This window comes from Myodes glareolus, chromosome 22 (genome assembly GCF_982192425.1).
Source record: "Myodes glareolus chromosome 22, mMyoGla1.1, whole genome shotgun sequence".
NCBI classification, from domain to species: domain Eukaryota; kingdom Metazoa; phylum Chordata; class Mammalia; order Rodentia; family Cricetidae; genus Myodes; species Myodes glareolus.
In genome coordinates, this window is record NC_142047.1 from 33,056,653 (window position 1) to 33,128,741 (window position 72,089).

The 72,089-nt window shown below is 48.1% G+C and overlaps 1 protein-coding gene across 1 annotated transcript; it reads left to right on the forward strand.

Moving 5' to 3' along the window:
- The first annotated feature begins 19,417 nt into the window (after window positions 1-19,417).
- Cdh5 (cadherin 5) lies at window positions 19,418-59,919 on the forward strand. Its single transcript, XM_048431466.3, has 12 exons — window positions 19,418-19,575; window positions 30,373-30,595; window positions 42,525-42,813; window positions 43,586-43,702; window positions 45,006-45,170; window positions 46,317-46,504; window positions 47,940-48,190; window positions 52,048-52,190; window positions 53,646-53,770; window positions 54,117-54,225; window positions 56,302-56,547; window positions 57,878-59,919. Exons 2-12 carry the CDS (start codon window positions 30,392-30,394, stop codon window positions 58,393-58,395), a joined length of 2,355 nt encoding a protein of 784 aa, XP_048287423.3. The 5' UTR covers window positions 19,418-19,575; window positions 30,373-30,391; the 3' UTR covers window positions 58,396-59,919.
- Window positions 59,920-72,089: the final 12,170 nt, after the last annotated feature.

Sequence of the window (72,089 nt, forward strand, 5' to 3'; positions counted from 1 at the left end):
CCATTTGCTCCCCTCTAGAGCCCAAAGCACATACTAAACGGACACCTAGCACATAGTCCCTGTGTAGCTCCACTCAGCGTCCAGGTGCTCTTCTGGGCTGGATCTAGAGACTGTGGAGTCTTGCACTCCATCCCTTCCCAGTTATGCCCAACCCTGCGCTTTTCTGTCCTGACAGGTTTCCTATTGCTTTTGTAATATGGACAGATGACCTGCTGTGAAGATGCTCTCATCATGAGACTCCTGCATAATCCTCACACTAGCGCTGAAGCTGAAAGCAGAACCACCCCTTGTGAGGACCCTGGGATCCCTCCTGTTTGAGCAACTGACTGGCATTCAGTGTGGGTGGATGTACCTGGTCCCACGGTCCTGCTTCCTCCTTGCTGTAGCCTCCTCTGTCCTATCTCTTCCAGGGTTCCAGGGTCCATGCCTGAAGCCAAGTAAGGCAGAAAAGGCACAGGAATTGGCTTCAGACACACCAGGGTTGGAACCCTGGCTCTGCCTCTGACTAGGCTACCTGATCTAGATAAATGGCCTTGTCTCCTCATCTGGTTGGAACTCAATAGTCATAACTGTGAATCAGGGGTATTGCTACTCTGGCCTGCTGAAGTTTCCATCTGAAATATCCCCCAAACGCCATGTGCTAAAGGTTTGGTCCCCAAGATGGTTCAGTTGAAAGGTAAGGGGCCTCCAAGAAGTGAGGTTTAGTGAGGGGTCTTTAGGCCACTGGGGATGAGTGGGCCTCTGGAGGAGACTGTGAATTCACCCCCAACCCACCCCCATTCTCTTTTTGTTTCCTGGCTGATGAGGGAAGTGAGCTGTCTTTGCCGAATGCTCCTATCATGATGGGTCAAAGCAATTGACCCCATCAATCATGGGCTGGACTTTCCATGAGTCTGAGGAAGTCTTTTGCTCTTTTTAAGTTGATTCTGCTATGGTTTTCTTTAAGGAGATGAACCACTGGCTAACACGATCTCAATGAATAACCAAAAGGGGATGGCTTCATGTTCTGCATCTCCTTGCACCAAGTCATGACGACAGAGAAGCCCAGGGACCTAGAGCTGCCATGCAGTTTTCCAAGGTCTCACAGCAGGCAGGCATCCAAGCTGGACTTCACACTCAGGTCTCCCAACTCCGTGTTCAGGGCTATTTACTCCTCCCTCCATCTTTTTCAAACCTGGTTGAGCAGCTGACAGCCCAACAGCAACAGAGGCCAACAGACAAGGGAACTTGAACTTGCTTGTAAAACATGCAAGCCCCACCTTTAATACCTCCCCACCCTGCTGCCAAGCTCAGGGGAAAGGACCGAGCTCAGCAAACACAGCTTTCTGGCATTCCCCCGAGGCTGCTGGCCCTCAGCCACAAGCAAAACACTGCCAAGGGACTGGGGAAATCTCTTGCAATTGAGCATTTCGGAAATGCCCATTGCTGCCCTCCAGTGTTCCCTATTAAGAAGGTCAGCCTCTCCCAGGCTTGGCATCCATGGTCCAATAAAAAAAAAAAAGAAAAAGAAAAAAAAAAGATGTGGGGAACAAAGAAAGACCAACCAACGTTTTAATTCTTTTTTACATTAAATTGTGTTGTACCAAGGTTTTCTGTGTGTCTGAGGCTTAAAGCCATCCAGTGCTGTCCTCCAGTGGTGGATTTTATATCACAGCCATTTGTCACATGGCAATTTGAATTTAAATGTTAAATAATAAAATGAAACGGAAGTTGGTCTCATATTCCAAGCACTCCATGGCCACAGTGGTTGCCATGTTGGTCATTGCAACTTGAGATTGCTTCTTTGAAACACTGGAGCATGGAGAGGCGTGTTCTCAAGATCAACACAGCTAAACATAAGATGTTACAACTCATATTTGTTGTTGACCTGCATGGTCAACAGACATTCCCCATCCATCTCAAGTTCTTTATCACCCTACATCATTGAGCGGGCCCCCAGACCCTATCCAAACATGGGGGCTAAGGTGTCTGTTGCCGATGACTACGCCACGGTCAAAGGCAGAAATAAAGATGGAGGTATGACCTGAGTTCTTTATCTTCCATCATTTCTCTGCCTAGCTCTCTTTTGTTAGCCGAGATCCTGGAGTGGACAGAGATGGAGCCCAACAGTTGTCTTTAGGATGCAGATGCAGTTTAGGAGAATCCTCAGTTTGGTTGTTGTTTTGGTTTGTTTCCTTGAGACTGGCTCTTGTTATATAGCCCAGGCTGGCCTTTGACTTGCCTACCCTAGTCTCCTGGATTCTGAGACTATAGACATGCACCATCAGGGCCAGCCAGGAAAAAAATGTTTTAGGACAACATATAAATTAAGTGCATGCTTATATTCTTGAATGCCCATACTAGAACACACACACACACACACACACACATACACACACACACACACACACACACACACACACACACACGAAGATAAAAGCATTGAAGGACACCCATGCTTGTTAATACTGACAGACAGTACCACACACAGACCTTCTCAGAAACACAGCTGAGAATGTGTCCCCCAAGATGTTCCCACATAGCTGCCTATCTTAAGATGGCTTTTCAGATTTGTCTCTGGTAACTCTCCCAGTTCCAGAAGCATCCATGAAGGCTGGCTGGAGACAGAGAAGCAGCCTCATAACTGGCGACAGCCGAGGGATGTGCAGGTGGAGAAAAAGTGAGGCAAGAACACCCAGGGCTAAAAGGTGGCCAACACATGTCAGTAAAACCGGAGAAGCAAGCACACCATATCCCCAGGGTTGTACCCAGGCTAAAGGTGCCAGAGTTACCTTGGGTCCTCCCAAGGCAGTGTGAGACCCCCCCCCCCAGCACTATCACAAGCCCAGGTCAAATACCCTATGCCACAGCAGTCAAACAGGTGCCCACAGAGAGAGAGGAGCAGGACAGATGGCCAGGACCGCAGCACAATAGGACACAGCAGGCACAGAACAGAAGCCCTGTGTGGAGAAAATGCTCTGTCTATAATTGTCCCAAACAGAGGGGAAAAAACAAGTACAAACAGAAAGATGGGTAAACAGAAGGTGACAGGTTGCATTGTATACAGTACATAATAGAGTGTTTCCCGGCAAGTTAAAAATCCATACAATAACTGAAAATGAATCTCGCAGGCATAATGTTGAGCAAAAGAACCTGTATGCAGAGGAAATGTGCCTGGGGACTGTGTTTATAAACAGCTCGAAAACTTGTTCGAGGAATCCGTATAACCAGTCTCTCAATGCTCACCTCTGGCAGCCTAAGTGTGGATATGGACTTGACAGGGACATCGGACAACTTCTGGGCGACTAGAAATGTATTTTTTCCATTGAACCATATATTTAGGTTGCGTGAATTTGCAGTGTACATGTCATTCTGCAATGATGTCTTTTTTTTAAAAAAAAAAAAAAGAGGGAGCAGGTTAACTATCTGAACCAAGTGTTAACTCTCTTGAGTGTCAGAGGCTGCGCTGCTGGAGTGCACCTACTGAGCTTGGCCTGAAGGGGGCACCTTTTCAATTGTGTGGTTCCCATCCTGTTCTCCACCCCCACCCCACCTCACCCGGCTGTAATCTTTCCCCAAGAAGCTGCAAAACTGCCCGAGTAGGCCTCACAAAGTGGAGCTTGTAGGAAATGTTCCAAGACAAGCAAAACCTCACCCTGCTAGCGAGAGCTCTTAGTCTCATGTACCACAACCCCATCCATGTCTCAAGGCCACCAGAGAGCCCCACTAAAGGGGTGCAGGGAGGCAATGCAGGAAAGGCAGAGTGCACCCCCTGGTCCTTCCAAACCACTCCTCTGTTCACACAAGAGTATGCAAGTAGAGCCTGCTGCAAAGCCCCCTGAAGGCTAACATCCCTCATCCCACCCCACCCCCCCAAATCCTAATACACCATCTCCAATCGCTGAGCTCCCATGGGGGTGGGGATCCTTTGGTTCTGGAGATCCTGGGAAAACATTCCACGGGTAGAAGGACATTAGATCTGCAAGATGCTCCCAGATTTGCCCAGGGGACAGATCACTACGGCAACCAGACTGAACTCTGGGGAGTTATAGGGTAGCTGAGCTTAGCCTCAGGAGTGGAATGAAAAAATGAAATGAAATTTATGCTCAGGCAATGCTGAAGCATATTCGCATGGACAGCCCGTATATGGTGGATCTGCCGAACTTGTCTGTATTGGGTGTCATGGTCTAAGTAGATGAGGATGACAGACCCGGGGGGCCTCAAGAGACTTATTACTGGCTCATCTTACAAACTCTTATTTTCTTCAGTGATCAAGCTTTGGGGACTGAGTGTTATGGCAGCTAATGCGACTTATCCTAGCTAACACATAGTTCTAGAGCTTAGTCAGGGCATTTTATCATAGCAAAAGGAAAAGAAACTAAGACACCCCCCCACACACACACACACACACATTTTGAAGAAGGAGACAGGGCAGTTAGAGTCAAGGAAGGAGATGCTAGGCAAGAGATGCGAAAGGGGGAGGCATGTAGCTGTCAGCTCTGAAGATGGAAGGAATCATAAGGCAAGGATCCAGATGGCTTATGTGACAGCTAATGGCCAACTTCACATGGTCTAGAATTACCTAGGAGACAAACATCTAGACGTGTCCGTTTGGGAGGGTCTTGGTTTGGGTTAATCGAAGTAGAAAGTTCCATCCTACATGTATGTGGTACCATTCCGTGGGCTGGGGTCCCAGTCTGAATGAAAAGAAGAGAGGGGTTTGTGCACCAGCATTTGTCCCTCTTTGCCTCCTGACGCCTGCAGCAGTGACCAGCTCCTGCCTCCCACTCAGGCGACTATGCCTTTCACATCGTGATGACCTGCACCCTCAAACTCTGAGACAAAACAAGCCCTCTCCTCCTTAAGGTACCTTTATCGGGTACTTGCCACAGCAATGAGAAAATTAGCTAGTGCAGCACCTACACTTGGGAATGGGCAAGGCGCTGTTTGAAAGTGAGAACTGCGTTTTGCACACGTGTTCCCCAGAGTACAGTCGTACTTCAGGGACTTTGAAACTTTTAAAAGGTGGGTGCTGGTTGTGAGAAGTACATCACTAGAAACAGACCCTTGAAGGTGACAGCCCAGGCAGGCCCAGTTCCAAGCCTGCTTTCGGCTTCCTGGTCTGCCACCTTGTGGGGGACTTCTGAGACTAGGAATCAGGAGAGGGTGCAAGTCAGGGGATCCAGAGATTCAGGGATAATAGCAATGAATCCTCAGCGATGGCTCCAACACAGTTGGTCCTAGGACACGGAATACTAAGGTAAGACAAAGCTCAGGTCTTGTGGGTAACCCCCAAACCGCTTGATGCAGCCCCAGAATAGCAGCAACCCTGATTCAGTGCCCTCTGTGTTCTGAAAGCCTTGAAGACAGTTTCTGCTTTAACTCTGACATGTGGTCGTTCTCAGAGCTGCCACGTGCCAGGTCAGTGACCATGGACCACACTGTCCCAGGATCTTGTACAACGAGTTCCTGAGGGAAGGGTGTTTTGTTTCCCTGTGCTCAAACAGAGGCATAGAGCTTCATTTACCTGCCCATAAACACCCAAGCCTGGACTCACACTAAAGTTGGTGGTGAGAAGCGTGGCCTGAAGATGACCAGGCCTCCCATATGCTGCCATGGTGGTGTCGGCAACAGAGAGTCCCAGGAAGACTTTGGAGCCTCCTCTGATTCCCGAAATCTGCCACAGACTAAGTAGCTGCAAGCTCTCCGCAGCTGTAGCCCCATCGGCAGCTAATGAGGGGCTCGGGGTGGGGGAGCAGAGGCTAGGGTGGGAAGATGGAAGTGACTGTCCCTCTTCAGCTGCCCCAGCAGCCGCCTGTCCAACCACTCCATGGCAATTCTCCCTGGTGTTTATCGCCTTTACGAGTATTTATTAGCCCATTTCCTCACCAAGTTTATGCCAAATCGATGTTGGAATAACAGCTAGGCTGCAAAGATTGATTTCTTGTGTTTAAGATGAAACTCGTTTACTTTGGAAGCCCGGAGCAAAAGTCTCACCCTGGCTGACAAGAGAATGCTTAGCTCAAGGATTCCTGGGAGGCCTTCCAAAGTCGGAGCCCTGGGAGGGAAATAGCCTTGACCTTCAAATCTGGGGCCTGGGAACTGGCGCCATCTGTGCCAAGAAGGACCAGGAAGCAGGACCACGGCCACTGAGTATTTCCCATATGCAGAAGGTAGCACTGGCCACTGCCTGAGCAAGTTTGTCTCCTGCCCACCCCCTCCTTACTAAGTGAGGAAACTGAGGCACAAAAAGGCTAACCTGATAGCTTGGGTTGGTCTTCCTCTATGTAGAGGAGACTTCTCTGCATCTAGTGGTTACGGTTTTCCAACCCCAAAGTAAATTCTCCCAGATCTGAAACCACATCCCAAAGTGAACCGTGGGTCAGGGCAGGTGACCCCATTTAGAACAGCATGGGGTGTTCAATCTTACTGTGAACAACTGAACATCCAGGTCGGGTAAAAGGCCCAATCCCTGCATCATAAACACAAACAAACAATAATGCCCAAGTCATGATGATCAGCTGCAGGGTGAACCCTAAACATTTGCGTGACATCTGTCCCAGGCCCCAGAACTAGGGAATAAATTCGTATCACAGGAGAAACCCAAAGTACTGTAGCTGATGTACTTTTTCCCTCCATCACACTTCCCGTTCTCCCACGTCACAAGGACTTTGATAACTGCCCAAGGGGCTGGGGAAACGGTTCAGGCAGTAAAGAGCTTGTCATGCAAGCCTGAGGTCCTGAGTGGGGGTCCTCAAACCACACATCAGAAACTGGGTACAGTGGAGTGTGCCTGCCATTCCAGTCCTGGGGCAGGAGAGACTGAATGATCCAACCCTAGAACTCACTGCCCAGCCAATCTAAGCTAATCTGCGAGCTCCAGGACGAATAAGAAACCCTGTCTCAAAAAATGCAGGGAATAATGAGGAAGACATCCAACATTAGCCTCCGGCTCCCATGCACATGTGTACCCAAATAACCGTGCATACACATAGCACACACAGCGGTAGGGGCAGCTCTGGCAGTACTACCGAACAGCAGAGGAAAAATGACCTTAGCTATTTTCCCAGGACCCATCTCTCTGACGCCAGCCAGCAGGGTCTTCCAGCCTCACCTTGAGCAGTCCCTGAGATGAGGGAGCCACCACCGCTCCTATTCCACCCTAAATGGAGCTTCCTGCAGCCATGCCCCACGCAGCCCCTGCTTGCTCAGAAACAATGGTACACAGTGCTCTAGGTCAGGTTCTGTCCGGGCCAGAGCTAGCAGACCCGAAAAAGGTCTCGTCTCCATTTATGCTCTGTCACCTGCTAGCTTTGATGATCTTAGGCAAGTTCTGAAACCTGTAGGAGAGTCTATGACCCCATTGTTGAACGGGGCGTGATGGTAACACTAAGGGCTGGAGATGGAGCTCAATCGTGGAGCACTTGCCTAGCAAGTGCAAGGCCCAGAACTCAGTCTCCATGGTGCAAGGAAATATTCAAGTAAATAGTGCTCTGCTCTTGACTTTGCAATTTAAGCCCAAGTGTGGGGTCTTCAGTTCACATTTGTGATGTACATAATTCTTTGAAATTTTTCCCCCCTTTGGATCCATCACTAACTCTATTCTCATCCCGCCTGGGTTCACATGGCCTATCAACTGGATTGATGGGCAGGAGGGATTTTCTCAGTCTACCTAAAAGGACTCTTGGCAGAACCACGTGGAACAGCATTGGGGGCCTTCTTCCTGGTCAAGTGTTTCCCAAACTGTGTTCTTTGGAATTTTTGCCTTCCTTGAAGTGGTGGGTGTGTTTGGGGGCTAAAGGACCAGGGATGAGCGGCTGAAATAACATTCATATTAGCAAACAAAGGCATAATTCTAATAGGGACTTCCAGGCCTTCCCTTCAGCAACATGGACTCTCAGATCTGGTCTATCCACGCAGAGCTGTTTTAATGAAAGAATCACCTCTACCCTTGCCCCTCCCCCAAGCTCACAACACACCCTTTCTCCTGAACCGGCCTTCTTCCACGGCCTGCTAGTGAGACCCTGGAGCAGCCCAGCCCTGAAGTTCTTTGTGGGCTCTTATCTGGCCCGAGCAGAGACTATCGGTATGAAAAGCAGCCATTAACTCTGATTCATCACTGAGAGTCCCTGTTAAGATCCTGGGCCTTAGGAGGTGGTTCCTTCCATGGCCACACCCCTGTTCCTGCTGCGGCTGGCCCACGCAGAAGCCCTTTCTGATCAGAACAGGTTGCTGATCCTTGGGGCACTAACCACCTGGAATAAACCACGCACCTCCCCAAACGTGTGAAAGGCAGCTCCTTCCTCAAGCTGTTTGTCAAGGGAATGTCTGTTAGCCCCGAGGGTGCACAGAGCTGTCCTGCCTGGAACCCAGCCTCTCCTGTTTGCTTCTCTTCTGGGGGGTGGTCATTGAGCCTCCATTTCCAGTTCAGTTTAGTTTTTCTGAGACAGGGTCTCAAATATAATGACCACACTAACCTGTACAACTCGCTATGTGACCAAGAATGGCCTTGCAGTTCAAATCCCCCTGCCCCTACCTCACCAGTGATGGAATTTCAGACGAGCACCACCAAAGTCAGGTTTACACAATGCGCAGTGGGGATCAACCTAGGGCTTCCTGCATCCTAAGCAAGTATTCCACCGACTAAGAACACGTTCCCATCACCAGTCTTTAAACCGCGTTCACTCTTTCTCAAAGGACGTCTTTTGTACACTAAACGCCTCTCGGAAACGTTTATCTCAACACTGGCCGCTAGGTGGCGACGTCAAATATTTTTCCTCTCCACTTTGAACTCCTGCGGGATCTCACAGGGTTTTGCGGTAAATAAAGGGAGAGTAAGAAAGGGAAGGCCAGCGTTTAGGACTCTCACTCCTTCCTCTATCGTGCCGTACTTCACTTAGAGATGTTCTCCACCAGGGCAATAACCCTGGAGCCTTCTCCTCCGACACACTCATCCACCCGAGGGTGGACACTCAGACTCCCAGAAGCCTTAAAACTAATGAAGTCCAGCTCTCCCAGGCCAATTAGGTCAGACCTTCTAGATAAGCTTCCCCCTTCCTAGTGCTGAGAGCAGGCGTCCCCTGACAATTTCACTGCAGCCCAAGGTGAGTCACTCAGTTCCTGGAACCCTAGTGCCCAAACCTGGAGGGCCTGCACAATTTACTCATGTTACCGGCCAAATCGGCCTTCAAGAACCGCCTTAGTGAGAGGAAAGTTCTTAAAGACAAGAGCACAGCATTCCAGGTGCTGGGCTGCCCCAAGGCGGGAGGGGGGTGGGGGTGGCTGTGTGGTCTTATTTCTACTTTTTCTATTGCAATGTCTACATGTCCAACAGTTCAAGCGAATTCTGATGGTAACCAGGCATTTGGGGCAAGTTACAGGTCTAAACCTGGAGAAACAAAATCATGGCAGCTCAGGTGATTCCCACTGAGAACAGACCTCCTACAGCCTTCCCTCGTTTCCTTGGACTGATAGCTTCTTCGGTCGGCTACAATAACCTAAAATATGGAATCTTGGCGTTTGAGAGATGACAAGGTCTCTCCAACCTTCTCCCTGGGTACGTCATGTGTCATGCGACCCGCAGCCTGGTGGTAAAAGGCTATACTCCCAACACTTGGGAGGTAGAGGAGGAAGGATCAAGAATTAAAACCAGCCTGGGCTACATAGGGAAATCCTGCCTCAAACAAGAAGAAATATCCTCCTTATATGCAGAGTAAAAGAGACCATAGTTTCAGGAGCTGTGGAGACACAGGAAGGAATCTGAAGGCACAGGCCCTGCAGGCCCTCTCAGTTCATCAACCTCGGCTTACAACTCCTTCATCCATCCCAATTCCCCCAAGCTACCCACATCCTGGCAAATATCAACATAAAATACTCTGGTTCCCCTGTGTCTTTGATTCTTCTTGTTTGTAATAATGTAAAAATCACAGTAAATAAACTTACGTGTTCATCTCTTTGTTGTTGCTGTTACAGGAACTCAGCCACAAACCTCAAATGGAAATATTTTTAAAAATTTAAATAATTTGAAATAAAAAATATTTTCCTCTTAATATCAAAATACAGCAAAAATAGATAAATTGGACTTTATTAAAAGTCAAAGCCTTTGTATTCAGAGACACACCATCAATAGAAACAAAAAGCTTGGAGTTTGGTTGGAAGTATTTGTAATCATATCTTAGATGATAGACTTTCACCCAGGACACTTAAAAACAAAAGCAAAACTTTTTCTCCAGTGCTAGTAATTGAACTGAGGCTTCACGTGCTAGCTAGGCAAGCTCTCCACCACAGAGCTACCTCCCCAGCCTCTAAGAACTCTTAACATCCAGCACCAAGAACACAAACAACCCAATTGAAATCCTAAATGACTAATGACCTGAGCAGACTTTTTCCCAGAGAAGTTATACTTGTGGCCCACACATAAGGACAGGCACTGTGGAGATGCAAATCGAAAACACAATGAAGCAAGACTCCACACCCACCAGGAGAAGTCCAAGCCAAAAGACAGATAGCGACGTACATTAGTGAAGAGACGGAGAAGCCGGGGAGCACTCCCTCTCCTTTGGGGAAAAGGTTTGACAAATCCTACAGAGATTCAAGATGGGGCCATCAGTCCTGTGATTCGGTAGCTCCATTCTTAGATCTATTCTCCTGGGAGAATTAAAAACGTCCACATAAAACACTGTACAGCAATGTTCACGGCAGCCTGATTTATAATGGCAAAAGGGCATCCATGACCCAGATGTCCATCAGTTAATGAATGGATCGACCAAACATGGTAGACCCATACAGTGAACATGTGTCAGCCATGGACATGTAGGGAATCTGATGCATGTCACATCATGCATGGTTCTTGAAAACGCTGTACGGAGTGAAGGAAGTCAGTCGCAAAATGTCACCTCATAAACATGACTCCATTTGTGTAAAAACCCATTGTGACAGAAAGGTTCTCACCAGGGGCTGGGGTAAGGGGGCGAAAAAAGGAGCCACTGCAAAGGGATTTTCTTCAGGAAATGATGCCAATACTCTTGAGTTAAGTACTGGGGATCAGTATATGGTTTGAGAGTGCACGCGTGTGCATACACACACACACACACACACACACAGGAGGGAGGAAAGACGGGAGTGAGGGAGGGAGTGAGGGAGGGAGGGAGGGGACGAGGGAGGGAGGGGAGGAGGGAGGGAGGGAGGGAGTTGGAGAGGCTCGGAGTGGGCAGTGGAAGTGGCCTGTGCAAATGTCCTGTGACCTAAGAGCACTGTGCTTTTGGGGAAAGCACTACTGTGAGAGATGGTATCTCTGACCCAGGCAGGGGAATCCCAGAGGAAGCCAGATCTCAGATAGGGAGTGGAGGAGGGGAGCAGAAATACCACCCCGAGGAGCTTCTGCCCAGACCAAAGACCCCTGCTTCCTCTTCAGTTGGCCTGACTAACCCCCAAGGAAGCCGGGTCCCCACAGCATTTCTGTCCATTCACCTTGCCTTCTCCATTCACGTTGTGTCAAGGGCCCCCCTCCCCCTACACACACTTGGTTGTCTGCAGTCCCCTCTGCTTGGTGACAGTTACAGGAAAGACAGGCCAGGGAGGAGAGAGCCTTCCTCACAGTTTATGGAGTTCTTAGAAAACGGTTACTCACTGAGGTGCCTGTGAGGTCTGGAGTCAGTCCTTTCACAAAGCAGACTGAGGTAAAGATGCTATGCAGCACCAGGGGCAGATTCTGAAATGCAGACGACCCCTGGTCTGCTGCATTCTTTCGCTGAGCCCCGTTGCCCTGGAGAAGTCCGCTCATTAACTTAGTACAAGTTCATGGAAACCAAGCCCGCAATATAGGAGGAGAGGAACTACTTCTGTTTCCCTGATAGCATCAGTGAGTATCAGTGCGAGTCCTCAAGAACCATGCCAGCCTGGGGATTTGGTTCCATCCAATCTGGGCTCTTGGTAGCAGCTGCCCTTGCAGAACCAGCTCACACTGCCTCTCCCCTGGCTCACTGTGCACAAAGGACTGGCCTGAGGCCCCGGGAGGTTCTGAACACTGCATTGAAGGTATGCAGAATGATGGAAACAAAGCTGGAGGGCTTGTTTGGATGAGAAACTGGTGAAGGACCCAAATCTGTTTGCCCCATCAAGCTGGCAAGGCTGGGCCCACCTTCCTGCCCTGCAGATGGGGAAGGCTGCTATCCATTGTTCTCCAGGATGCTTTGACAGAGAGGGAAGGGAATGTGGGGCCTAGAAACAGGAAGGTTGAGCTTCCGGGCACCAAGGTCTGCCAGACTCAGACCTGCCCTCCAGACAGGAAGGCTGGTCCTTGGTCCCAAGCAGTTCTGCCCAGCTGCTGGGCCACCCCAAGCAATGCCTCACCCTTTCTGGGCCTTCGAAGGAGATGGGGTGCAGGAGGCTTTGTAAGTGGGTTGACATAGGCAGAGAATTACAGAATGTGGAGAAAGAAGATGCCCAAGGTTTAGATCTCCCTGGGCCCAGCTATACCATTCAGTGCACCAGTGCCCGACAAAGACTGCACACAGGAATCCATGCACAGGAATGCCTGGCACACTCCATGCTTGGTCTCACACATTCGTGTCATCACACAAACACCATGCACACAATCATATCTCCATGCATACTCATGGTTGCTTCAGTTAACTTCTCTGCCGTTCCGTGGCCAATGCTTACTAAAGAACGACTGTATACTTGCATAAAACTCATTAACTCCTCCCAACATCCTTTGAGGATAGTGCACAATCACCCCATTGTACAGGAAGAAAACTAAGGCAGCAAAAGCGATGTGGCTGGTCTGGGATCAACTAGGTGAAGCTAGGTGGAAGATAAGGACAATTCCAACAAGTCCTTCTCGGGCTTCGTGTTGAGCCCTTTCAGCCTGGCTGCTCCAGCTTCAAGGTCCCTGGTCCCCTAGCAGTATTTCCCCAACAACATAGATAGGATGCCTGAGAGAAAGCGAGCAGGCCAGCTGGGAAAGTTGCTCAAGGAGCTGTCCCCTCCGCTCCCAGGGGCTTTCTAACCGGTATTGTTTTCACAGACAGGAATGCAGCTCACTCTGGTCCTTCCTGGCCTAGGACAGGCTGCCCAGCACCCCTCTTCCTCCTAGGGCTCCTGTGGCTGCAGTCTTAACTGCCACAGCATCTGGCCTCCCCGTCACCATGATTTAGATCACCCCCAAGCCTCACCTCAGCCACACTATATATACACACACGCATACACAGACACACACCACCACCACACACATGCATGCACACACACACACAGGCACATACATACATACACATACACACAAACACACACACAGAGACATATACATACATACATACATACATACATTCATACATACACACAAGCACACACACAACACAGACACACACCATACACACACAGGCACATATGTATATATACATACATACATACATACATACATACATACATACATACATACACAGACACACACCACCACCACACACACGCACACACACAGAGGCACATACATACATACACACAAACATACACTCAGAGGCACATACATACATACATACATACACATACACACACAGAGGCACATACATACATACATACATAAACATACACAAACACACACATACACAACTTACCTAGAATTTACCCAATGGTTTCAAAACAGCTTGGGGGACATTAGGCCACCTCTCTGACAATGCCGAGCACAAAGGTACATTGCCTGTCACCAGCCTGGGTTCCTTCCATAGGCCCATGCTCATCTGGTCATCTCCCACTAGATGGTGAGCTTCCCCACGCCTGGCACAGAGCTAAGAAAAGCTTGGGTGTCACTGGGTTGTTTTGTTTTTAATGAGATGAAAACACTGACAGACAGTGACAGGGTACTGGGAGTCTCACAGTGCTTCACAGGAAGAGCTGAGCCCCGGACACAACCACGAAAGTTAGGATCCTGGCTCCACTGCTCAAGCAGTGACCTTGGGCAAGTCAATCCTCCTCTCTGAAGTCCTCCTCCCCATCAGGGGATGTGGGTGGCATTTACACAGCGGGAATGCTGTGAGGACTCCCGGGATAGAGCCTGTGTTAGTGACTGTTCTCACCGCTGTGCTAAAACTCATGGCAAAAGCAGCTTCAGGAAAGAAGGGTCTTCCTGGCTCAAGGTTTGAGGGGCCACAGTCCATCATGGTGAAGAAGGCATGCCAGCAGAAGCATGGACAGCTGATCACACTGTGTCCAGTCAGGGAGCAGAGAGAGATAGATGCTGGTACTTAGCTTGTTTCTTCTTTTTCCCCTTTCTATTCAGTCCTTAGTCTGGTCCTGCCCAGATCCAAGGTGGGCCTTCCTCAGTGAGACTTTCTGGAAACCCTCTTACGGTCACATCCAGAGGTGTGCTTCTTAGGTAATTCAAATCTAGTCAAGTCATGGATTAACCAGCATAGCGTGCTGATAGCAGGCTTGGCAACTGAAGAGAAGGAGCAACTAGTGGGGGGGGGGCCGGGATCTGGTAGGCCGGATGAAAGGTGGGGCATTTGAGCTGGGCATTGACGGGTTGGGAGGGCTTGGGGTAGCACAAGGGGAAAGGAAGAGCATTCTAGAAGAGAAGGACAGCCTGGGTGAAGGCTCAGAGGCAGGAAGCAGAAGTGGCTGGGCTGGACTGAGCTACAGTGTTCAGTAAGGCCGAGCAGACACACAGAGAGGAGTTGAGTTGGAACTAGGCATAGATGCATGGGGGCAGCCACTCGGTGTTGTAGAAAGATTAGCCCCACCCCCTGCTGTCACAGCCAACATGTCAGAGATAAAATATAAAGCCTAGGACTGGGAAGGCACACAGCAGGACTCGCAGTGGGAGCCTCAGAGCGACCTCTGGTGTCAATACCATCTATATGAAGAAAAGGGAAAAAACGGGAAATTTTTTTCAGCAACCAAATCTGGCTGCAGACAGACCATGGGGTAGTTTGGCATCACATGACTTCTCCAAAATGGGTCTGCTCCCGGTTCCTTAGCGACACTCAGCTCCAATAGAAGAATCAAGTAGTCTAAGACAAGACAAAACCCAGAGGAATCAAGAGCCAGGCTTGACTAGTGCAAACCTGTGAGCTCAGTATTTGAGGGAGGGGCTGAGCCAGGAAGATCAAGAGTTTGTGCCCAGCCTGGGTTACAGGACAAGACCCTGCCTGAAAAAAAAAAAAAGGAAAGAAAGAAAGAAACAAAGAAAGAAGGGAGGGAGGGAGGGAGGGAGGGAGGGAAGAAAGGAAGGAAGGAAGAAAGAAAGAGAAAGAAAGAAAGAAAGAAAGAAAGAAAGAAAGAAAGAAAGAAAGAAAGAAAGAAAGAAAGAAAGAAAAGAGAAAAGAAGAAAAAGAAGAAAGAAAAACTCACTCACAGTAATGTTGGACATAGCAAAACACAGCTGATCACTTGACTCCCAGGCAAGGGAGCACTGGGCTGGGCAGGGATGGGAGGGGGATGTGAGCCCTTGTGAGTGCACAGAGGCTGTGTGGGGGGCTCCTGGGGAAGCTGTAACTCTGCCCTCCATGCCCCAGCATGGTTCTGATGCATGCACAGTTCCAAGTCCTCATTTAGGGAGAACCCCTTCTGTGTTCCACACACACACATGAGGGTAGAAGAAGGACAAAGCCAGTGAGTGAGGTCATAAATCCTAAAGCCCTCACAGAGGAGGTGAGATCAGCAAGATCAAGGGATTGTGCCCAATAGAAAGGAAAGGGGTGCAGGAGATGTGTGATCACGGGCAGGTCCTAGAAGGTGGAGGTCACATGGCTTTACAACAACCACCTGTGATGAGGCCAAAGGCCCCATCCTCCTGCCCTGATGTTGCTGCTCAGGGCTGTGAAATTTTTTATTGACAGAAAAACCCCCGGGAGAGTTCTGTTGACACACTGTCGCAAGGCAGGAAAGCCTGCTGGGTAAAGAGCTTCCCTGTGGAGATGAAGGTCTGTTTCAGAACTGGCACTGTACCAAAACAAGCTCTCAGACCTCAGAGGGCACTTAACTCTAAGACTCAGTTTCCCCATCTGTGTAGCCAGGCCAACAACAACTAACCCTCAGGCTTGTCCTGGACGGAACTCTAGGCATCAGCAGCACCCAGAGATGCTGTGGTCCTTGAATCTGAGTGCTCCGCCACAGGTCTAGGGTGCTGCCAGCTGGTAGACACTGCGGTTCATCTCCAGGCATTGGCTCCACCCACCTCAGGTGAGGTCAAGGAATCTGCATTTCCAACCCCTCTACCCACCCTCGTGATTCTGAGGCAGGAGGCTGGAAGACCACACTCGATTTTAAAGAGACGTTTATTTTATTTTATGTGTGTGTCTGGGGATTTTGCCCCGACAGATGTCTCTGCACCATGGGCACGCAGTGGATGAGGAAACCAGAAGATGGCCTCGGATCCTGTGGAACTAGAGTTAGAGAAAGCCATTAGTGGCCATAGGGGTGCTAGGACCAGAACCCAGGTCCTCTGCAAGAGCAACAAGTACTCTTGACCACTGAGCCATCATCCCTGCCCCCAGTGACCACACTCACACGAAGCATGTGTTCAGTACGTCTTCTAGGGTTTATGATTTCCAATGTGCATTTGACCCTCCTTGCAGTCCTGCAAAGTATGACCTGAAGGCCACTCCCAAGGTGAGGAAAGCAGCTCAGAAAAGCCAATGAACAGCTGGAGGTCACAAAGACAGGATCTGGCCCCAGGTCTGCCAGCCTCACAGCCCACAGCTCCTCACACAGGATTCTCTCTTCCTGATCAGGCTAGGTGGGCATCCCCTGGGCCCTCCCAGCCTACCCTCACCACCTTCCTCTTCTAGATTGCTCCTAATCTTCTCCAGTAGACCACTGCATTTCCTGCCTTCCCAGCACCCTCCAGGGCCACTTTCTGCACTGTGCCCCCCCCTTTACTCTCTTTGCCTCCTATAGTCTTGGAGCAGGGGTTGGGAAGTTGGTGAAATCAGGCGTGAGACTTCCAGGAGCATTAGCCTGGTCTTTTGGGGTCTGAGCTTCCTCTACTATGGAGATCTCCACGGCCATGTCACACTCAAGCCCTGGGCACATTCAAGGCTTGCCCATCCGTTGTTTACAGATGACAGTGATGACTCTTTTCAGGGCAGACATATCCACCAGGACAAGGGTGGTGGCAGGACAGGCCCTGTCCCTGGTGACTGCTAGCTCTGAGCATGAGACCCAGCAGGAAGTGCTGCCTTGAGCATGCAGCCCCTGGGACTGGCAACTCTCACAGGAGAGCAGGCTGTACTGTGCCAGCCCACCCTAAGAGAACGGATCCTGGCAGAGAGGAAATGTGGAGCTAATGTTTGCTTGTTACACATACACACACTCACACATATACACACACTCTCTCACACACATACACACACATGCACGCACTTGCACACACATATACACACATGCAACACAGATACACACATACACACATGCACACACATACATACACACATACACATATACACACATGCACACATATACACATACATACACACACTCACACATGCACATACATACACACATGCACACATGCATGCACACATATACACACATACACATGGGCACATACACTCACACATACAAATACACATACACACATGGATACACATACACACACGGACATGCACACACATATACACATACACACTCATGCATATACACACATACACACACTCACACATACACACACATACACACACATATACACACATATACACACACTCAGACGTGCACACACATACACACTCACACATACACGCACATGCACACACATATACACACACATACACATACTCACACGTGCACACACATGCACACTCACACACACATACACACACACACGCATGCACACGCACAATGGTTGAACACTATGATCCTGCTCAGCTCCTGGGACAGCTCCCCTGGCAGCAGGCTGCCCTCCTTAACTCTTAGGTCACTATCTGTCTTCACACAGCTTCAGAACACAGCTTCCGAATTCCATCAAGGTTTAGATGCCATCTCTGTGCCTCTGTTCCAGTTCAATTCTCGGGGAACCTGGAGAGAATGACTGGCTACCCTGACTTGGCCTCCTTGTTCCCCACCCCCACCCTGAATATCCCAACATCCAATGGGTTTTGTTCAACCTGCTGTGGTCAAATCTCTGACCTCATTTTTCAAATCCAGTGGCCGGAGCTGTCCTAGTCCCACCCTTACCAAGGGTGAGGTGACTCAGCCATCCACCTATTGACCTCACTAGCTTCCCATCCTGCAACGGACCCACAAACTTCAGAGGATGCGCACCCCCTCCCCACAAACTGGCCTTACTCCCGTGGACCAGCTTGGCTCCTCTTTGGATGTCATCCTCTTTGGATGAGTCAGCCGTAGTTTACGTCTCGACAGATGTGGGTAACTGATGAGAATGCTGTTGATGTGTCTGATCTCCGTTTACCAACCCTATGTCTGTACTTGGTGTCTAATGGGCATCTCCAAAACCACCTGCCCCAAACAGACAATCTCCTCCTCCCCCACCCTTTCTGTGCTTTCTCTATCCAATCGCTGATGCCCGGCAAAGGCCTGCTCTCCTGTGGTCCCCCTTGGCCTCACTGAATAACAAGACAAGTCGGTGACTTTCCAAACTTTTACCCATGAAGAAACCTGGGCGATTAGGGACCTGCCTTGTCAGACTGCAAGTCAGTTAGTCTGTGCCAGCACCTTGAAACTTTCACTGCCCTCCCCATAATGAGTGAACAGAACCTTGACGTCATCTCCCCGACTTCTTGATTTTTGGGAACTCTGGACCACCTTCTGCTCCACCAAATTCTAAGATCCTCTTCTGCTGATTCAAGTCTATGACTGTACCCATTTTACAGGCGAGTAAACTGAGGCACGGAACCCTGACTGGCCCACGGTCGCATCAAAAGTAAAGCGACAGCTCTTTGACTTCACCCAATATTCGTAGAGGGAGATGATACCCACTGGAGGACTCAGGCTGGTGCCTTGGAACTGAAACCCACACCACCCTGCTCAGACGAAGCCAACAGACACTCCAGTGATTAAAGTGATCGTCCCTTTTCTAAGCCACGCCAGCCCTGAGGCCTCCACAGCCCCCTTTCCATCCCCCCCATACCATGGAATCACTGTAGAAAGAACGCTCTGTGGAGAAGCTGAGGTAGCTGGATTTCTGTCTTGGTTACTCTGTCCGGCTGGGAGTACCTCAGACCCACTAAGCCCCAGCTGTCTGAACTGTAAAGGGTGGGATGTGACACCTGCCTTCAGGGTATGGCTGAAGGCTCCGGAAAAAGACCAGGGCCCCGCAGCCAGTGCTAGACTCAGAACCCCAGGGGTGAGACCTGGATTTGAGGGATGAGTTGAATACCCAGGGCAGGTCCAAAGCCTCCACAGGGCCAGGCTGGCCAGGCTGAGGCCGCCCACCATAGGGCTTGCAGGCAGCTCACAAAGGAACAATAACAGGAAACTATCCCAAGGGGAAGTGGGCCAGGGCCAGTTGGAAAACCTGCCTCCCTCCCAGGCTGGGTGTGGCTCCCCTCTCCCCTCCTGAGGCAATCAGCGGAGCTCTACACAAAGCTCAGCCCTGGACAGACTGTCTGAGGAGTGGAGGAGAGTCTTCGGCTCACAGACGCGGTAAGTGAGGCTCCCAAAGCTCCCTCTTCTCCTGTCCCGTTGAGCCCAAACGAGGAGGGTCCTGACTTGGACGTGTGGAGGATCAGCACGGTAGGACCTCCCAGGGGACAACAGCCTGAGTCTCCTCTGGGACCAGAGTAGGGCTAAGGGGTGTAAAACTCTTAGTGTGCAAGAACACACATGGATCTCAGAGCCAGGCGGGAGAACGACTCGGCAGTCTTACAAGTCAGTGAGACTCCACTGGTGACCTGAAGCTTCTATGGATAATAGGTTCAAAGAGGACAGGATTCCCAGTGTCACCCAGCACGCTAGGGCAGAGGGCTGGCCTGTGCCCTGGAATTGAGTGGGATCTGCTTTGTGCGGAGTGGACAAACAATAGCTCTGCCCTTCCCTGTCTACCAAGAGTAGTTCTGCCCTCTGCCCAAAGGACAGAGTTAAAGGGATAGATTTGCCAAGATCTGACTTGTCCCCTCTCGTCCCTACCCACAACCCTCAAGGGACGGGTAGGATTTGGAGGGCTGAAAGGGCCTCTCGTTCCCTCTGTCGGTGTCTCTCACTTTTAAGATGGGCATTCTGAGATTCAGCTCTGGGCACTTGGGGGTACCGTTTATGAAATCTCTTCCCTCATCTCCCGCAGACTCACGGGGCCGATTTATGTTTTGGTGGCGTCAGGCAAGAAGGCAGCCTGCCGTTTCTCCCCTAATACCAGATACTCAGGGCCTAGAGCCCAAGAGTCCCTGTGGCCGTGCAGCTCAGCAAAGTCGCTGAAAAGCCCTGAAGACAAGGACCTCTGAACCAAAAGCCAGGCTTAGAGACAGTGGCCCTCGGCACTGATCCAGCCTCCTCATTTCCGTGTAGCCTTGGGAAGGTTACCTAAGATCTCCAAACCTTCATCAGGAGAGGCCATTTTGGGGTGCAATCCCAGCCACAATCTGTGGGGAGCAGTGGAGATGATCCATTCAGAAAAATAATCCAGAGCCATGGCTACTAGGTTTGCTATCCTGTCCCAAGCAGGAAGATAGAGTCCCTCTGTACCCAGAGAGAGCAGCTGAGTTTGGAAACAAGTCGGGATGAAGATTTGAAGCTAGAGCTCGTCCCCCACAGCCCAGGCTCATTTCTGGCACCTGTGGTTACCCAGGGTCTCTGGCTTCTAGAACTTAAAGTAGAGGAAACATCTTCAAAGTCTGAGCGTGTAGTTTTCACCCTTGACTCTGGAAATGGCTCATAGCGACAGGCAGATTGCCTGGGAATCATGTGTGGATTTACCCACTGCCCCAGAGCAGAAGGTGCCTGTGAATCCTATAATGACTGAGAATCTCAAAGCACAGGCACAATCCCCCTTCTCACCTCCTATCAGGGGGTGGTACCCAGCGTATGAAAGGAATAGCTGAGGCCTTATACTGAGTTACCCACATCGCAAGCTTCTTCAGGCATCTGTGCTTGTTACTAACCCCTGGAGGGAAGAGGTAGGCAGGCAAGGCTCCAAGAGCAGGTGACAGGGACACGCAGAACAAGGCCACAAGGAGGATATGGCAGGCGGGTGAGCTCCAGGCTCTTCAGAGCAGGGCATGGGGGCTGAGTAGTAGGAAGGTTTGTGACAGCCTAGAACAATTAACTGTCCTCAGTTGGGCCAAGGGAGTCACAAAACTCTCTGCATCTTCCCTGAGCCCAGTCATCTATGGCCTGAAGAGTACCGGGTGACTCTAAGGGGCCTGGGAGCAGCTGAGCCTTAGGGGAGCCCTGCCAACCCTAACTTTCAGAGCTAGGAGCTGGGAGACATTCCCAATACCCTGAAGGGGTTAATCTGCCCACCCTGTAGTCTCAGCTCAACCATTGTGCAGCCAAACAAGGGCCGGACATGGGGCAGGAAGCCAGAAGGGCCACACTTATTTTCTCCCAAAGTTAGATGACTCAGAGTCGCACGGTTACCTCAGAGATTGCAGACGGGAGCCAGCATCCCCGCAAAAACTCAAGCCCGTGGCCCAGTTGGCTTTCCTCACCTCCTTTGTACCCCTCAGTTGACATGAATAATTCTCACGTGACTGATGGGACCTCTGAGGTCCAGAGAGGCTAAACAGACAGTCTGAAGTCACATAAAGTGGAAGGGGGATGGGAGAGAGAGCATTGCCTTCTGACCCCATAGCCATACCCCATCCTGTAGTTCAGAGACCCTCAGATGACTTAGACCACAGTAAAGTAGCCTGCAGAAGGACAAACCAGGAGCCAAGGGGACCCAGGCACTGCCCTCACAGACTGGTTCTACTGCTATTGGGAAAATACAAAAAGCCCATCATAACGCTGATCTAAGCAGGCATTGAGAGGAGAAACTACAGAGCGCTTCTTGAAGGAAGAGTAGGAGCTTGGAATTCTGGGAAAACTAGCCCAGCTCGCAGGAACTCAGCCTCCCCTCGCTCTGTGTCAGGGGATGGTTACTTATTGATTTATTTATTTGGTTTTTTTCAAGACAGGGTTTCTCTGTAGCTTTGAGCCCATCTTGGAACTAGCTCTTATAGATCAGGTTGGCCTCAAACTCACAGAGATCTGCCTATCTCTGCCTCTCAACTGCTGGAATTAAAGGTATGCGCCACCATGCCAGGCTGGTTCTTAAGACCGCACCTCCACCCCACATCCTGGCCTGCAGATACACAGGCTGGTAGGGAGAAATGGGGCTCAGGGGTGGACAATGGTGAACAACATTATCCCTGAGGAGAACAGGGGACCGGGAGATGAGCCTAAGGCAACACCAGGAAATGAGATCAGGTATGAGGCAGCCAACGGATGGCACAGCGCTAGACTAGAGAGGACAGGCAGAGGTCAAGCAAGACATCTGAACACTTGTGCTGGGCTTCGCCTCTTTGAGTCCTCCTGTCCAGGGATGCAGCTTTTGCTGTCTTTACTACAGATGCAGCTGCCGAAGCCCAGATGCAGCAAAACTCAGACCCAAGACCACAAACCCCATGAGCAGCAGGACAGGTTCAAACAGACAAAAACATACGACCCTGATGCCCAGCCATCAGGACTTTTGCTCCAAGGCCAAAGTCAGGAAACTCAGAGAAGGCTGAAAGCCTCCCCAGGGTAGAAGTCCTCTGCCTGATGCTTGAGCCTCTCTGTACGAGTCAGAGCTATGGCTTTATGAAACTAAAGGACAAAGGAGGATTTAGTAGTAAATTAAGAATAGAGAGCTTAGGAATGCCCTAGTTCTCAAAGACTCAGCATTAATCAGTTTCAAATTGCAAACAAGATCTGGCCCTACTGGAAATCTTTATCTTGAAAGTTGTGTTAAATATTCAGAGGAATGAAAACGGTGATTGACTAGTGATGTCTGGCACGGGTGTGGGAAGAGGTGAGCAGCAACAGCCTGTGAGCTCTAGTGTGGCAGCCATGCCCGAAGAGGCTCACCGCAAAAGGGTATGTGCGTTCTCTTTGGGAACCTGTATGAAAGATGATCTCATTGTCCTAAAGAATCAAATTGTATGGGTGCTAGCAATGTGACAGCTGTTAGAGGGGATTTGGGGGAAGAAGCAGGAACTTTTTTCAGTTAAACTACAGGTTGTGTTTGCTCTGACCACCCATGATGCTGGGTGCAAATATATACATGTTGGTTTTTAAATCAGAAGCAGAATGGGAGACTGAGCCCCAGGGAGATTCCACAGAGTTAGACCCAGAGTGTTTCTGGACAGAGGATGCTCAGGCTAAGAAGCAGAGATCGGGCTGGGAGCTGGTTGCAATCCAAAGACTGCGTGGAGGAGGTGGGCTGGGGCTGTATTCGCCCAGAGAACAAAGTTAAGTAAGACCCGGGATAGGACAAGCAGTACGCATTCTAAAAGAAGCCTTCAGGATGCCTTGTGGCTGAAAGGGGTAGGAGGGTGGAAGATAGAAGAAGAGTTGGCGAGGCTGGCAGGGGACACGTTCTGCTAACTGGCTCAGGAGCTCAAAGAAGAACTTAGACAGGGGAGACTCGGAAGGGAGCCAAGCCACAAGCCAAGCCAGGGGACATTCCCAGGGAACCAGCAGGTCTGGGACCTCTAGGAACAGGTCTCAGGACCAAACTGTGCCACAAAGGAGGACTATGCCCCAAGAGGCCAGTGCATAGCTGATTGGTGCCGCCCTCCCATCCTCCCAAGGTCCACACTGACAAACCCCAGTTGTAAACATGAGTCCTCGAGAAAGCAATATAGAAATCGCTGGAGAAGGGTGTGTGCGCGCGCATGTGCTTTGAGATTCCACTCTGTGCTAGCTGAGGTTCAAGTGTGGGGTAGGCAGGCAAGAACTGCCCATGGCCACACACAGAGCTCAGGATCCAAAGCCACTGAACACAGGCACACCCCCTACATGTTCTGAGCCATCTCCGCCCACCGCCCTGCCCCTCATCCCTGACCCAGGCCTCCAGGCTGGAGGCCACAGTCTGTAGGGGGCTGGGGTGGGGCTGAGCATTCCAGCCTCAGAGGTTCTCCCTGGGGCTCCTCCGCTTAGCTGCCAGATCCAGCCCCTGTCCTCACGGAAGGCCATAGGCCAGATAGAGGAGAAGGCCTGTACAGGAATTCCCTTTGTAGAGTGGCTGTGGGAACAAGCCTGTGTGCAGGGCCATTGGGGACTTAGACAGGATCCTTGAAGGATATGAAGCTCCAAAGAGAGAAAGAGAGGAGTGGGGAGAAGAGAGGGGGGAGAGTCAGTCAGTCAGTCAGTCAGTTAATTAATTAGTTAATTTGCCTCACCCCCAGAACCCTCCAGGATAGTGAACAGCTTCCCAAAGCCAGAACCTTGCAGCTAGAATCTGCGAAGGCTGAAGCGAGGCTCCGACTGGATGCCTGTGGCCAGGGAAGAGCAAACCCAAGACACTGGCCTTATGCCCCGCTGAGGGGCTCTAGCTGGAGCCAAATTTCCTACATCTGTTCAGCTACAAAGCCAGAGTCTAGTCCCAGGGAGCCCAATGTCACTCCGGGTCCTCCACAGCCCCTCTTCAGCTGCACCCGAATGTCCTTCTGCCTGTCTCTGCAGAACTCGGGCTGAGTCCATCTCGCAGCCCCTTTGAGGCCACGTCCTAGGGACAGATGGACTATAAACAAAGGGAAAGAAGGGGCTCCCCCTGATCTCCCACAGCAGATGAACGAGAAAAAGGGGGGCTCCCTCCTGGGACTCTAGCTGCATGCCTGTTCTGGCCTCAACCCCCTTCTCAAACCCTTCCCTCCCAGCACACTTCTCATGTTTGTGTATGGTGTGGTTTGAGTCCACCTTCTCACGGGTCCACAGACACAGGGCCTATACAGGGTAGGGGCTAGCATGGGAGTGACTGTGTAACCTCTACTCTCTGGGCTTCCTGAGGAAAGTGGTGTAGTGTGACCTGGATGGGAAGGAGCATCAAGCCGGTGGGAATAGGAGGTCCTAGAGTTAAGGTCTCATAGCTAGGACTGTGCTTGGAGTCTCAAAGGAACCCAGAGCACAGCAGACAGAGCCATTTGGATGCCCAGACATCTAGGCCTTCAGAGCTTCCTCTAGATCCCCAGACTCTGGTTTGGTTATCTTGTCTCTGACATCTTGAACCATGGTCACTCTAGATGTAGACTCCAAGAGCCTCCATAGTTGAGTTCAGCCATCCTCGGGTTCTCAGAGACTCGATTGTTGCCTGTCCTGGGCTCTGGGTGTGCTCTACGCTGGCGCATTCTCTGTCTTCTAATTTGGGATCTTCTTAGTCTGACGGAAGGTACAGCAGGCACTGTCTTCCTTTTGGAATTTATCTGACCCCAGAGTGAGGCATCATCGCAGCTCCTGGACGGCAAGGAGTATGGGCAACTCCTGCATGTCCCACACCCCCAGCTGAGCCACTGGGCACTTCCTGACCCCTGGCCATTGTGTTCACACACATTTCCAGCTGCTCATCTGGGATGCTCAGCCCAGTCCTCAATCTCCAGATCTCATTGGTACCCTGATCCCAACCAAAGACAGCTTAAGCCTTTCTGAAGCTGGTAAGAAGGGCTGAGAGATGAGACTCTCCCGGGCGAAAGCAAGGGGCATAAAGAGAGTCTCACCTGGGCTAAACCTTCAGGAGATTTTGTTCCCGATGAGACCACATTCATCCTAGCTCCCATGCCTGGACAGAAGGCGGGGGGACATGGCTGTCCTACAAAACCCTTCCCCTCTGCTAAATTTCTAACGCTAAAGACGATAGACTCAAATAAGTGTGGCTCCTGGACTCCGGACCCCTGGGTCCCTCTGAGACCATATGAAAGTCAAAACTTAGAAGAAGGCCGATTGTGCACTGGGAAGTCTCTAGACTTTGATTTCCTCATGTGCAAAATGAGAATGAGCACGTCTGTGTCCTGGACGTGCTGGGGGGAGTGTAAAACTTAAAGGAAGAGGTAGGTCTCTCTGAAAGCCAAGCACTGAAAACTGCTATCGTGATAAGCGCTGCTGGAGATAGAGGTGATTTGAGAAGGGCTATTCCAGCCTGAGCTTCCATGGAGCCTTCCCTTCCTCGTTTGCAAAGGGGACTATTGATAATTGCCTTAAAGGATTGGGACAAGGTTTAAATCAGATAACATGCTCAAGGAGGCCAGATCATTCCATTCCCCAGGCTCCAGCTTTGGGAAGGAAACATCCGTACAATATCCCACCTCCCAAGTGCCCAGACTCCATGGCCCTGCCTCCTCACCAATGCCTGACTGACAAAGAGCGCTGAATGAGCAGACCTCTCTGTCCCCTAATGTAAGGGACGCCAACGAGCAGAGACCATTCCTTCTAGAGAACTTAAGGGTGAACTTGTGGGCCAGCGGCTTTTTATTCAAGAACTCATAGCAAGGCCTCTGCTGGATACAGAGTAGAAGGTCAGCTGAGAGCTCTAGGTGACCCACCAACAAGCTACTGTCCCGTGTGAGTCAGTGAACTCTGCTTCATGGAAGTCCAATATAATAACATCTTCATATAGCCGGTGGCTGTTGTCAACCCTCAGAACCCTTTACTCATCCCAACAGGTCCTAGGAAAGAAACTATGTTTTCTCAATGTGTCATACAAAGTCCCCACAGGGAACTCAGTGTCCAATATAGGCTCTATAAAGGCACTGCCAGCAAGTGGGGTGGGGGTGGGGGAGCACAGGGGCCACACTGTATGCAGAAGCACCCAGAGACCAGCAATGGAGGGAACCTGAAGGGGCAAAAGGGAAGAGCCATGCAGAGCCCAGAGACAAAAATCCCACAGATGCTGCCCAGTGGGAGCTGGGATGATGGAGAATGCGACCACATAGGGACGGGGAAGGAATGGACTAATTACTTCTCTCCTCCCGTAACCAGAGCACCCACTGGACACCTCTTGCCAAGAGGCCAAGGCCAAGGCTAGGAGTTCTTCCCAGGGGAAACTATGGCCCAGAACAGTGGTTGTTGAGGGCAGGGAGGGGATCTAAGAGACAGCATGAGCCACACAAACTCTCAGAAAATGATTAGGTCGGGCATTATTGCTACTGCTCTTTTGAGACCAGATCTTGCTATGCAGCTCAGACTGGTCTCAAGTTTCTGGCAGTCATTCCAGTTCTGCCTCCCGAGTCCTGGGATTATAGGCATGTGCCACTTAAGGAGTGTGTGTTCAGGAACAAGCTCGATAAGCAGGCTATGATCCTCCGATGACAGTGACAAGCTACCCCCAAATCTGAGGGCTTAAAGCCACATGTGTCTATTTATGTATCGCTTTGTGGTTCTGAAAGCCAGGGATCTGAAATGGAGATCAGAGGGCTGAAGTCAGAGTTGTGACCCCTCTCCATGCCTTGAAAGGGACTTCTGCTGATTCTATTTGTCTCCCATAGCTGGTAGTGTCTCAGCGCCTCAGGCGAGTCTTACTGTATCTGTCTGTGGACTCCAGGCCTCCACATATTCGAGACAAGTGCCCCATTTTTAAACCACATTCTGAGCCCTCTCTTTACATTTTGTTTCATTTCACTTTATTTTTGAGACAAGGTCTCATGTGTCCTAGGCCGGCCTCTGGCTTTCTATGCGACTGAGGGTGACCTTTGAACTTGTGATCCTCCACCTTCCAAACGCTGGGATTATGGGCATGTGCCACCCTACCTCATTTGCAGGGTGCTGGAGATAAAACCCAGACTCTGTGCCTACTGGGGCAACAGTCTACCAACTGACCTACATCCTTATTTGTGACACAGGATCTCCCTAGGCTGCCCAGGCTGACCTTGAACTCATCCTGCAGACAGACCTTGATCTTAAAACCCTCCTGCAACAGCCACCAAAGCAGCTGGGATTACAGGCTTGTTCCACCAGACCTAACTACATCTTACTTTTGAATCTGACTCTCCTGTCTCTATCTTCAAAAGACCCTGGAATTATCCTGGGTAGTCCAGGGTCAACTCCCCATCCCGAGCCTCAAGCAAGATCCTCCGTTTCAGCATGTCTGCCCAGAGTCCCTTTGGCCATGTAAGGTAACATTTCAGGTGCATAGGACATGGGTATTTGGAGGACTTCATCCACCTACCACACCGACAGAGCTGCTCTCCGGTGCCTTAGCCCTTGTTGCTCATCTCCTACCCAGGGCACATCACTGGTTCCTCAGGCATGGTAACTGCTCTTCTAAATCTGGGCTTCATTCCTGTTGATGCTGCGTCCTGAAATCCTCTTTCTCCCCTGGCCATCTTAGAACTGACACTCAGGCACGGCCTTAAATAATTTTCTCTAAGGTCTGGGAGTGTAGTTCAGTGGTACACCCCAGTGCCTCAAAACAGAAGAAGGGCATCTCTGAAAGAGCTCCCATAGCCTCTGAGAGCCACTTCCTCCTCAGAGCTGCATCTCCCAAAGGGATTCCCACTGCCTTATCTTCCTGTTGGCCCCAGTGTGGCCAAGAGCTCCAGAGCAGCAGTGATCCATGGCCTGGGAGAGTCCAGCATCCAGGAGGAGCTCAGCCGCAGCAGCGCAGAGTTAAGGCTCTCGCCCTCGGCTTACCCCAGGCCGGAGAACTCTTCCCCTCCTTCTCTGTTTCACTTCCTGCTATATGACTCTTCCATTTCCTAGTCACTTCTTACTTGAGGGGAACAGAAAACCCCAGGCCTGGCAGTTCTTCCCCGGCAAGAGAAGGAAATGACTCACATAGCCATGCCTGCAAGGCAGAGGCAGAGGGTCACACTGCCACCCTCCTGAGTCAGGACCAGAATCCTGGCAGGACTTCTTCCCCCGCTACCTTCCTCCACCCCTTTGTCTATTGCCCGCCTCTTACTCCAAGGGCCCCCAGAATGTTCTAGGCAGACCCCTTTGTTGATGGTTGAAGAAGTCGAGATCTAGGGAGGGAGAGCCTCCCCGAGGCACATAGCGCCTGCTTTCGGGGCCCCATTCTGGGACACTGGAGTCCACTTCCTTCTAGCAGAGACTTGGAGGAGTTGAGGGGCAGGAAGCATGGGTGTTAAGGTCGGCACAGACAGCCCAGGCCTCGCTGAGGCCAGCCCGGCGCCAATGGTCCAGAGAAGATGTTACTAGAGTTTACGAACCTCCTGTGATGTGCAGGGTCCACCCCTTCCCTTAACAGCAGGGGAAGGCCACGCCTCCCAGCTCCCTGAAGGCTCTCAGCTCTCTCCAGACACACACTTTCTTTCCTCATACTCTCCGACGAACTGCAGGTCAGTGACATTGGGACCCGGGATGGGTGGCAGGGGAGGTCAGGGTTGAGAAGCCATGGTGATGGCCACGGACATGGCCTCCACCACCAAGAAGTTGCCATTCTTGAAACTTAAAAGAGAGGCAGCAATTGATCTCTGGGTGACCCACCTTCCGAGTCTACAGGTGGCCTTTCGTAGTGCACAGCGCACAGGTGCTGGGGGCCCTCGCTTAAGGGGTCCCTGTGTGGTTTGAAATTCTTCTATCTCTATCACAGAATTCCATATATATATATATATATATATATATATATATATATATATATATATCCGCAACTCTGTTTTCTACTGAATCCACAAGCTATGAAGCCAGCCTGTGTACACAGTCTCCCAACTCCCACCCCAGCCAACCTCTAAAGTGAGCTCTAGAGCGAGGGGCTAAACCCCAGATGAAGATGTCTGGGATTGATTTCCCAGGAGCCTACTGAAGGCAGCATCTATGCTAGAGGGGCTTTCAGGCTGGAATGAGCTGGAGGGATGTTTGCAGGAGCCTTTCACGCTACCCCCCAGAGCAGCTGGTGGGGCACAGAAGGCGTCAGGAAAGAACTGGAATTTGGGGCCACACAGATTCAGTCCAAGTCTTGGCTCTGATCCTTACCATCTGGGTGATTTGGGGAGGCTACTAAGTGTCTCTGTGTCACAGTTCGGTTGTAAAATGAGGGTCACAATGACACCAACCTTGGAAATTGGAAGGAAGATTAAATGAGATAGTGTGTCTAAAGCTCTCGGAGCAGAGCCAGGCAAACAGTGCACTCTCAATGAAGGTGACTGATTGTGGTCGGTGTCTGGGCTCACACTCGGCTGCACCACTTAATCAAAGGCAAAGTTGACCTGTCTGTGCCTTGATTCCCTCATCTGTAAAATGGCAGTAATCCGAGTGTCCCCATGGTGCTTTGGGAGCATGAGCGCCAGTATTCCAGGTGTCCCTCCCCAGCCTCCTGGAGGGTCTCATTCCCCTGTGCCCACTTTCATGCCAGCCTATGTGGGTATGAGGGGAAATCATTTGGGGGCTTGCCTTTGCTATTTAGTCCAGAGTCTGGCTCAGCTGAGCGACAGATAAAGGAGAGGGAGGCAAAGAAACTTTGGTTCCTAGAGTGAGTCGCTCACACCCTGGGGCAGTGGCCACTGTACCCTGATGTTATCTATCCTCTTTCCCCAGATCAGTTCCTCCTGGAAGGATGCAGAGGCTAACAGAGCTGGCTGCTGCTTTGGGCACCTTCTTGGGCCTGCTGGCAGTGGCAGCAATGGCAGGCCCTAACCTTCCCCAGCTGGACACCCCCAACAGGCTGCCTGTCCTCCAGCGCCAGAAGAGAGACTGGATTTGGAATCAAATGCATATAGATGAAGAGAAAAATATCTCACTGCCCCACTATGTGGGAAAGGTAAGCCTTGGGCTCCAGGGTGCTGGAAGTTATCAGCAACTGGACCATAGTCATGGCCTTTGGAGCAAAGATGGTGATGAAGTCAGGAGTGGTTGTCACGGAAAGGTGACAACAGCAAAGACAGGTATGGAGGAGGTGGCAACCATAATGGTAATAATGGTGAAGCCATGAGGATACTTCTGATAGGAAAGAGGAAGGTGATAGTAATGGTGGTGATAGTGATGGTCATGGTGGTGGTGGTGAGAGTGATGATGGTGGTGGTGGTGATGGTGATGATGGTGGTGGTGATGGTGGTGGTGGTGATGGTGGTGGTGGTGATGGTGATGATGGTGATGATGGTGGTGATGATGGTGATGATGGTGGTGGTGGTGGTGACAGTGATGATGGTGGTGCTTGTAGTGGCAGTGGTGATGATGGTGGTGGTTGTGATGGTGACGATGGTGGTGGTTGTAATGGTGACGATGGTGGTGGTGGTGGTGTTGATAGTGATGGTGGTGGTGGTGGTCGTCGTGGTGGTGGTGTTGATGGTGATGGTGCTGATGATGGTGGTGGTGATGGTGGTAGTGGTGATGGTGGTGGAGGTGGTGGTGATAATGGTGGTCGTGGTGGTGGTGGTGACGGTGGTCGTGGTGGCAGTGGTGACGATGGTGTGGTGGTGGTGATGGTGGTGGCAGTGTGGTGGTAGTAGAGGTAATAGTAATAGTAAAGGCGAGGAAGTTATTGACTGTGTTGGTGATGGTGACGGCAATGGTGATGGTGACAATGGAGAAGATGTTTTTCATAGAAATAATAATTGTGGAGGTAATGTCAGCGATAAAAACAGAAGAGATAATAAAGATAATGATGGTGAGACGGTAATGGTAATCGTCATGGTAACAGTGAAGGGGAAAGTGAGGGAGTTAATGCTGCTGCTGGTGGTAATGGTGGTAGCAGGGATGACGGTGAGTAAAGGTGGTGGCGGCAGCGGTAAGGATAGACATCGTGGTTACAGTAAAAGGGAAGGTGAGGGAGGCTGTGGTGGCAGCCATGATGATATCATACGGCGACCATAGCCGTGATAGCAAAGCGGAAGGTGAGGAAGTTAATGGTGGTAGGAATAGTGGTAATGGTGGTGGCGGTGGTGGCGGTAATAATGAACATCGTGGTGATAGAGGAGGAGAAGGTAATGGAAGGAGTGGCTTTGATGACCATGATCTGAATGAGGAGCTGATAGAGTTTAAGATTCGGATCTTCAGAAGTCTCCCAAGGTCTGCTAAATTTGTTGTCAGCCTGAGGTGCTACGGGGTGTAGGGCCTAGTGGGAGGTCGGTAGCAGTGTGCCCTCAAAGGTGATATTGGGGCTCCAATCCCCCACTGCACGTGCTCTGCTTCCCAGATGCCATGAGGTGAACAAATTGGCTCTGCCGTGGGTTTTCCGCCATGTTGCTCTCCCTTTCCACAGGCTCAACACTAACACCGCACTGCCTTTTGAAACGAAAGGTGTGCTCTTAGTTGTGAGCCTTCAAAGTGGATTAAAAATAATAATCCAAATACTTTACAACAGGGTGATAGGAAAGGGGCCTTTAGGGCATCCCAGGAAACAGCAAGATGCCGCCCATCTCAGGTCCAAAGACTAGCTTGAGCTGAGAGATCCAGAGCACCCTCCACTCCCAGGACTGACTATGAAGTCATTTCCCTGGGATTGGGATGCTCCTCTTACCGCCCTCCCACCCCGTGTTTAACCCATTAGGCAGAGGCCACTGTGCTCATGATCTGAGATGGCCTGTCTATTTTTGGAGCCAGTGCTGTACCTTGGTATCACTCTCATTAGTTGGTGTGTGGGTATACAGATGAAACAGTTGTGGAGTCAGAGAGGCTTCTACAGAAATTTTGAAGGAAAGCCTGGAAAGTCAGATAGCATGGTAAGCTTGGAGTCTGTGAAGGTATCCCCCAAGAAGACAGTCTATGAATTCGGGAGAATGAAGGTGAATCTCTAATAGAGATCCCAGATCGTGAGATATGCCTGCAATGCAGAAGGAGAGCCAGGTCAAAGGAGAAGCTATGGAGGCTGCAAAGAGATAGACACAGGGGACAGACTGCCCAAGCCCTTCGGATCTCACATCATAACGCCTTGTGCCCTAGATGCTAGAAATGAAGCTAGAAGATTCGATTTTTTTTTTCCATGCTAGGTTTCTATCATTCTCGAGTCAAATTCTTCCCTTTTTTTTTTCTTAGTTTATTTTATATGTTCTGTGATAAAATATCCTGGCAAAAGCAACGTCAGGGAGGAAAGGTTTATTCTGGCTCGCAGTTCAAGGATGCAGTCCATCATGGAGGGGAAGTCCAGGCAGCGGGAGGCTAAAGCAGCTGGTTGTATCACATTCACAATCAAGAACTGAGCAATGGATGCTTATTCCGCTCACTTTCTCTTCTGTATACAGTCCTGGACCTCTGCCCAGGGACTGTACCAGTCACAATGGGCGAGCAGTCCCCTATCAGTTAAAAACAAGAAAATCCCTCAAAGGCAAGTCTAAAGGCTCTCCTGACATGGACAGTCCCTAGCAAGTGAGTTTGTCTCATGAGGGATTGTAGATCCAGATAGGTTGGTAATAAACACATCACACTTTCTCCCTTGTGAGACAGGAATGTTTGTCCTGTAGAATTGTGTCTTGGAGTATGTAGCATGGCTTTTCTTTTACAAAGGCTCAGAAGCTTCCTTGAGTCTCAGAAGACACTCTTGTGAACAGCGCAGGAACTGCAACTACTGCAGGGACACTTGCAGTTGGGTTGGATCTACAGTGTTTTGAGACAAACACGAACCCTGGGTAGTGGGAGCCAGGATGCTATCATTCAGTGCTGGTGAGATGATTCAACAGATGAGGGGGCTTCTGTACGAGTCTGACAACTTGAGCTCAAAGGTGGCAGGAGAGGACGCACATGTACACATCTATCCTACCGTACTTGCGCAAAAAAAAAATTGCTTGTTTTATTTGCTTGTTTATGGCCCAGAAAGATGACTCAACGAGCAAAGGCACTCACCGTCAAGTCTGACCACCTGAACTCAGTCCCCAGAACCCACGGGGTAGAATGAGAGACAGAAACAGCTCTCACAATTACATCTAAGGTTGATGCATGGGCACATATGTGCTTACACACACACACACACACATGCTAATTTATTAATTAAAACACAGTGTTATAGTTTAGCTCATGTGCCAAAGGTTGTGGCCCCAGTGAGGATGGTGAAATATTTCAAAGAGAAACCTAGGAGAAGAAAGTTAGGTTGCTAGGGATATTCCTTAGAAGGAGATAGGGGCACCCTGGCCTCTCTTCTCTCCCTTTTCTTCCTAAATGTCATTGGTGAACCAACTCTCCTGCCACATACTTCTCCAGAATAGGCGCAGCGTCTACACAACCCCTAGTGGTGGCAGTGGTCATGGGTGGGGTCACTGCGGCAGTGGCTATGACAATTGTTTTACTTTCACATTTCTTTCTCCTTTTCTTCTTTTCCTTTATTCCTCTCTCATACAATACATCTTGACGACACCCTCCTCTCCCCACCCTCTCTTCCCCAGATGCACTGTTCCTCCATTGCCCTCCCAGGGATATCAACCAAACATGGCATAACAAGACGCAATTCTCTGGGCATCCACCTTCATATCAAGGCCAGATGAGGCAACTCAGGAGGAGAATGTGGGTCCCTCAAGCAGACAAATAGTCAGACACGCCTCACTCCTACTGTTAGGAGCTCCACAAGAACAGCAAGCTACACAAGCGCAGCATGTATGCAGAGGGTCTGGTGCAGATCCATGCAGGTCCTGTGATTGCTGCTTCAGTCTCTGGGAGCCGCTGGGAGCCCCTGGGAGCCCTGCTTAGTTGTTTCTGTGAACCTTGTTCTCCTTTGGTGCCCTCCATCCTCTGTCTTCTATAGACCTCCCTCTCCATCTTCCATGGGGTTCCCTGAGCTCCGCCTAGTATTTGGCTGTGGGTCTCTGTATTATATGCTCCCATCAGCTGATGGATGATGCTTCTCTGCTGTCTATCAGGTTAAGCCCTGAACTATGAGTATAACAGAATATCATTAGGAATTATTTCATTGGTTTTTTTTATTTATTGTCTTTATTTATTTATTTTGTCAATCTTGTTTGACAAGATTGTTTACCCCAGGTCTCTGAGCTGTCCAGTTTCCAGGCAGTGTGTCAGGCATGGGCTCCCTCTTGAGGCTTGGGCCTCAATTTGACCAGTCATTCATTGCTTGGCCACTCCTACAAGCTCTGGGTCACCACTGCCTCAGTGCATCTTGCAGGCAGGACAGGTTTGGGGTCATAGGTTTTGTGGCTGTGTTAGTGTAAACGTCCCACCACTGGGAGACTAGCCTGGTTACAAAACATGGCCAGTTCAGGTTCGGTATCCTTCATAACTAGGAGTCCTTGCTAGGGTCACCCTCATAGCTTCCAGGAAATTTCCACTGCCCTGGGTTTCCACGCCCATCTCTCACAGTACGCTATTTCTCCATCCTTCCCTCGCCACACCAATCCCTCCTGTTCCTATACTCACAGGCGTGGGTCCCCACACACTTGCCCCCAGTCCACACACCAAATCATCCTATTTCCCCTTCCCAGAGAGATCCATGCGTCCCCCATCGACCTCCTCTTTATCTAACTTCGCAGGGCCAGTGGGTTGTAGTGTGAGTATCCTTTCCTTAACACACCCCACGAGGAGCATCTCAAAGGAGAAAGGATTTGCTTTGGCTCACAGAATAAGCAGGGATACAGTTCGTCACATCAGGGAAGTCGTGTGGCTCAAGTGTGAGGAAGACATCTACAATGTGTTCTCAAGTCAGGAAGCAGAAAAGGACAGGATGGAGGGACCCACTGTAAAACCTCAAGGGCCATCCTGGTGATCCACTTCCTCCAGCAAGGAAATTCCTAAAGATTTTACAGTCTTCTAAACCAGTGCTATCAGCTGAGAAGTAAGGGTCCAAATCCATGAGCCTATGGAAGTCACTTCATTTTCAAGCCGCACTATTAGTGAAGGGAATGAGGGGAGATGAGAGCTGTCCTGTTTAATGTGCTACTGCTGTGAAGAGACACCATGACCATGGCAACTCTAATAAAAGAAAACCTTTGATTGGGGCTTACCGTTCCCGCCACTATTGCCATGGCGGGAAGCATGGCAGCATACAGGCAAACATGGCGCTGGAAAGGTAGCTGAGAGTTCTACATCTAGATCTACAGACAGGGGAGAGAGAGAGAGAGAGAGAGAGAGAGACTGGGCCTAGCTTGACAATCTGAAACCCCAAAGACGACCCTAATGACATACTTCCTATAAGAGGCCACAGCTACTCCAAGAATGCCACACTTCCTAAAGTTGTTCTAAGTATTCAGATAGATGAGCCTCTGGGGGCCGTTCCTATTCAAACCACCGCAAGAGTGGAGGCCATTACAGAGATGGCAGTGGTCATGTTGATTCAGTGGTCGAGGTGGATGTGACGATTGGTAAGGGAGCAGGGGGTAGAGGTGGTGGTTGTGGTAATGGTGACGGTGATGGCAACAGTGAAGGAGGTGAGGAAGGTGGTAACAGTGGTGGTTATGGAAATGTGGTGATAGTGATGGCAGTGGGTAGCCCGGATGAAGGAGAGAAAATGAGAGCAATGACAGCTATGGTGAGGGATGTATCTGTAGTAGAAGCAGCAGTGAGCGCGGCTCACTTTCTCTCACATGTTTCCCTGCAGAGTAGAAATCAGTAAGAAGGACACCCTGTGCCAAGGCTGAGGAGATCAGCCTGTCCTGAGGGTTCGGAGCTAAGGGAACAATCAACTAAAAAGCTGCGTTCAATGTTCCCACTTGAGCAACCAGGAAAGGTCTTGAGCCACTGTCTACAAAGTCACACAGGTGACAATGCTGATCACCTAGGTCATGGTTTGCCAACCCTGGTCTTGGGTTCTGAGTCTCCTCAAAAAAAAAACAAAACCTTTCCATCAAGCATAGTTGTATAAACTTGCAATCCCAGCATTCAGGAGGCCAAAGCAGAAAGATCAAGGGTTGAAGACTAGCCTGAACTAATCCCCTGTGATGAGATGTTTGACCCAGGACTATCCTCTGGGGAGGCCAGTGTCAAGGCCTGTAACTTCACTGTCCCACACAAGCTCACCCTCCGAGAGACTGAAGACAATCTAAATGAGTGACAGCTGTCCTCATAATGTCAAATTGTCATAGATATCAGACTCACCCACTTGGATTCAAATGATTGACCCTCATTGTGGGATTTCACGAACATTGAGACGTCAATGCTTTAAGCATTTTAAGAGGTGTCTGTGAGAAGAAAGCTCTGCCATGAAATCTCACCACGTCATCCTCTTTGAATCCACACACCAGCTCTGAGACGGACCAAACAAATGCACTGGAGGGAGAATAAAGAGCTCCACGTCCTAGACTGAGTGCTAGGAAAACAGCCCTGGGCAAAACAGTGCTCACCACTCTCATGGATAGTAGGGCTGTACAAATATCTGCCTACAGACCGAATATGGCCCTCTGCCTGGTCTTATAAATAAAGTTTTATTGGAACACAGTCACATTAATTAATTTACTAATTGTCCATGGCTGCTTTCATGTTATAGGGCAACATGGAGTAGCTGTGACCAAGACTATACAATCCAAAGAGCCAAAACTGTTTTCTCTCTGGCTTTTTACAGAACTCACTTAACCACCCTCTATCTGGGTCTAGAGCAGGTCACTCTCTCCCCCCTCTATGCCTAAAGAACTTTTATGCAACAGGTTATAAAGATATATAAAATAGGAATACAAATCAAGCATTTACTGATAATAAATCATAAAGAAATTAATTTTTAGACAATTCTTTGCTATACATATAACTTTATGAGGTATTTAAAAATTGCATAATAATATTAATGCTGAATATTTAATCCTCTAGTCATAAAGCATATTAGATTTGGTGTTTTTCAGAACAGATGTGTGGTCTGTTGTCTCTCTATCTGTCTGTAACAGGGTCTCACTTTTAGCCCAGACTGGACTGGAACTCACTATGTAGATCAGGATGGCCTGAACCTCACAGACTTTTGCCTGCTTTTATCTCTGGAGGGCTGGTGTTAAAGGCGTGAGCTACCCTGGCTCAATATTTTGATTCTATAATAGTCAGTGTAAGAACACTGCTTTGCATAAAAACATAGCACAAAAAGGCAGAAGTATGTTTAGTACCATTTTGGAAATTCTGTTCGAATTCAAAGATAAAATTAATTTAACTACTTTTTAACAAAACTCAAGCCAACAGCTCAAAAAGAAATTTTAAAATCAATGATTCTGACACAACCTAATTAAGATACACACGAATATGACTCTCACAAGCTGAGGCGTGGCGGCAGGAAGTGTTCATCTATTTTACAAGGCCTGGTGACACACACTCTTATTCCCAGTGCTCAGGAGGCAGAAGGAAGTGAATCTCTGTGAGTTCGGTGCAACCTGGTCTACATAATGAGGTCCAGGACAGCCATGGCTACACTTTGAGACCATGTCTCAAAGATAAAATGAAAATAATTTATTTTGTAAGAATATATACCCATATATAGATGATAGGAAACTCCTATTTATACACACAAACACACACACACACACATATATAATCATATCATATAAGGATATAAAAGTCTCCTTTTATCGTTGTTTCTGTAAGAGCAAAAGACTTTGTGTCATAGTGTAACCTGTAACTACTGTGGCCTGTACAGTAGTCTCAAATCTAAGCCAAGCGCCCCAGGTGTCACACATGGTGTTGTGTGACAAATGACGTGTGCAGTGCACAATGCCCGGTGCACAAAGTGTGTGTTGAGAACCAAGGCAGCGGTGAATTTCATGACGCAGCACAGGCAAGCGCCGCTAGAAAAGCCATCACGCGCTGGATGGAGGATTACTCTTTGGTCATTGTGCCTCAAGAAGTCATTCAGCGTTGCCGGTTTTCCCCACCTCCCACGTTTAGGCATAAGACCTCACGGGGAGTTGAAGACCGCGGTTTAAAAAACTGAGATATAGAGAAACAGCATGTATCAGACAAAGAACCCCATAAACGATGGGGATAGGGGTGTTCTGGCAGGAGAGAGACAGACCAAAGAGGACCTTTTGACGTGAGGCACAAGTCTGGACAGGGCACCAGAATTGCCTCCCTGACTCCAGCTAAAGGAAATAGGTGGAGTCATATAGGAAGTCTCTGCTAACGGCTCCACCCACAGCAGCTGACTGGGCACCTGGCTGGTCAGGCTTCCAAGAATAGCTTCTTTTTCCCCGCCGGGTGATGTAAGTACTGCCACCTGACCAGAAGGAAAGACGCACGCACGTCGAGAATTACACAGCGAGCCCTGTGTCATTGAGGGAAATGCCATAACCCAATTATGACTTTCCCAATGGGATAACTGGCCATGAATCACCCTCCAAGGAGAATGGCCAGTGCTGAGTGGAGTCTGCAGGATGACACAGGAAAGGCTATCAGAAGGTGGAGGCCAATGCCAAACAGCACAAGGCTGGGGGACATGGGGTGCTGATGGTCTGTGTCTTGTGATGACGGAACTAACTTGGTACCCAATACAGGGATAGAGGAGCAGAGGAACCACATGTGATCTCCACCCTCATTAAGACAAGAGTCTAGAGGAGACACAAACACAGGACCCCAACAGTCCTCCTGTGACTCTGAAGACACAATCTGAAGGAAGTGTGTGTTTATGGAGGTCAGAGTCTGGAGCTTGGCTTTGTAAACCTTGATGAACAATGGAAGCCAGCTGGGAGCAGCCTGCCCGGGCTGGGCAGCCATTGGCATTGTTCCATCCAAACACAATGATATTAGAAAGGGGGGAGGAGCAAAATCCATAACCCCAGTTCAGCGGTGAGAAAAACAGAGAAATGCAAATGGAAGGGTGTCCATTGAGACACCTGACCGGCACACCTCCAAACTGTCGAGGTCATCAAAATCAATAAAATTCTCAGAGACAGTCACAACCAAAATAAGCTGTGAAAACGTGGTAACAAAATGCTGTGTGGTGTCCTGAAAGGCATCTTGGGGTGACTGGGGGGAGCGGGTGGAAGGAGAGTGGTGGACGGACATAGATATTAGGTAAAAACAAGGGGATTTGTATGAGCTATCTATGTTATCAATCAATAATGCTTCTCCTGTTTTGGCTCCCTTTGTAACAAGGGCGCACACTAATGTAAGATGTGGTGCTGAGGAGAAGGGGAGCAGGTGCCCATGAACTCCGGGTACTGGTGTCTCGTTTTCTTTAAGAAGAGTTGTAAAAACTGATGTCTATTTAAACAAAATGGGTCAAGCATGGGGGTGCAGGCTATAATTCCGGTGCTCTGGAGACCGAGGCAAGAAGATGGGAGAGGTCAGTGCCAGCCTGGGTTATATAGCCAGGAAGAGAGGAGGGAGGAAGGAAAGGAGGGAGGGAGGGAGGAAAGAAGGGAGGGAGGGAGGAAGGAAGGAAGGAAGGAAGGAAGGAAGGAAGGAAGGAAGGAAGGAAGGAAGGAAGGAAGGAAGGAAGGAAGGAAGGAAGGAAGGAAGATGGGGGAAGAGAGGGAAAGGAGTAAAATATAGTTTGGAGAGAAGGGCACCCATGAAATCTAAACTGTTCTAGTCCGTTTCCAAGTTGATTTGTTTCTACTCAGCTCCTTCGCGAAGATCCACAGGTTCCCATTAAGACCAGTGTCTCGGCTTAACCTGGACCCTGCCTGAGGTGTCAAGCTGTCCCTCTCCTTCTTCCCCTACTGTCCCCACATGCCACAGGTTACAGAGCTGGAACACGGCTCTTTGCCCCTGTCTAGCTGTTCATTATCTGTCCTGCTCATTGGGCCCACCTGGGCCCTGCACACCTCTGTCCCTGCTCCAGGATCTCTGCTAGTCCTCGCTCCAGTGCCTGCTCGAGGGAAGGGGTCATCCCTCTGTGCCACTACCCTTTCACCTTCCAGGATCGTCTCTGGGCTCCACCATCTGGCTTCACGGCCTTCCACCCAGCTGTCACCCCCACACTAAGTGCTCCAATTATTGAACAACTGCTGAGCCCTAGAGCTCATGGGATTGGTTCACACCCTTCTGGAATCTCCTTCTCCCCTGAGGCTAACGTTCTTGACCTCCTGGCCACTCTCCTTCTCCTCCCACCTTAACAGATCTTCACTGGACACCTGCACACAAAGGCTTTGCTCCATCTGCCTCCCAAGCACTGCCCTCCGGAGATGTCAGGCCCCCACTGTAAGCCCCAGTTCTGAGAGCCTGTGAGATCTATGGGTTCCATAGTACGCCAGATACTCGAGATACCTTGTGGGAGTCCAAGTTCTGTTTTTTTTTTTGCAAGTGGAATTCTAGTTTTTGTCATTCTAGCCTTCTAGAAAAGTACTATTTTGAGCTCATGAAATATTCTAATTTAATAGATTATAATATCTATATCCTCTCTCCTCATAGCCTCTCGTTGTGAAACTGGACTACCCAGCACTCGAACTCTCTAATATCTTTTGACTTGCGTGTCTATCATTCACAATCACTGTCATTCACCTCAGTACTGTCCAGAGCAAGGGGCTGGACACACACTGGCTTCTCTTAAGCTACCAATAGCATGTGCTATCCAGAAACTGTCTCCGTGGTCTCAGAGCACAGGACACCCTGAGGTAAACAAAGCTCACCGGGGTTCTGTTCTGCAGATTAGACACTGTAAATCGCCAAGAAAAGAATATTTCACGCATCATATTCCAGAAGCAAATTTCCTGGGACCAATACTTGTCGTGTTGATAAATGTCTGACAACTGGCTTTGCAGGAAAAGCGCGGATGTGTAGAACTCACCAATTTCTGTAGTGTAAATACGCAGCCTTCCAACTGATGATGTGCACCCCTGCAGGCAGAGTTTGTACAAGAGGCACAAGGCCATTCACCATTTAGTATTGCCTCGATGCTCACACAGAAGACACAGGAACCTCAAGGATGTGGTTGCATGCAGAAACACAATTAGAAACACGAATTCTGAGTATCTGCAATCTTTGCTTCTAATGTGTCTTCACTAGTTACATCTCTGTTGCTGTCACAAAAGCAACTTCTGGAATGGAGGACTTCCCTGGGCTCGTGGTTTGAAGGCACAGCCCCTCGTGGCAAGGGGTGGGGGCAGCAGCACCCACAATCCGGAAGCAGAGATGGATGCAGCTGCTTCACTTACTGTCACGTTTTTATACAGTTCAGTACCCTAGTCCATGGGGTGATGGCACCCACATTCATGTGGACCTTCCTATATCTGTTAATGCTCTCTAGAAAAGCCATGGCAGACACGTCTCCTAGGTTGACAAGCCATGCATAACAATGATTTATTTCGTTGTATGTTCAGATAATTCGATTGTTAATATGGTCACATTTAATAGCCAGATCACAAATATTCCCCAATCCTAGCCAAGTCTTCAAAGCCATATTGCTATCAGCCAGCTCCACTATTTCAATGGCATGTATCCCGTTTTTTGCATGTTTCCTGGCACTCACTTCCAAATGATTGGCTCTACTCATTAGTGCAAATCAACCTTAGAAATTCAATTAGCTCCATTTGACAGATGAGGTAGTCACAATCTTTGTCATCTAAGGAGTAAGGAAAACCTTTATTCTCCACTGGCAAGTGCCTTGCTGGGCTCCGGGCATCATCCTAGGCATTGTGCACAGCTAAGAAACGCTAAACACTGTTTGCTGTAACCTGGTGAAGAAGAGCTCACTGGTGACCAGTCAGAAGTTCTTGTCTAAAACCTCATCGTCACAGTTAGAATCCCTTCTCAGCACTACGCACATGTGTGCACATACATGCACACATGCATTACAGACATCCCCACGCGCATGCACACACACACAAACACCCACAATCGTGTGTGCACACACAAGTGCAGGCAGCCATACTTCCCATTCCCAACTCCTGTTGTCTGTTCTTTCCCAGATCAAGTCCAGCGTGAACCGTAAGAATGCCAAGTATGTGCTCCAAGGAGAGTATGCAGGCACCATCTTCCGGGTCGATGCCGACACAGGAGACGTGTTTGCCTTTGAGAGATTAGACCGGGAAAAGGTCTTTGAGTACTTCCTTACTGCCCTCATTGTGGACAAGGAGACTAACGTCAACCTGGAGCAACCTTCCAACTTCACTGTCAAGGTTCATGACGTCAACGACAACTGGCCTGTGTTTAAACACCAGGTATTCAACGCGTCTGTGCCCGAGATGTCGGCTGTGGGTATGTATGTACCTAGTCTGCCCTCTCTCTCCTCCTCTCCTCAAACCAGCCTGAAGACACCTCTCACATCAGCCACCTCACTGTTCAGGGTCAGGCTCCAGCAAGTTCAAGGAAGTGGTTGTGGTGCTGTGGTGCCTCTTTACATGATTTCAGAACTTGTCCCTAAAGGTTAACCTCTGTTCGAGTCCCACTCTAAACCTTGTCCCTTGTCACAGATGGGTTCTGATCCTCATAACGTGTTAAGCACCGACGCTCCTTATAGTCTGGGCTTTGACCCTGTCTCCGGAGGGTGTCATCACACTCTGGCTTATATACTAGCCTGTACTCATCTTGTCTCCGGAAGATACATGAAAACTGCTTGGGGCCCTGCCGCCAGACTCTTTTGACGGAACCCTAGAACTCCAAAGGATGAGAAATGTGATCCCCACCCACCTGGAGGCTTTCCAATACCATTTCCAGTCCCTCAATCTCTCACCTTCAGAAGAGGCAAAATCATCCAGAACCCTCCTAAGTTTCTCTCTCAAACCCAAGCATCGTCCACTCTTCCCTTCTCCCACAAGGCACAAACTACCTGTTCTCTTTGCAGCCTCCGTGGCTGACCTGGCTAGGCCTACCATTGCTGCCACTTCACCCTTATGATGGCCCCTCTGGCACAAAGCAACCTTTCTTCCCTTAGCCTGGGTGGTAGGAACAGCAGAATCCCATCCACTCCCACTAGGGAATGCGGTGAAGGCCACTCGTGAGCAGACACACCAGAACTCTCTCTCCACAGGGACCTCTATCATCCGTGTGACAGCGGTAGACGCAGACGACCCCACTGTGGCCGGCCACGCCACTGTCATGTACCAAATCGTAAAAGGAAATGAATATTTCGCCATTGATAATGCTGGTCTGTATGACTAACCATCTTGGGAGGGTGCCTTTTGGAGAGATTTGGGGATGTGAATATTGCAGGTGCCAATGCAGAGGGAAGTCTAACCTGACAGATGTCACCAGACACTGGTGCAGGGAAGGAATACATAATACACATAAAGACATATTGGGACAGGTTAGGGGAAGAAGCAGACAGCTACCCAAGGCATGCACTCAAGTCCAGAAAGAAAATCAGGGTCTTTTCACCCAAGAGAAGACCAGTACTCAACAAAAAATGCTGGTTGGAAGGTCTTTGTATATGTTCAGGAACATCAGATTTGAACCCTACATGGCTACTCAGCTCTACAGTCCTTGGCCAAGTCAATTCATATCTATGAGCCGCACTTCCTTTGTCCAGAAAATAGGAATGTGCTTAGTCCTTTGTGCCATAGCTGTGAAATTTGAATTCGATTATGCACAGACATAGCCACGCCACATAGGGATTTTTGTGCCTTGTTAAGAGAAAAACTTTAGACCAATTAAATTTTATCGAGTTTAATTTTGCAAAGAACAGCTCACAAATTGGGACACCCCAGAAGCCAAACAAGTTCAGAGAAACCCCAGGGCTGCCACATTGTTGGGTGATATTTATAGTGTAGGAAAGAAAAAAAAAACACCCTGCAGTCTAGAAACAGCTCAGTTGGTTACAGCTGGGGTGTCTGCCTTATTTGAAAAGCTTTGAACAGGTGGCTGCCTATGATTAACTAAAGCACAGCCGCTGTGATTGGCTGAGCATACTCCTAAGTTAGGGGTTTGGTGTATTCACACCCTACTAGGCTGCCGTTCATCACAGAATGGTTCAAGTCTCCAAAGTACAAAAGGTTTCTCAGGCCAAATTTTGTTCAGTTTAACACATTTAGAAAACTAAGTATTGAGTCTTAGAAGCAAGAAAGAAGGCCAGTCTTCCAGAAGACAAGCAAAGACACAGTGCAACCAAGGTAGATGTCACTAAACCATTACAGCCCTCTTGGCACTAAAATTTGTAGCCACTTCTGTATATGTCAAGACAGACATCATTAATCAAGTACAGCACTCTCAGTACTAAACCATGGCAAGGCAGACATCACTAATCCATCAAGGCATGCTCACTCTGAGCCTGGAACTGGCCTTATGGTATTTCTCAACATAAGGCTCTCTCTGGCTAGGAACAATATTGGACCATACATTTGGCCAGCTTTTAGCCATACGGGGCATGGTACGGAGGTAGTGGGCTATCATCCTGAGGTTTTCAATCTCAGATATACTGTGGAGTCACCTGTTGGGACAATTTTTTTTTTCAGGACTTATTTTCACAAAGGATAAAAACTTGGACAGAGAGACAAAGGCTGAGTACAAGATCGTGGTGGAGGCACGAGATGCCCAGGGCCTTCGGGGAGAGTCAGGCACAGCCACTGTGCTGATCAAACTGGAAGACATCAACGACAACTTCCCCATCTTTACTCAGTGTAAGCCCCTCCCATCGAGCCTTAGTAGACAAGGGCTGGGACAATCCGGACTCGTGATTTGGGGGCTCTCAAGGAAGTACCCCAAACCTGTCTACATCTCCCCATATCCCAGGGTGCTTCTGAAGCCAGACTGTGGAGATCCTACTCCATCCTTAATCATTGCTACCAAGGTCACCCATTGATGACGATTGATGGGTCCCATCACAGACCAAACAAAAATCGCCCCTCTCCTGGGCCACTACAGAGCTTCAAGTGTCACTGTAAGGCGCCAGCAATCTCACCCAGATCCCAGACTGAGGGCCCAGCTATAAAATCCCAGGAAATGGGGATACAACCAACGCCTGGCATAAACCTACCCACAAATCGATTTTCCCTTTAAACACTGTCTGTTAAGAGCTTTTCCTGTGCTCCGGGTGAGACTGGGCAGGAAGAGTACGTGTGGATGTTCATGGCGCCCCCTAGCTCTGCTGTAAATCTGGCTTCAGTTGCCCCCCCCCATTACCTAGTTCTGAAGTAGCTTTGTTGTATATGGCATAAACTTCCTAAAGGCAAGGTTTGTCTTTCTTTCCTATTGATATTCCAAAGTACAGAATGAGCTTAGTAATTGCTTGGAGGGTTGACAGAAGGACAGACAGACAGAAGACAAGGCAGGCTACCTTGTTTTGGGACCTAGAATTCCATGGTCATAAGTTTCTTGCCTGCTTTCTGTAGCAAAAGAGTATATGACACCCAGATAAGGCCAGCACATGCCAGTAGCGCCAGCAACAAGAGACAGGCATGAGAATTAAAAGTTCAATCCAGCCTGGGCTATAGAGCAAGCCTCTATCTCAGAAGTCCAAAGGGTAGGGATGTGTCTCAATGGTGGAGTGTTTACCCAGCTCTGTGTGTGTGTGTGTGTGTGTGTGTGTCTGTGTGTGCCTGTGTGTCTGTATGTGTGTCTATGTGCATGTGTCTGCATGTATCTGTGTGTGCCTATATGTCTGTGCGTATCTGTGTGTGCTTGTATGTCTGTGTGTGTGTGTCTGTGTGTATCAGTGTGTGCCTGTGTGTCTGTATGTGTCTGTGTGTGTCTACGCCTGTGATGATATGAAGGGACAATTGTCTTACCCATCTCATTAACTCTTTGTGGTTCTCTATGCTTATCAGCCTCATACACATTTTCGGTGCCTGAAGACATCCGTGTGGGCAACCCCTTGGGCTTTCTGTCTGTCGAGGACCCAGATGAGCCTCAGAACAGGATGACCAAGTACAGCATCATGCAGGGCGAGTACAGGGACACCTTCACCATTGAGACAGACCCCAACCGTAATGAGGGTATCATCAAGCCCACAAAGGTACGTAGATCTGCAGTACTGAACCCGTTCACAGGCTGTGGAGTTTACAGTATTCAAAGGACACACTCAGGGACTGCTTCTGAGCCATAGCCCATTTAATGAGAACGTTCTTGTGCAGCTCAGAGACAGCCATGCGCTCGTAGAGACCAATTCACCGTCTCAGGCAGTGCTGTTCCAGTCATAGACCAGGGGCAAGGCTTTGGGTGTTAAATGTTAATTTGGGAAGTAATTCCTGGAAGCCTCAAGAGCGGTGACACGTGGCAAGAAGGTAGCGATCACTGATGAGCAGGCACAAGTGGGGGCATAGTCCCACAGGGGGAACATAGAGCACAACTCAGAGTTGCAGCCTGAAGGTCAGGTGCTGGCGTAAGCAGCCACAAACCCTGCCGTGCTGACAGGGAGCACTTGTTCTAGTATCATTTCTGTGGTGAGGATGAAATAACCTTGGCCGAAAGCAACTTTGGAACAGGGTGTATTTGGCTTACAGTTCCAAGTCGAGTCCATTGTTAAGGGGCAGTCACAGTGGCAAAGGAACTTGAGGTGGCTGGTCACATCACATCAACAGTTCAAAGCAGAGAAAAATGAATGCACCCATACTTCCTGTCTGCAGCCTCAGCTCTCTGCTAGCCTTTTCCTCGTACACAGCTCAGGACTAAGCCTAGGGAGTGGCGCTGCCCACAGTGGGCTGAGTCTTTCTGCACTAATTAACAGTCAAGACAATCCCCGACAGAAAAGGCCAACCTGACAGGCAACCTAATCTAGGTGATTCCTCACCTGAGGTTCCCTTCTCAATGGTTTCAGGTTATATGGAAAATTGATATTTAATACTCACCAACACAGTGTTCCCACCCCCACCAGCATTAGCTCCCTGTGTCCCAGCCAGTAGAAATCTCCCAGCATATATGTAAAGAATGTATACCAGAGGACACAAGTGGCCACTGGCAACAAACAAAATCAGACTGACTGCATCCAGAAGAGGAGAGGAAGGAGCTTTCATGTTTTCAGAATGTTCAGGGAGAGGACTGGAAACACACGCATAGCCACCAGAAGTCACAAAGCTCTCAGATGGTGGGAAAGATAGACAGACAGACAAACGACAGAAAAAAAATGTAGCTGGTATGTTCAGGGCTGCACAACAGTGCCAGCCAGGAAGCTGTTGCCTCTGTCCAGAGCAGCTTATGAGAGGTTGACTCTTACTAGCAAACTCCTATTCATTCCTCAAGACAAATAGGAAGGAATTTGCTAGACAGACAAAGGAGAAGCCTCCTAAGCAAAACCGTGAAAGGTGTTCCTTTGAACAGAACCACTAGGCTACAATCCTGAGAGGAACTGGAGCCGTGTGTGTCCTTATCGCTTAGAACAGGGCAGGGTACAGAGATGGGGGCAGTAAAAAGAAATGGGCTACAAACAATCCCTATCCTTGCTACCCATGCAGCCCCTGGACTATGAACTCATTCAGCAGTACACATTCTACATTGAGGCCACGGACCCCACTATCAGACTCGGGTACCTGAGCAGCACCGCAGGCAAAAACAAAGCCAAGATCACCATCAATGTCCTGGACGTGGATGAGCCGCCTGTCTTCCAGCGACGCTTCTATCACTTCCAGCTGCCGGAAAACCAGAAGAAACCTCTGATAGGCACTGTGGTGGCCAAAGACCCTGACAAGGCTCAGCGCAACATTGGGTAAAGAGGTGGTGGGCATGAAGTGCTAACGGCGCGATGGCCCTGACATGGGCATTCTTATGTCTAGTGGTCTGAGACCAAAGATCAGAGAAGGATACTGGCTTCTCCCAACATCTTCATGGAAAAATGCAGAGGCTGGCCCCGGCTCTTTTCACTAACACCCTTGTCCTACCAGCTCCTAGTATGTCCATCTTGTCTGGTCAAGGTCATCATCTGCGCTTTGAAGGACTTAAGACCATGACTCACATAAGTATTATCTGACGAGGCCTGAGAGTCAAGAGAGCAATCAGCCATCAGTGATGGTGTATCTGCAGTTCCATCACCAAAAATAGTTTAGAAATTAGTCTCCCAAAACACAAAGCCAGAAGTGTTGCTTTCACGTGACCTATAAAGAAATCACACAACCACAGTTCCTGTAACCACTGAGTTCATGGGTGGTCTCAGTATACTCTCCTTCATGACCACACAATCACACACCAATACACAAACGCTGCGTTTGTTGTTACTGTTTGTACTTTTGCTGTCATTTGTTTGGGGTCGTGTCCTGCACAACTCATCACTACTTGTTCCTTGTTCATTTTCCGTGGCTATAACTTCACACCATGGACTGGGTCATTTATGAATATCAGAGATCTCTTTATTTTAAGGATCTAAAGGCTTGGAAATCCAAGAGCACAGGGCCAGGATGTGATTGCCATTTAGTAGGGTCCCTCTTACTGCGACACGGTGAGACGCAATGAGCTTGCCAGCCTATGTCTCTCTTTGTCTCCTCCTAGAGCCACAGATCCACCATGCGGGCCCCGCCCTCACGACCTAATCTAATCATTATTACCTCCCAAAAGCTTTATCTCCAAACACCACAGATATATGAATTTGTGGATACAGTCTCCAACGCATGAACTTTGGAGGGTGTGGAATGACACATTCAAACTAGTGTCCTTCCTCATCTACCCTAACTAGATGTCCCTCCTCTCCACTCTGGGACAAAGGAAATATATAGATCTGCTCGGATTTCTTGGAGTCACATAATACTTGGTAGTATGCATGAATTCTATCCAATCTTATTTTACTGCACACGCGTAGCCAGCTGTGTCAGCCTTGTTGATCAAACATCATGATTTCCCCGCCGTTTGTTATACATTTAAGTTCTCACATAGACTTGACTCTACTTCGGAATAGCCCGCTCTACCTGCTCTGCGGCATTCTGCTTTAATGGAACAACTCTCGGCTGAACTTTAGCCTGCCTAACATAAGCCCTTCTCTACCTGTTTTTTATCCAATCTGAAATGACCATTCTTACATAGGAACATATTTTTGCTTCTCTTACGTAGCCCAGGCTTCCCTGGAACTGCAGCGATCCTCCCATCTCTGCCTCTTGAGCACTGGAACTACAGGGTGCATTCCACCACACCTGGCTTCACATGAATTTTAATATGGTTTCTTAAAATGTTTGTAGTCTAATGAGATTTTTTATTTTATTACACTATTTATCCTATGTATTAGGGGGTGGTGCACACCACAGCACAAATATGGAGGCCAGAGATAACTTATAGGAGTCAATTCAGCTTCTCCTTCTACCTTGTGGGACCCAGAGATTACAACTCAGACCACCAGGTTTGGCCACAGGTACCTTCGCCCCCTGAGCCATGTTGACGGCCCAAGAATTGATTTTATATATCAATTTTGGAATCAGCTTTGTTTATTTACAATACTGGGGACTATCGATGGCTCCACAAGCATTCTTTCTACTGAGCCACATCCCCAGACCTCTTTTATTATTTATTTATTTTCATGTTCAGACAGCATCCCGCTAAGCCGCCAATCTAGCCATGAACTCTGCCTCAGCTTCCTGCAATTGTCGGCCTGCCTCACCAGACCTAGCAGTATTAGGTTTTCTTGTTGAGAACAAAGCACGCCTCTCTGGGTTTGGTACATCTCATGCATGCACGCATGCATCTGGGGACCACTATCTTGCTGTCATTCTATTCCACATGGTTTATAATTATTTTGGGGGCTGTTTCTTTGGTCATAGACTTTATCTGAGAGATTGATTTATTTTGTTTTTCTTATACTAGTGGTGGAGGGATTGGAGGGTAGTGACGTAATGTGTTCTGTGATACAACACGGTCATGTTGTGTCCAGTTTTTTTACTGAAATACCATTAGTTTTATGTTTTTTAATTTTTTTCTGTCCAGTTAACTAAGATTTATCATTATTTTACCTTTATTATGTCCTATAACTTCTTTTCTAGTACAAGGGAGCGAAGCCAGGGTCTGTGCACACTAAACCAGTGCTCCACAGCTGACTGAGCTCAGGACCTGCAATTTTAAATCCTGTGAAATTAGCCAGCGTGTTCTGCTTACCCTTTCAGCCCTCGGTGCCGTGCCATCTGATGTTAAGCTTGTTTACATGCTATTTCTCTTTGATAAATTCTTCAACTTCTGCTCCTAACTTTTCTAGATTATCTGCTGCTGTAAAGGAGCGGGCGGTCAGCCTGGCTCTGTCGTCTCAGCAGAGACGTTTTGCATTCAATCTGTTTAGTGTTTCCATCATTTGTGCTGCAACTGATCTTCCCTTTCTTGTATCTTGCTTTATATTTTTTGTTTCTCAGGTGGAATAGGTTTCCTTTTGCTCCTTATCTTTGATATAACCCTTCTTTTTTTTCTCATAAATATTTGACTGGAAATTTACTTCTTTCTACAAAATCTTCAATGTTTCCTAGCTAAATGCATCACGCACACAATGCACCAAGAACTTCATTTCAGTTCCTTCCCAACCAGGTTCCGACTTTTGATTGAGAAATCTCTTAAAGTTTTCAAAACAATTTTCTCTTCTTTGCAGGAACAGGACCCATCTTTATGAATTATATATTCCCTAAGTTTATAAACATATATAAACTTATTATAAACTTTAACATTATAAGTTTATAACATTATAAACTTAGGGAATATATAATTCATACACACACAAATTTTGTGTGTGTGTGTATATATAAACTCATTCTCTGCCTTCTTATTTTAATGTATAATCTTCAGATCATAGATACTTCTCTTCAGAAGTCCCACAATATGTTTATAGCATTCACCTTTCTGCAAACATCTAGAGGATGTTCCTTTCTTCTTAAGGAATCTACTCTTTTGTTCCTGGAACTCTGAATTCTTCAGTTTCCTTACACAGCTGAGACAGTCAAAGGGCCATTGGCACACAGGTAACATATCACATCACTGTAGACTCGAGCCTTCTACTTATCAGAAAAACATCTATTATTATATTTTATATTACTCCTGCTTTATTTGTCATGGCTTCTCAGGAGTAGCAACTGTCTTCACACACACGCTCACGTACGCATCATCATTTTCCTGGTTTACTGAGAACGTCTCAGATTTTCACTTCATCTGTTTCCAGCTGGTTCTTATTTCTTGCAGATCTTGCTTTTGTTTGTGTCTTTCTTCCTGGCCTTTTCTCACCTGTTCTCTCTCTCTCTCTCTCTCTCTCTCTCTCTCTCTCTCTCTCTCTCACACACACACACACACACACACACACACACACATACACACACACACACACACAAGCTGCAGTGTAATAGATTTTAGAGTCACCTACTTAGTTTGATTTGTGGCAGGGTGGGGTCTCAGGTACCCCATCCAGTTGTAAGATAACCACGCCATGCAGGTCAAGCATCATCCTGTTGATGTGTGCATGTGTAGGTTCACTCTGGGTGGTAAGAACAGTGAACACTGGGAAGAGGCTTGGGGAAGGATGCCAGGGACGAATCCTGAGGTGCCTGCTCTGTCGTGCTGAGGACTTTGGAATCAGCAGCAGACAGAGAAAGTCATGAACCTCTTTCTCCTGGACAGATACTCCATCCGCAAGACCAGTGACAGAGGACAATTCTTCCGAATAACCAAACAGGGGGACATCTATAACGAGAAAGAACTGGATAGAGAAACCCATGCCTGGTACAACCTGACTGTGGAGGCCAATGAGCTGGATGCTAGAGGTGAGAGCCTTCATCTTCCAGGCCACCTGGGTTCTTCCCTCATCCTTTCAAAACCGACATGATTCATTATTTTGAATCTCTGAAGGTATTACAAGTCCCCGGGGAGGCATTCTCTGTCTGGGGTATGTTGAATTTCCATTTCAGAAAGTGTTGCTTGGACCAGCATCATACAGAACACCCACAACCTTGTTGGACATACAGAATAATAGGGTAGCATCATAGACAGAACAAGAACCCCGTGAACATCATAGTTTAAGAAGTACAGTAATAAAAAATATGCTGTTCAGGTGCCTCTGTAATGAGGCTCACTGAGGGCACACACTACAGTTTCTGAGGGTTTGGTCCAGTGAACAGCGATTGAGCAAAGGCCGTACCTGGACCAAATGCTGCGTGATTCTTAGTATTACATGCATTTAGCAAACAGTCCTTAGTGTGTGGACAGTTATATCTGCTCCAGTTGAAGAGCCAGTTTCAAAATAAGAAGCTGTAGACAGATTTTTCTTTGAGCCATCAGCATACACACACACACACACATACACACACACACACACACACACACAAAACCATGGAGACTTACTGTTAATGATGAAAGCTCAACCTTAGTTTAGGCTTGATTCTTTTCTTTCTTGCTTTTAGGTTACACAATACAAGGAGACGCCATTTTTATTAGTTCTTTGTTAATTTCGTACAATGAATTCTGACAATATTCACACCTCCCCAAACTTCTCCCAGATTCACTTTCTCTAAGCACTAACTGGTCTGTTTCTTTCTCTCTCTCTCTCTCTCTCTCTCTCTCTCTATATATATATATATATATATATATATATAGTCAAAGTCAAATTTCCAAATTTTGTTACTTAGATTCATGGAACTGTGGGACTGGGCTTGTTTCTAACCAGCTCTTAACAATTTAAATTAACCCATATCTTTTAATCCACTACATGGCTCGTTCACCTTTACTCTCTACTGCTCATCCTGCTTCCTCAACTAGAGATTGTTAGATTGTTAGGTTCTACAACAACTTGCGTAAATTCTGACAGATGCCAGGGGAGCTGTGACAATCACCCAGCAAAGAAACGTTCACTTTCCCACTGCACCCAGGTCCCAGGAGACAGCATTATTTAAATGAGTCCATGATTATTTGTCTAATTGTATTAATTTAATCACTTGTATTTGTTTGCTTGATTTACTTACTGATTTAATTACAACCTCTTAAGATGCACTGAGGGTGTTTAGCTCTTGAATTCTTACAAGCAGACTTGTTCACATATGAAGGTCTACCCCCTTGTTCTCCTCCATACTCCCTCCATCCATGACACAATCCTTGGGCTTTCCTTCTGCACAAAAAGTGGCCTCCCCCACACAGAGCCTCAGGACTATCCATCCAAACATCTTCCAGCTCCAGCGGCCAGCATCAGCTGGGCCCACTGTGGTAACAAGCGGTCTCTCCTTCAGGTAACCCCGTAGGTAAAGAATCCATTGTGCAGGTCCACATTGAAGTTTTGGATGAGAATGACAACCCCCCGGAATTTGCTGAGCCCTATGAACCTAAAGTGTGTGAGAATGCTGCCCAGGGCAAGGTGAGTTAACCTCAGGTTGGTGAGGTAGGGGGAGGGCAGTATGTTTTTAGGCAGAGGGCTAAGGAGCAAACCTTCCTACCCACCTAGAGTTCCCTCAGCTTACAGTAACTACATAACAGCCTGAATAAAATGTTATTCACATCTTACAGGCAGAGAAACGAAACCCCTGGAAGCCTCAGGGATAAGTGGGTGGAGGACGGTAGTAGACAAAGTGGCTTTGGGAAGACCATTCAAGATGATGCTGCAGGTGGCAGTCAGCCGTGGTTATGGCTAAACCCATCCTTGAGCCCCAAGATGCCCCCCAAAACCACACTAATCATTGTCATTACCCATTTCTTGCATCCAGCTGGTGGTACGGATCTCTGCAACAGATAAGGATGTGACGCCACCAAACACCAAGTTCAAGTTCGCCCTGAAGAGCGAGGACAGCAACTTCACTCTTATAAACAACCATGGTGAGCATTGGAGCAATCAGTTGGCTCTTAGACGGTCAGGGGTGTCAGTTAAGAGTCTTGAAGCACTAGGATTGAGGACTAGACCAACATGGGGTGACAGGTCTCCATAGGGTCTTTCAAGTTATGGGTTATTTTGTACGACTCTCACCATTTATGTTGTACAGTTGGTCGATGCTATGGTTAAAGCCAGCTGGCCAGGCTTCATGGGAACAAAGTCTGTAGGGTTAACATTATCCTGAAGAGGCTTCACTGTAAAGGAACATAAGACGGATCCAGGGATGCAGGAAGCCAGCCCAGTTCAAGCTATCGAAAGGTCCCTTTTAACACTGGGATCTCAGCTGCAACAACACTACAAATTTCCATATCATTCCAAAGAGTCCAAACTGAAAATTTGGAAGTCATGAATCCCAACAATGCAGTTGGGTTTGTTTGCAGTTCAGTCAGACTGGGTAGCTACCATAAAGTGGTCCCTGAACTGGATCCAGTTCACCAATCACAGCACATCCTTGCACATCTGTTCAGCCAATCAAAACCCAGAGAGTCTTGTGAGATCAGTAGCGCCCAGTCTGAGCTCTGGTGAAGACGTATGTATTAGAGTGATGATCTGAGATGATTTAATTCCATCTGAGAGGGCCCAGGTTTCTATGGCCTCTGCAACACCCTAAGAAAGAGAGACACCCTTGGGTATGACTGTACCAACTGTTCACCCAAACATAGGAGGAAATCTTCTTGTTCTTGGCTGATGACACCGTGAGAACCCCTAACTAAAACAGCCCGTTGTCATCTTTGGGGAAGACTAGGGAAGAGGGTCCCTGGGAGCAAAGGACAGGTACAAGGGATCAAGCAAGGTGAAGTTAGCCATGCTATGGTGACACTTAAGGACACACTCCAACATTCAGAAAGTAGCATTGCAAAGATACCTGTCACCCCATTCCAAATATATACCTCAAATGAACTAAGTAGAATCGGGGTCCTACAACAGAATAGAAAATTTAGAAGCCACCCTAAACACACATTCTGTACACAACAGAAGGCAAGCCTCTTGGTCTCAGAGTCATTTGCATACAAATGCCCTGCATATCAGAGCTTCTCATTTCAATCCCATCACGTGTCAGTGGCCTGTCATTTGCTCACAGTTATAATAGCCTTAAAACTGAAATGTGATGTAAATTATGAATAATGAGATGAAATTGGCTTTCATTTTAAATTCTTGACGTTTGGCTGGTTGTGTATGTGCCCACCCTGCATGGCTAAGTAAGTCCTCTGACCACACGTGTTACAACCTCCCAGAAACCTACAAAGGCAGACCGTCTGTCCTTTGCCCACAGCCACCAAACAGCAGCAGCAGAAGCGTGTGTGTGCGTGTGCACGTACATGTGTACGTGCATATATGTACACATGCATGTGCATGTGCGTGCGTGCGTGCGTGTGTGTGTGTGTGTGTGTGTGTGTGTGCACATGCATGCGTGCACAGGGAACGGACATTTAAAGGAAAGGTGGGATATGAAAGTCAGGATGTTCAAAAAGCTCCCCAGAGGATACTCCCGTGCACTGGGACTGGGGGCTTTTGTCACAAAAGCTGGCTCTTGGTTGCAGAATGCCCAGGGCCACCCTCTCCCAATGGCAAGTGTCAGTGCCACTTAGGGTCACTGGGAACCCAGGCTAGTGTTTATGGTTATAAACCTCCTTCTCAGTGATTCCAAGGTAGCATAAAGATGTTGTTAGACTGGTGCTAAAGAAAAAGCATTCTTTTCCCATTGTGTCTGGAAGCTTAAAGACATGCAGTAATGAGCTGAGAATAAGACTAAAGGCCCTGTTACTGTGATGAGGTTGGAGAAGAGGACAGGTGCATCCACTGGCCGCAGACACAGACCTTTGAGTTTTATATTCTGACTGAGCCGTTCTTCCAGCTGCTCACACCACACCCTCTACAAAGGGACAGGTCTATGCTCAAGGGACTGATCCACGAGGCCGGGAGCAAGAGGGCGGTGAAATCACCCAGGATGCCTATCCCCCATGGTGCAAGAGGGCTGATGGTCCCAGCAGAACCTCACCTTGTGGTCTTGGTGTTTCCAGATAATACCGCCAACATCACGGTCAAGTACGGGCAGTTTGATCGGGAGCACACCAAGTTCCACTACCTACCTGTGCTCATCTCAGACAACGGGGTGCCCAGCCTGACGGGAACCGGCACGCTAACAGTGGCTGTGTGCAAATGCAATGAACACGGCGAGTTCACCTTCTGCGAGGAGATGGCTGCCCAGGCGGGCGTCAGCATCCAGGCTCTGGTAGCCATCTTTCTCTGCATCCTCACCATCACAGGTCAGTGTCTCGTGGGACAGAGGGGAGACTCTGAGAAGGCTTCACAGAAGAGGCGGGGTCCTCCCTGGACCTCACACTTTCTTGTATAGGATACAGAGATGCAGATGTAGAACTCCACCAACCTGGTGCTTAAGCGGGTAGGAGAAAGGAGAGATGAGACCCAAGACGGTTCTTCAAGCTAACTCCATTTCAAAATAACCAGAAGCTAGAAGTGTAGCTGAGTGGTAGAGCATGTGCCAAGCAGGAGGTTCCATCTCTACCATTTCAAACAACAACAAAGGAAGAAAGGAAAGAAGAAAGGGAGGGAGGGAGGGAGGGAGGGAGGGAGGGAGGGTGGAAACATACACTTGACATTCATTCATTTGCTACCTATATTCATGTATTTTGAATGCATACTATATTCCAGGTGTTGTTTGGAGCATTGATTTACATTAAAATCATTATTTATTTACTTTATTCATTCATTTTAAGACAAGGTCTCACTGTATAGCCCTGACTGGCCTGGACTTCTCTACAGAGAACAGGCTGGCCTGGAACTTGCTCACATTTGCCTCCACCACTCCCGGCTTTGACTGTTTCTAAAATTCCTTTATAATTGAGACATCTAGCTTAGAATTTCACCAAGGGATTTCTTTGCTTTTGTAGACTTCCTCTAGCTTTAGCCTTTTGTTGTTGGTGGTGTTGTTTTTGTTTTTGTTTTTGTTTTTGTTTTTGTTTTGTTTTGTTTTGTTGTTTTGCTTTTGTTTTTTCTTTGTTTCTCGAGCCTTGCCACTTTCAGGGCACTGGAGGCTTCACCTAGGTTTTGTAGGAGCCAGACCTCAGACACGGATTTATGAAGCACTTTCAGTTCAGGGGTGAAGGCTCCTGCCAGAAAGTTCTTTCTCCGGCCGCACCGGCCCTGGCGTACACTGGCGAACTAGGATGCTGAGAGGCACAGACAGCAACTGTCCCAAGCTCTGAGCTTCCCACTGTGTGTGTCCATTTCCTGGACCCTCTGTGCCAGAGACCTTAGAGACAGACTTCCCTGTCATAAGAATTAATGATGATGGTAAAAGAATTGATGTCACCCCCAGAATCCCATTATCCCCTTCCCCAAATAATACTACTGTCACAGAGCAGTTCACTGTATCCACTTTGCAGTCAGGGAAACTGAGGCATGGGGAAGGACTTCATCAGGCCATCCTCTTTTTATGTATGTAACAGATTATTATGGTGGAGGTCCTGGGAGTCTGGGCTGGCTCCAGGAATTTGTAGGGAGGAGGGGACGGGGCACCCCACCCACAGCACCCTGTCTGACCCACATCTGTTGCTCTGGCTCCCTGACTGGCAGTGATCACTCTGCTCATCTTCCTGAGGAGGCAGCTCCGGAAGCAGGCGCGTGCACACAGCAAGAGCGCGCTTGAGATTCACGAGCAGCTGGTCACCTACGACGAGGAGGGCGGCGGTGAGATGGACACCACCAGCTACGATGTGTCCGTGCTCAACTCTGTGCGCGGTGGCACCACCAAGCCCCTGCGGTCCACAGTGGACGCCCGGCCAGCAGTGTACTCTCAGGTGCAGAAGCCACCGCGGATGGCGCCCCCAGTGCACGGCGGGCCCTCGGAGATGGCCACCATGATCGAGGTGAAGAAAGACGAGGCAGACAATGACGGTGGCGGCCCCCCCTACGACACGCTGCACATTTATGGCTACGAGGGCTCCGAGTCCATCGCAGAGTCACTCAGCTCCTTGACCACCAACTCCTCCGATTCTGACATCGACTATGACTTCCTCAACGACTGGGGACCCAGGTTCAAGATGCTGGCAGAGCTGTATGGCTCCGATCCCCGGGATGAGATGATTATCTAAGGTTGCCCGTCTCTGGGCCAGGGGACCAGAGTCACTGCAGCCTAGATCAGACACGCCTGCCATCACCTTCCCTGATTTCCAAGGAGTGGCACAGACTCTCCAGCCCAGCATCCCTTGCCGCTGGATGCAAAAGATCTTTCCATCCCCAGGGTAGCAAACTCCAGGTCCCATAAATAGCCAGGGACAGAGATTTATTTTGTTGATGGCCGCTCCAAATACTGGGAAAATGAGACCAGTGTTCTGTCTGGGTTCCCTCTCTCTCCTATCCCTCCACCCAACCCCAATATACACTACCATTCTAGTCTAGATTTCTCCTGCCCCTTCAAAATCGCCAAGCAAAGCTGCCTATGCTGAACTTTGAGGAGTCTTCCTTCCCCAAGGGCCCCTGAACCCTTGGTAGGGCTGTCTGTCTGAAGGCAGAAGACTGGATTGCGTGAGCTATGGGATAGAGCTCTGAAGCCTGGTCCTGAGGGAGGCTGTGACTCATCCGTCATGCCTGTTCTCAGGCGTCCTAGCACTGACACCTCCCTAGTACCTAAATACAGCCCCCCACCCAGTCCCTCTCAGGCCCGTCCAGGGAGGAAGGAGACTGTTGGCAGCTCCTGACCTTGGGTACTGAGGTGATCCAGCAGGCTTGCAACCCCATTTACTGCTTTACTGAGCAATGATCCACTCCGTCAACTTCAGGGAAATGGCTTGTTTAATTTGAAGCAACTGTGAATTCACCCAGGAAGGACTGTGGAGACCAAGGGTGGCAGGTCATAGAACAAGGAGAGCCTCCAGCCCACTCACCAGAAAGATCCTGGAAAAGCTGAGGAGCCCACCTGAGAGGCAACCCTGCCCAGCTTGCCTGGCCACTACACCCCCTTTTCTCTTGCTATCAGCTTTTCTCTCGGAGGCATCCAAGATGCAGCCTGGCTAGCGTCCCAACTCAAGCACAACTGTGTCACAGAGCCACCGTGCCATTTGCCTTTTCCTCTAGTGGCCACATCTCAGGGAACAACACCCGAGCACACCCTGCAGAATGCAAGGCTCCTGGCTTGCCCAGGACCAGTGGCATCTCTGCATCTCTCCCTTGGAGGGATTTGAGCAAATTTCCACTGAAGTCACAGCTGGAGGAGGGGGCATCCAGACACAAAGAGGTCCAGGCAAGGAAGAAATGTACCTTCAGCTCACCCTCCACTGTGGATCCCTTCACCAACAAGGCCTCTCTGCAGGGGATTGTAGATAGCACGATGTTTGTTTAACCAATAATTCGTTTTTCTTAATTTTTTTTACTAATAATACTTACTCGTTTCTAGTTCTTACAAATGTAGACTAAAGATTTTGCATAATAAACAAGTTGCTTTTTAGGTTAGCAATTTTAATTCAGTTTTTGTTTTAGTTGGATAAACAATCCCTGTAAGTTTTTATTTCCTGTTGTAGCAATTGCTGTAAGGATGGATGGTGACTATGTACTAGCCACCCCGGTGCACAAGATGTACTGTATCGTTTTATAACTAAATAAAAACATCTTGAAACTTTTTCACGTCTAGAGCCGAGCGAGCACATATAAAACACATACATATGCATGCATGCAAATGCACACACGGCCACATGCACACACATGCACACACCTGTATACCTGCTACCAGCCTCATCAGAGGACCTCAGAGGGCAAGGGGACCTGTGAGTCATAAAGAAAGTGAGTTATGGGCCCAGACAAGTGGCTCATTGGTTAAAGGGGTCTACTGTTCTCGCACAAGACTCAAATTCTGTTTCCAGCATCCATGTTGGGCAGCTCACAACTACTCCAGCTCCAGGGCATCTGACACACGCTTCTGGCTTAGAGAGCACCTGCCCTCAAGCGTGCGTGTGCCTGTGCACACAAAATTAAAGTAAGTCTTCTCCTTTAAAAAGAAGACTAACTGTGACAGAAAATGAGGGAGATTCAGTTTGGCATGTTCTGTGCATGCCCTACCCCCATACCTCCAGTCTGCAGCGGTTAAGGTTGCTGCTTGGCTGGGGGCATGGAGCTTCAACGCCATTTGCATTCAACAAAGAACCAGGCTCTTCCCTGGGCAGATGGACAGCCCTGAGCACATGGGGCATCTCAGTTCCAAAGAATATGCCTGTGCTTGTCAAAACCCGCTGCAGAAAAGCTTCCTCCTCAACTTCTGCAGGATTGGTCAGCTCCGTGCTAGCTTTGGCCAAGACACCGTTCACGTTAAACAGCTACAGCTGGTGGGAACTGTCTCTAACAAGCTCAAAGGGCAGAAAGCTGTTCGTGAAGTTTCTCCAGATCATGTCAGATGAACAAGGCCTTGCAAGAGAAGCTGTCCAGAGAGCACCCACATAGCTCAGTGAGTCCCCGGGGAACAGGTTTTGGAGAGGCACGGCCCCCAGGCTGCTCTTTCAGTGTTCTCCCAGAGGTCCAGTGTTCTCCCAGAGGTCCAGTGTTCTCCCAGAGGTCCAGTGTTCTCCCAGAGGCGGTGCTGTCAGGAGCAGTGCTCCAAGGTTCAGGGAACGAGATATAGACCTTGACCAAGTTACCAACACCACAACGCTCACCGTCCTTAGCAAAATTCAGCTGTTTAATCTATTCCTCTTGACTAGCTAGTCCCTGGGTGCTGTGACGTTGGCATTTACTTCCAGGATTGCCGGTAACCTCACTGCTTTGCAGGAGAGGTGCTCTGTGTTCTCTGTCCCCGTGGATGTCACCTCCTTTGACTCAGTGTTCCTGCTTGTCAGGATAGTGCCTTTGCTCCAAACCAGTCTTCCATGAGAGCTGTCCCTACCTTCTTTTCCAAGAAGTTCTCCCAGCCAGGCAGTGGTGGCACACACCTTTAATCCCAGCGCTTGGGAGGTAGAGGCAGGCAGATCTCTGTGTGTTCGAGGCCAACCTGGTCTACAAACCAAGGACAACCAGAGCTGTTACACAGAGAGGAAAAAAAGGAGGAGAGGGAGAAGGGAAAGAAGCAAGAAGAAGGAGGAGGAGGGAAAGGACGAGAAGGAAGATGAAGAGGAGGGGAATTACTCTCCCTCAACTCCCCAGTCTCCCCCAGTCTCCTCTGACTGAAGTCCTGGCCCTCCACCAGGGTCTGACTCTCTTGGCCATTCCAGTTACTCCTCTGCTCGGCTCCTGTTCACTCTGAGTCACAAGTGACCGCTATGAAGGCCGAAGTCTCACTTTGAGGCCCAAGATTTGTTGGATGTTATGGTAGGATCCAAACCCAGTGCTCTCTGGAGTCGCCTGATTACCTCCTCAGGCAACCCTGGACTCCCAGAGGAGCGACATCTCAGCCTAGCTACTCTCCAGGACCAAATCACATTTCTCAGAAGATCAAGGTGAGACCCAGAGGGCAGTGTGATGAGGCCAGAACCATACAACAAGAGGCAGAGTTGGGCCTAGAATCTGCCTCCTGGCTTCTTTCCTACCTTGGAGCTGGAGACTGTGCCAGGAAGCACCATTGCTCTGGCCATTGGGAAATCAGGAAAGTACCACTAGGGGGCGCGCTGCATTTACAAATGCTGGGTCCTAACCTGTATTCCAACTTCAGCCACCCTTGTGGATATGACAGGCCCTGGGAGTTCCTTGCTTTGACAGAGAAGTTGAATTTAAAAGAATGAACTCCAGGTCTAGCAGAACAATCCCAATAGGCTCTCATCTGGAAAGGCTCCCATGCTCTACCTAGAGTTAGGGTACCTGCAGTTTCCAGCAACCCAATGTCCTTGAGTTTATGTGTATCTCAGTGCACCCCATCACCCTAATCTACCCTATCACCTCACCCCTACTTTTGGGGAATGTGTGTCAGTGTGCCCCACACCCAACACACACACACACACACACACACACACACGCACACACTCACGTGCACTCCAAGTGAGTCTGGAGGGTTCCGCTGGGTCCAGAAATAGTAAAGTTCTTACAGGTCTTTGTTCTATGAACTTGCAGATCAAAATTCCTTACAAATCCTGCTCCAGGTGACACATGGAGCCTCTGACTCCCACAGCCAAAGTCCCAAGCCATCTAGCAAATGTCCCTTCTGAGGATTAGCCCAAGAGACATGTGCCTGATGTATTGATATTGTATTGATACTACCTGCAGCACCATTTACAAAGCAAAACTGGAAACAGAGTCAACGTTCAGCACTAAGAGGTTGGTTAGGTAGGCTGTGGAAGAGCCCTAGAACCAACTGAGCAGAGGTTAGTGAGATGGCTCAGCAGTCAAAAGTACCTTTTGTCCTTTCATAGGACAACCTGGCAGCTCACCACTGTCTGTCACTCCAATTCCAGATCTGACATCTTCTTCTGGTCTCCGTGGGCATCAGGCACATTCCATGTTGCATATACATACATGTGGAATAAAGGTTTATACACATAAGATAAAATAACTAGATCTTTAGCAAAACAAAACAGGAAAACAGCAGCCGTTACAAACCATGAGGTGAACATAAATTGAATTCAAAATGAAGTATACTCAGGCCCCATGGTTTTCCTGGTGAACATCCACCCCCAGGTTAGCACATTTCAAGCAATTTCCAGGTATTCTATTATCAACATGCCTTCTTAGAACCAGAGAAACATTGTCATGCAAGTTTATCAAGTAACTGAAAAGCCGTGAATCGATCAGTATTTCTCATCATTTTTAAATATTGACTTCGTTTCAAAGCAATTTTTTCTGACTTTGCTACTGATGCAACAGAATTTTTAAAGTAAACTAACTTATGTGGGCTTTGGTTTTTTTGTTTTGGAAAGATAGAGTCTATTCAACACGATTTGCATTCAGCAAAGATGTGCAGGCTCTTTCCTGGGCAGATGGATAGTCCTGAGCACATGGGACATCTCAGTCCCAAAGAATATGCCTGCGCTTTGCTTGCCTGTTTGCTTCTGTTTTTGTAGCATGAGGGCCGGCGGCCCCCGTCATGTTACATGTTTTGAGACAAGATCTCACCGAATAGCCCAGGTACAAGTTTCAGACCCTCCAGCCTCCACCTCCCTCCTGAGTGCTGGTATCACAGGCGAGCCCTTGTTCTCTGCTACTGAACTGCTTGTGAAGTCAATACTTTGGACCCCAGACAAACCGTTTCTGGAGGGTCAACTTCTTGTTCACTTCCGAAAATTTCTTTGAACTTTATCTGTGGGGCTTCAATCTCTTCCTGTCTGGAATTCTTTACCCCTGAATTTTAGCAATTTTCAGGGCCGATGGGAGGAGAAAGCTGGCTTTACAAGGAGGCAATACCCCTCACCCCAAATAATTCTGTGATGGATAAAATGCCTAATGTTCCCCTTTGTCCAGGGATATAAAAGAAACAATTGGGGCGAGTCTCCCTCAGACACCTGTGCAGTCTGGGAAACCTGTGGGTGCACCAGCCTTTTTTGTAATGCTCATATGTAGCCCGGACTCTGGTGCAGCTCACTTACAATGTACATGAGTCATGATGCTGGGGATAGTTAACACATTACCCAGGAAGCTGTGCTGAGCATGGGGTTTGTTTCCGTGTGAGGCACGGCACAGGATATGAGTCTACACGATGAAAACAAATACAACTGCAGAACTTAGGGTAAGAAGGGCCTCTGAACAGCATATAACCTATAGGTACATAGCTCTGGGCGGTAATTAGGCAATGTGCCGCCTAGGGTACCACATACCACAGCTCAGGCCATCTGTAGCTAGGCCAGCAGAGCCCGTTCTATGGGCCCAACAGGGATTAACTTTGTGAGGTGAAAAACTCTTCCTGATTTGACAGGCCTGTTTTCATTTTAGCTCCAGGAGCCTGTGTCTGGAAAAGGCCTTGGCCCCAGGCCGGGTGAGCTGGTGAGCGTTGGAAGTCAGCAGCTTCGAGTGTGACTCAGTGAACCCCTCACCAGCAGAGGTGCTTCCAATCCCTCTAAGCCACTCAGTTTCCTCATCTGTGAATGAGACCCCTATTATTCATAAAGTTGGTCTTTTCATGATGTCCCAGCTGCCATGGATGTTCTGTGACTGAATGTTTTCGATTTAACATTTTCTTCAACCAGGATATCCATTTCTTCCACATTGTCTTCAACGCCTGAGATTCTGATTTTATGTCTCTTCCAGGTAGATGAGTTTCCAACTCTCGAGCTAGGCCCACACAGTTCAAATCATCTCTCCGCTGTCTCCCAGGTGCCTACTTGGATGGCCCACTGAGCCCTGCTTATAGTGCCCAACAACTTTTGTAATCCAAAGTCCCAAAGTCTCCACTCCTCCAACAAACAGAAAGGGCAGGCCCATCACAGCAATAATCCAGGCCCTGAGAGCAACTTCTGTCTTAGTCACCATCCTGTTGCTATGAGGAGCAAGGCATGACCAAGTCAACTCTTAAAAAAGAAGAAATTTATATTTTTAGTTATAATATTTTTAGAAATTTATTTTTTATAAAAAAAAAACATTTAGTTGGGGGTTTTCAGTGACCAGATAAACAACATAAACAAACCCAAAATCCCTGGTGAAGTAAACGCAGTAGTTAAAAGTCTTTCAGCAAAAAAAACAAAAAAAAAACAAAAAACAAAAAAACAAAAAAAAACCCAGGGTCAGATAGATTCAGTGCAGAATTCTACCAGATCTTCAAAGAAGAATTAATACCAATATTCCTCCAATTATCCCCAATTATCCCACAACACAGAAATAGTAAAAAACGTTACCAGTTCTTTTTACAAGGCCATGCCACAATTACCCTGATGCCTAAACCATATAAAGACCCAACAAAGAAAGAAAAATACAGACAAATTCCCTTATGAACATAGATGCAAAAATCTCAATAAAACACTTACAAATGGAATCCAAGAACACACCAAAAAGATCATCGACCATGATGAAGGACGCTTTCTCCCAGAGATCCTGGGCTATTCCAAACATGAAAATCAGTACATGTGATCCACCGTATGAACAGGCTAAAAGACAAAAATCACATGATCATCTCATTAGTCACAAAAAGGCCATTGACAAAAATCCAACATTCCTTCATGATAAAAGTCCTGGAGAGGCTAGGGGTACAAGGGACATACCTCAACATAATAAAGAAGACTTACAGCAAGTCCACAGCCAACAGCAACCTAAACAGGGAGAAATACAAAGTATTTCCACTAAAATCAGGAAAAAGACCAAGATGTCCCCTCTCTCCATTCCTATTCTTGAAGTCTTAGCTAGAGCAATCAGACAACATAAGGAGATCAAGGGCATACAAATTGGAAAGGAAGAAGTCAAAGTATCTTCTATAATACAATAGTATACTAAGAGCCTCTAAATACTCCCCAGAAACTTCAACAGCTGTTAAACACTTTCTGCAAAACATTAGGATACAAAATTGACACACTCAAAAGTAGCCTGTCTGCACAGAAATAGCAAGCAGACTAAGAAAGAAATCAGAGAAACAATGCCTTTCACAACAGCTTCAGAAAATATTGGGGTGACTCTCACCAAGCAAGTGAAGGACTAATATGATAAAAGCTTTAAGACAAGGAAGGAAAAATTGGAAAGATATCAGAAGCTGGAAAGATTTTCCATGCTCATAGACCAGTAGGATTAATATAGTAAAAATGGCTGTCCTACCAAAAGTAATCTACAGATTCAATTCAATCTCCATCAAAATTCTAAAACAATTCTTCACAGAACTTGAGAAAATAATATTCAGCTTCATATGGAAACACACCCACAGAAAACAACCAAACAACAAAATACAGGACAGCTAAAACAATCCTGAATGACAGAAGAACTGTTGGGGGGATCACCACATTGAATCTCAAATTGTACTACAGAAACATAGTAATTTTCTAAAAAGCATGGTATTGGCATAAAACAGGACATGCTGACCAGTGGAATTGAAGTGCAGACCCAGACATAAATTCACACACCTGTGCATATCTCGTCTTCGTAAAGAAGCCAGAAATACACACTGGACAAAAGATAGCTCTTCAACAAATGATACTGCTCAAACTGGATGGCTACGTGTAGAAGAAAGCAAATGGACCAATATTTAACATCTTGCATTAAAACTCAACTCCAAATGAGTTGAAAACTTCAACATAAGAGCAGGTGCTCTGAATCTCAAAGAAGAGAAAGCTGGAAATAGTCTTGAACTCGTTGGCACAGGAAAAGACTTTCTGAACAGAACCTCATTAGCACAGGCACTAAGATCAACAATTAATAAAAGGGACCTCATAAAACTGAAAAGCTTCTGCATGGCAAAGGACACCATCATTCTGACAAACAGTCTGCTACAGAATAAGAAAAGATCTTTACCAATTATACATCCAATCAAGGCTAATACCGTGTGTGTGTGTGTGTGTGTGTGTGTGTGTGTGTGTGTGTGTGTGTGTTCTGTTAAAGGGATCTGGCAATAAAATGGCTATTAATGACATCCTGCTATACCAGTAGATCAGTGTTTTGTTTTTCAGCCATCATCAGAGAATCTTCCACCAGGAGTGTATGGGAACAAATACAGAAACCCATGGTGTGGAGAATTGTCTGTATTCTGTCAATCATATTTTAATAAAACGCTGATTGGCCAGGCAGGCAGTATAGGCGGGAAAGCCAGACAGGAAGTAGGGGTGGAGCAAAGAGACTGGGAGTATTCTGGAAGCAGAAGCTCCCTCCGCCATTCCTGCCCCGACCACTGAAGAGGCAACAACATGTGAACTGACAGCTGAAAGAGGTACCAAGCCATATGGCTAACATAGATCAGAATAATGGGTTAATATAAGCTATAAGAGTTAACAAGAAGCCTGAGCTAATGGGCCAGTCAGCTTATAACTTATAGAGATCTCTGTGTGGTTGATTTTTCTCTGGGACTTGTCGGCTGTGGGGTACTGGGCGGGAACAGAAACCCCAACAAGCCGGCCCTCATGTTACAAACCCACAACCAGACCATGTGCAGAGAATGAGAGTCTCAGTTCTAAATAGGATGTCTCCATCAAACCTCTCCCTCCAGGGCTCAAGGAACTTTGTGGAAGAAGAGGCAAAAGGATTGTAAGAGTCAGTTGGGGTGTAGGACACCAAAGAAACAAGATCTTCTAGACATAATAGGACTGGTGCACATATGAACTCAGAGAGACTGTGGCAGCATGCACAGGTCCATGCCAGATAGGGTCCCAGCACCGAGAGTGGGGGGAAGTGGACATGAGCCCCAATCCCTAACCAAGACACTATCTCCAATTGACAACAGCTAGCAAAGGAAAAATTAATTTTCTCCAATGAAGTCTCATTCGGTATATAAACGACATTTAAGGGCAGGCCTCATGCCTGGCAGTAGATGGCCAACTCAGAATGAACTCAATGGTGTTTTTGAAGATTTTTTTTGTCTCCCAATGCTTTGTCTGGGCATATTCTACTTTACTATCCTTCACTTACATATTATGGTTTCCAACTTTGTGTTTTTATTGGGGTTGTGTGTGTGTGTGTGTGTGTGTGTGTGTGCTCACACACGCATGTGTATATGTGTGAGTGTGTGTGAGTGTGTATGTATGTGTAAGTGTGTGTGTGCATGTGTATGTGTGTGTGTGCATACACAGCCTTCTTGTGCTTTTTCCTTGTTTATATTTTAGGTTTTTCCTCTGTTTTGTTTTATTCTGGCTTGCTTGGTGTTTTGGTTTGTTTTGATTTGGGATTTATTTTTTCCTAAGAGAGAAAGAAGTCACAGAGCTGGATGCGTAAAAGGATCTGGGAGGAGATAAGGAAGAGGAAACTATAATCAGAATATACTGTATGAAAAAAATCTATTTTCAATTTTTTTTTTTAAAAAAAAAAGGCATCCAGCCCCAGCAGGCAGCAGAACTTGGCAGTTTTGCCCACGTCGTTCTGGCTTTGTAAATGGATTGTATTGTAGAATCTTCCAAACAAGGCAAGCAGCTGAGGCCAGGAATATGGCAGGGGAGTCCCTGCATGGAGGCCCAGAGAGGCCATTGCCTCAAGCTGTGTAAGTGAAGCCTGGATTGTGTTGGAGGGTACCCAGCGTTGGAAATGCCAGAGCCATGGATGTCTGCTGAAGAGAGCAGCAAATGGGCATGGAACCAGCCCGAGAGAAACATGTTACAGTCAACACAGCGCGGCAGATCTGAAGAGCCATCTCAGTCTTTAACATTGGGCATGGATGTCCAGGCCGTGAACCTGCTGAAGTTCAGTCTTCCCTCTTAAGGCCCCCTTTCCTCCTTTTGGGGGTGATACCGTATGTTCTGCCCCGTCGGAGGTTGGAGGCATGTGATTGGCTTTTGCTTTTGGTTTTCCAGGGGGTTACAATTAAGAGATTACTTTGAGAGACAGAAGAGACTTTGGACTTCTACACAGTCTTGAGAATCACAGACTCATGGGGATTTTGAAGCTGGAATGGACGCTTATCACATGATATGGCTACAAGCCTCTGAGGGCCAGGGAGTGGAATGTGGTGGTTTGAATGGGAATGGCCCCCATAGGCTCCTGTAGGCTCATATATTTAAATGCATGGTACACAGTTAGTTGAACTGTTTGGGAAAGATTAGGATGTGTAGCCTTGCTGGTAGGGATGTAGGCTTGTCACTAGGGGTGGGCTTTGAGGTTTCAAAAGTCCATGCCAGGCCCGGTCTGTCTCTCTGTCTCTCTGTCTGTTTCTGTGTGTGTGTGCGTGTGTGTGTCTGTGTGTCTGTGTGTGTGTGTGTGTGTTTCCCTCTATCTCTGTGGTGCGGGAGAATTATCTGTATTCTGTCAATCATATTTAATAAAACGCTGATTGGCCAGGCAGGCAATATAGGCAGGAAAGCCAGACAGGAAGTAGGAGTGGAGCAAAGAGACTGAGAGTATTCTGGGAAAACAGGAAGCTCCCTCCGCAGTTCTGCCCAGACCACCGGAGAGGAAAGATGTAAGCTGCCCCACTGGAAAAGGTACTGAGCCATGTGCTAACGTAGATAAGGATAATGGGGTAACATAAGTTATAAGAGCTAATAAGTAGCCTGACCTAATGGGCCAATCAGTTTATAATCTTATGGAGTCCTGTGTGTGATTTTCCTTGGGGTATGCCGGTTGTGGGGTACCGGATGGGACAGAAACCCCAACAAGCCAGCCCTCATGTTACATCTGTGTGTATGTCTCTCTCTCTCTCTCTCTCTCTCTCTCTCTCTCTCTCTCTCCACCCTCTGTGTATGTGTGTGTGTGTGTGTGTGTGTGTGTGTGTGTGTGTGTGTGTCTGCCACATGCTTGGGTATCAGCTGCTGCTCTAGTGACATGCCTGCCTGCCTATTACCATGTTCCCACCATGATAGTATGGACTCGCTGTCTGAAATTAAGCAAGCCCTCAATTAACTGCTTGTCTTTGGAAGTTACCTTGATCATGGTGCGTGTCTTCCCAGCAGCAGAACAACAACTAAGATACTCAGCATTGACCGGAAGGGAGGGAGGGCAGGAAAACAAAACTAAGTAAAATTTTTCCCCATCTTATTTAAGATAGTTTTTTTTTCCTGCAACTGTTCTCTTCCCCACCACCACCACCACCACTTCTCTTAGCTCATCTCTGTCTCTTAACCAGCTCTCGTCCTGCACCCCAAACTGACCTGAATGCTCGGTGTAGTCCCGTCTAATCTCAAACTCGTGGTCTTCCTGCTTCGGCCTCCCAGTTGCTGGGATTACAGGGAAACTACCACCCTGGTTCTAACTCTCTGTTGTTGACTTTCGAACTGCCCTACACCTGTGACTCTGCAAACTGAAGTAATTCTCCCAAATAGCAGTCATCAACGTCACAAAGCCCCTACTTCTGTGCAAACATTGCTGTTTCCCTTTGTGGTAAGCGTTCTAAAGTAAGTGTTCCGTAGCGAGTGAGACTCCCCAAGAGAAAGAGACGGGTGCTGGGCCAGAAGAGATGGTGTGTTAAAGAATGGGAGAACATAATTTTATAGAGTGAAATTCTAAAGATTTACAAACAGAAGATATGTGCAAAATCTGTATGCTCGAAATTATAAAGTAGCAATGAAAGAATGAAGCAAGACACAAATAAATGAACAATAGTATACAATGTTCATAAATTAGGAAGGCTCAAAATAATTAAAAGACAAATTCACTCCAAGTTGATGTATAGACTCAATCAAATCCCCGTCAGAATTCTAACAGACTTCTGACTTTGCCAGGTTAGGACTGGAGAAATGACTTAGGAATTAAGAATGGGTGCTGTTCTACCAGAAGAGTTTGATTCCTAGCACCTACATCAGGAGGCTCACAGCTGCCTGTAACTCCAGCTCCAGGAGATCTGACACTCTCTTCTGACCTCTTCCGGTACCTACAGCCTACATACAAGTAGACATACACCCAAAAAGAAATAAAGACATCTTTAAAGTTTCTAGGTTGATTCTAACATTCACATTTGGAAATGTAAAGAACCTGGGAAAGCCAAACAACTTTGAAAAGAAAAAGTTGGCGGGCTTGAATTATCTGCTTCTCATCAGGGTTGGCAGGTGGCTCAGTGGGTCAAGGCACTCAGCACTAAGCCAGATGGCCTGACTTTTCTCTCTGGGTGCTACTGGGTGGAAGGGGAGAACTAACTACCAAAGTTATCCTCTGATCTCCATATGTGTACCATGCACACACATTCTCTCTCTCTCTCTCTCTCTCTCTCTCTCTCTCTCTCTCTCTCACACACACACACACACACACACACACACACACACCAACAAAGAAATAAATGTAATTTAAAGCCATAAGCATCAACTCCTATGTGTCTGTGTGTAACATAACAGAGAGTTCAGAAATAACAGAGTCCCGCAAACCTGTTCAATGGAATTTTGGCAAAAGTGAAGACAATAAGAGAGAATGAGCAGTCTCTTCAGTGAGTGGTTGCTGGAACAGCTGGACACCCCTGTACAGGAAACGCTTTTAGCTGCTGTGCTCTATTTTATACAGAAGTTGATTCAAAAGAAAAAAGAATCAGAGCCCGACATGTGAAGTATAAAAAAGCTTTAAAAACTTTTAGAAGATTATGTGGGTGAAAGCTTTATGATCAAGGTGAGGCAGAGTTCTCAGAAACGACAGTACTCAATCCTTAAAGAAAAAAAAATGAATTAAGATGAATTTCAGTAAAATAAAAAAAATAGAAGTTTGCTTTACAAAAGACACAATTCACAGACTAGGAAGCAAGCCACTGACTGACAGATATCTGTCAAAGTCAAATATAACCAGAATCTATGAAGCATCCTCTGAACTCAACAGTAAGAAAAAGAACAGGCCACTTTAGCAGCAGGCAAATAATTAAACAGACACAGAAGGAGACTCCGGAAGTTACTGAGGATCGTTAGTCATCACGGAAGTGCACACTAAAGACGCCACTGTGTACCTGTCAAGGCAGGGAGGGAATAGAACATGATGATGTCTAGTCCTGTTGAAGATACAGAGCCCTGGAACTCCGACTCATTGCTGATGGTCACTTTAGAAAACAAGTTGGCAGTTCTCATAAAGCAGACAGATACTTAAGACCCAGGAATCCCAATAAATACTCGAGTGGATGAGCAATCTCTTTCTCTCTGTTTAGATGGGGTCTGCATAGCTCATCTAGCCTTGAACTCTTCTGATCCTCCTGCCTCAAGCTCCTGAACACTGGGATTCTATGCACATCTTGTCATGCTTATTAAAAAGGTGTTATCCATGGGCCAGGAAGCAGTACCTTAGTTGACACCAAATCTGCTGACACACCGATCCTGGACCTTCTAGCCTACAGAAAGATCTGTGAAAAACAAAATCCTAT

What these genes read in the sequence shown, in the direction of transcription:
- Cdh5 (XM_048431466.3), top strand. Translation starts at nt 30,392, where the DNA reads ATGCAGAGGCTAACAGAGCTGGCTGCTGCTTTGGGCACCTTCTTGGGC. An exon ending in CAATGAGCTGGATGCTAGAG is followed by an intron (nt 52,191 to 53,645) that starts GTGAGAGCCTTC and finishes TCTCTCCTTCAG; the next exon opens with GTAACCCCGTAGGTAAAGAA. An exon ending in CACTCTTATAAACAACCATG is followed by an intron (nt 54,226 to 56,301) that starts GTGAGCATTGGA and finishes TGGTGTTTCCAG; the next exon opens with ATAATACCGCCAACATCACG.